Source organism: Nelusetta ayraudi, unplaced genomic scaffold (genome assembly GCF_046127955.1).
Source record: "Nelusetta ayraudi isolate G7.1 ecotype Tasmania unplaced genomic scaffold, CSIRO-AGI_Nayr_v1 ptg000130l, whole genome shotgun sequence".
NCBI lineage: Eukaryota > Metazoa > Chordata > Actinopteri > Tetraodontiformes > Monacanthidae > Nelusetta > Nelusetta ayraudi.
In genome coordinates, this window is record NW_027466180.1 from 459,125 (window position 1) to 528,146 (window position 69,022).

The 69,022-nt window shown below is 43.9% G+C and overlaps 6 protein-coding genes and 7 non-coding genes across 17 annotated transcripts; 12 read left to right on the top strand and 1 right to left on the bottom strand.

The window, feature by feature from the left end:
* The first annotated feature begins 4,640 nt into the window (after window positions 1–4,640).
* On the top strand, window positions 4,641–14,802 carry chrna1 (cholinergic receptor, nicotinic, alpha 1 (muscle)). Its single transcript, XM_076050830.1, has 10 exons — window positions 4,641–4,804; window positions 9,469–9,611; window positions 10,888–10,932; window positions 11,180–11,289; window positions 11,395–11,590; window positions 11,684–11,921; window positions 12,119–12,342; window positions 12,428–12,542; window positions 12,632–12,756; window positions 13,334–14,802. The coding sequence occupies exons 1-10, from the start codon at window positions 4,759–4,761 to the stop codon at window positions 13,460–13,462; spliced, it is 1,371 nt and encodes a 456-aa protein (XP_075906945.1). The 5' UTR covers window positions 4,641–4,758; the 3' UTR covers window positions 13,463–14,802.
* A 182-nt stretch (window positions 14,803–14,984) lies between these two features.
* lnpk (lunapark, ER junction formation factor) lies at window positions 14,985–29,526 on the bottom strand. 5 transcript variants are annotated; one of them, XM_076050832.1, is made up of 16 exons: window positions 28,978–29,526; window positions 21,738–21,809; window positions 21,368–21,409; window positions 21,182–21,232; window positions 20,943–21,079; window positions 20,801–20,859; window positions 20,582–20,622; window positions 20,378–20,461; window positions 20,203–20,254; window positions 20,012–20,116; window positions 19,716–19,826; window positions 19,417–19,522; window positions 19,169–19,239; window positions 18,883–19,053; window positions 18,374–18,457; window positions 14,985–17,492 (listed from the first exon to the last, which is right to left on the bottom strand). In XM_076050832.1, the coding sequence occupies exons 2-16, from the start codon at window positions 21,762–21,764 to the stop codon at window positions 17,287–17,289; spliced, it is 1,347 nt and encodes a 448-aa protein (XP_075906947.1). In that variant the 5' UTR covers window positions 21,765–21,809; window positions 28,978–29,526; the 3' UTR covers window positions 14,985–17,286. The 5 variants fall into 5 exon arrangements, with proteins under 5 accessions (XP_075906947.1, XP_075906948.1, XP_075906946.1 ...); XM_076050833.1 differs by lacking the exon at window positions 28,978–29,526 and adding an exon at window positions 23,445–23,594 and having other exon boundaries at window positions 19,716–19,808; XM_076050831.1 differs by lacking the exon at window positions 28,978–29,526 and adding an exon at window positions 23,445–23,594.
* LOC142904591 (homeobox protein Hox-D11b-like) lies at window positions 28,954–33,837 on the top strand. Its single transcript, XM_076050787.1, has 3 exons — window positions 28,954–29,551; window positions 30,547–30,691; window positions 31,272–33,837. Exons 1-3 carry the CDS (start codon window positions 28,954–28,956, stop codon window positions 31,408–31,410), a joined length of 882 nt encoding a protein of 293 aa, XP_075906902.1. The 3' UTR covers window positions 31,411–33,837.
* A 755-nt stretch (window positions 33,838–34,592) lies between these two features.
* LOC142904635 (homeobox protein Hox-D9b-like) lies at window positions 34,593–37,791 on the top strand. Its single transcript, XM_076050866.1, has 2 exons — window positions 34,593–35,384; window positions 36,581–37,791. Exons 1-2 carry the CDS (start codon window positions 34,703–34,705, stop codon window positions 36,823–36,825), a joined length of 927 nt encoding a protein of 308 aa, XP_075906981.1. The 5' UTR covers window positions 34,593–34,702; the 3' UTR covers window positions 36,826–37,791.
* Window positions 37,792–41,005: 3,214 nt separating this feature from the next.
* On the top strand, window positions 41,006–41,077 carry trnaq-cug (transfer RNA glutamine (anticodon CUG)). The gene has a single exon. It is a non-coding gene; the product is annotated as a tRNA-Gln (tRNA).
* A 248-nt stretch (window positions 41,078–41,325) lies between these two features.
* On the top strand, window positions 41,326–41,397 carry trnaq-cug (transfer RNA glutamine (anticodon CUG)). Its single transcript has one exon. It is a non-coding gene; the product is annotated as a tRNA-Gln (tRNA).
* A 312-nt stretch (window positions 41,398–41,709) lies between these two features.
* trnaq-cug (transfer RNA glutamine (anticodon CUG)) lies at window positions 41,710–41,781 on the top strand. Its single transcript has one exon. It is a non-coding gene; the product is annotated as a tRNA-Gln (tRNA).
* Window positions 41,782–42,074: 293 nt separating this feature from the next.
* Window positions 42,075–42,146, top strand: trnaq-cug (transfer RNA glutamine (anticodon CUG)). The gene has a single exon. It is a non-coding gene; the product is annotated as a tRNA-Gln (tRNA).
* A 345-nt stretch (window positions 42,147–42,491) lies between these two features.
* Window positions 42,492–42,563, top strand: trnaq-cug (transfer RNA glutamine (anticodon CUG)). The gene has a single exon. It is a non-coding gene; the product is annotated as a tRNA-Gln (tRNA).
* A 200-nt stretch (window positions 42,564–42,763) lies between these two features.
* trnaq-cug (transfer RNA glutamine (anticodon CUG)) lies at window positions 42,764–42,835 on the top strand. Its single transcript has one exon. It is a non-coding gene; the product is annotated as a tRNA-Gln (tRNA).
* Window positions 42,836–43,152: 317 nt separating this feature from the next.
* Window positions 43,153–43,224, top strand: trnaq-cug (transfer RNA glutamine (anticodon CUG)). Its single transcript has one exon. It is a non-coding gene; the product is annotated as a tRNA-Gln (tRNA).
* Window positions 43,225–57,739: 14,515 nt separating this feature from the next.
* Window positions 57,740–60,582, top strand: LOC142904620 (homeobox protein Hox-D4b-like). The gene is made up of 2 exons (XM_076050837.1): window positions 57,740–58,910; window positions 59,948–60,582. Exons 1-2 carry the CDS (start codon window positions 58,445–58,447, stop codon window positions 60,286–60,288), a joined length of 807 nt encoding a protein of 268 aa, XP_075906952.1. The 5' UTR covers window positions 57,740–58,444; the 3' UTR covers window positions 60,289–60,582.
* Window positions 60,583–62,950: 2,368 nt separating this feature from the next.
* On the top strand, window positions 62,951–66,819 carry mtx2 (metaxin 2). Its single transcript, XM_076050838.1, has 10 exons — window positions 62,951–63,112; window positions 63,680–63,727; window positions 63,819–63,865; window positions 63,961–64,033; window positions 64,204–64,280; window positions 64,418–64,510; window positions 64,609–64,647; window positions 64,732–64,857; window positions 64,939–65,015; window positions 65,632–66,819. The coding sequence occupies exons 1-10, from the start codon at window positions 63,073–63,075 to the stop codon at window positions 65,789–65,791; spliced, it is 780 nt and encodes a 259-aa protein (XP_075906953.1). The 5' UTR covers window positions 62,951–63,072; the 3' UTR covers window positions 65,792–66,819.
* The last annotated feature ends 2,203 nt before the right edge of the window (window positions 66,820–69,022 follow it).

Sequence of the window (69,022 nt, forward strand, 5' to 3'; positions counted from 1 at the left end):
TTGTCACACGCCATAATTGAGTGTGTGTGTGTGTTTGTGTGTATCTATGTGTGATTTCAGCCAATAGCAGGTGAGATGATGATATGTTAGTGAGGGGGGAAAAATGTGCACAAGTGACCCTGCTGTCTTTTGTGCTTATCACCAGGCAGTGATGAGTTCTCCACAGTGGTTAGACTGGTCGGGACCCAATTAAACACTCTCTCTCACACACGTACACACACACACACACACACACACACACACACACACACACACACACACACACACACACACACACCCTTAGGAACTGCTATTTCCAGTCTGGATGCTATTTTACATAATGTGGACTTTTATTTATCCAATTAAAGAATTCAAACAGCTGGAATTTAAATTCCCAGGTGGACTAAAAGTCATTTCAACTTAGTTTAGTTCAAGCATCAAGACGTGCGCTGTGATTTACTCCTACTTCCCCCCTGCAGGCTGAAACCAATCCATCTAAATTACTCTCGTCTTTGACTTTTGCTTAACGAGACCTGCTGCTTTCCAATCGTGTTGTTTAAATCCCAACAAAAAACTACAGAAACTACAGAGGGAAGCTGCTAAATGTGTCCACAACTTTGGGAAACTCCCCCGTCCCCATCATTGTCATATTACCTTGAGCCCACCGGGGACCCAAAAGTTAATGTAGGTAAATTAAAAAAGCATCAGTGTTCTTCTCTCTCTGTTCTCCCTACAAATGACCTGATGCAAGTAAATATAATCTGAGCCAGGAATCCAGGCTAATTAGAATTCTTCAAGGACCCAACCGCTCGGGAATCTGGGGTGCGTTCACAGGCTTTATTTGTCTTCAGCTGTCCTACCTTTAAATGCTTTCTATGAAACACGCAGCGTGGACGTGTTTGACACTGCTGAAGCCTGAAGGTTCGGGTTTGGGTCATCGTGACAGCAGGAGGTAACATTCAAGGTCCCGTATTATGCAAAACTTTGTTAAATCTAAGCAGGAAACTTGAATCTGGAGGAGGTTCCCAACAGAGAGATGTTTTCTGGAGGGCTTGGGATGATTGGTCTTGCAAGTCTGTGAAACTGCTGGGCAAAAAACAGATATGGAAAATATGGGATCCTTGAAATCTGTCATATTGATAAACAATTGAAATAACACAAACATAGAAGCATATTTGAAAACAGCATAATAAACTGGATTGTTTCTTTGCACTCAGTATTGTCTCAAAACTCAGTAGCGATATTTACTTTGAAAGTGTCGACAAAATTATGAAATTGAAACAAAGTACTACCAAATTCAAACAAAAAGAAATCCTGTTAAGATTGAGGATTGACTTTTGTCTTTTGTCACTGCCAGTACACATTAATTGTGTCTGATTACCTCAAACCTGGTACGTTCCTGAACTTGATGGCATTTTTATTTTGAAAATCCTGGCTGCACATCTCCAACCTGCCGTCCATTTCTTCCCCCCTTTTACCGCCCGTCTGTCGTTGACTTTCATGTCTAACACGGCGATCCGTCGCCGTGGACGACTCCCGGTGTGATATGCATCACTTGGGAATCACGGCCGGGCTCCTCGCGCAGCCAAACGCTTCCATCCGACACATGTCCGACGTATTTTCCCTTTGGTCTTTTTCCACGACGGCCGCCGCTGCTGGGAATGCCGGCGATTTACCGCACAGCTTTCAGCCAGCTGCTGCAATCTGCCGCGGCTTTTATCTGAAGGCGTTCAGAGTTTATCTGTAAGCTTCCTCCACGCTTGAAACATCAAATACTCTTCCTCCTCCTCCTCCTCCACCAGCAGCCCCTCAACTCTGGTTCCACTTACCAACTGTGGAACCGTCACAGAGGAACCACAGCAGTCAGAGATCTGTCGTCTTCACACTTTGTTAGGTCTGCAGGAATTTCGGCGTAATTCACCTAAATTAAATTAAATTACAGCACGTGTGTTTAACTCGAGGCCTGTGGGCTGAATCCGAGAACGATTCCAAGAATTCCCTTTTTGCAGACCGACAGGAAGCAGCGACAGCTATCTGATAACAATTACAGCTTTTCTTTTCTTCTTTTTTTTGCCAGGGTATTACAGCTCGACTCCTTTGTGTAAAACATGCAAGCAACGATTGTGCGCCAAACCCTCATTTTACCTCAGTCTCTTCTTCTGTCTGACACTGAGCTGCGTTAGGAAGGGGATGACTGTCCGCCGAGACGCTTCGCAGCAGCGTCTTTTGTCAGGTGTCGCCTTCATCCTGGTGGCGGTAACACGCGCGCACACAGAAAAACAAAATAATAGGATACAGGCCGGCAGACAGGTTATGAAAACATCAATGACCCAGATCCACATTTAAAAGGATAAAACATTCACTCACTTCTGTAAAACCACAAAAGTAACTAAGAAGTGCTGACATCATCCTATTTTTTCCTTTCATTACTTTTTATGTCATTATATTATTTCCACCTCATTTTCCATTTTGTTATTATCATAATTTTAATTTATTCTCAGGCAGCAGCTTTTGTTTTGACAGTCTTTTCATTGAAAAGTGAATTTGAATGAGAAAAGCACCTTCCTCTGAGAAATATCCACAATTAATTCTCGCAACGCAAAGTGTCCCTCCTCGCTTGAGGAAAAAAAAAGAAAAACCTTTCACTCAACAAGTAAATAACATTTCAGCTGGGAAATGAAATATCTGCCATTTCAATTAGGCGAGACCTGCCTTGAATAAATCAACCAGCTCCAGAAATTGGAGACTTTCTGTGGGACCTTTTGGTATTTCAGCACTGCGTCACAGATGACAGTCAAATGGATGAGCTTCACTTTAATGCATAGATGAACTTTGGTTAATGGGTTTTAGTCCAAGCTGCTGATGGACATGATGTCATTTTACACAGGTTTGCAAGATTTTATGATTGTTCCGATTGATATTTGATAAATTAGGCTTGATTTTGCCCTGCCCTTGCTGATCAGCGGTAATCGGATAGTGATCCTGCCTGGATACAGAGCAAAACCACACACACACCATCAACAGTCACACAAACACACCAGCAGAGGCCATGATGTCGTCTTTGCCCCCTTTTTTCAGTGTCATACTGCCATCTAGTGGCAGATTCTCATCTAAATCCTCAGAGGCTGGAGGTGAGTTGACGTGCAGATAACAAAGTCGTGACCGGAGTCTGTTGGTACGATGGGCGGAAGGCCAACATGACAACACTCTCAAGTTTAAACTGTTTAATGTAAGCTGAAGAGGAAGAAAATAAAACCTGCACTGAAAAAACAGCCACAGTTTGTCTGAAAAGGGTTGTATCACAGTTGCAGGCTCATTGATTGAAGTTAATTACCAGTCAAAAAAAAGGATAATCCGAAACTGGTTTCAGGAAGTCCTGCTGCATCAGAGGTCCAGCAGGTCATTCTGAATCTCGGTGCACCAAAACTTCAGATGACATTGCAGCAAAAACTCCTTGCAGAACCTTCAGGGTGGTATAAGGTGCTCACTTGCACAGTTGTTGCCATGGAATGGAAAAACTCTTGCTAAAATGTCAAAGCATCCAGCTTGCTACATCTTTGGATTGATGAGGAGGAGTTTTGAACTAATCGGTCATAAAGAGACCCGGCTCTCCGTCCCTGCTTCTATCACCGCTGCTCCTGGACTCAGAGTCGCGGTTACAGGGGTCCGTCCCAGCTGTCTTGGGGTGGGTGAGTCACCAGTTTGCCGGAGGGGCCTCTGCGCAAACAAGCAGCCGCACTCACATTTACACCTAGATGGACAATTTGGAGTTGGCAACCGGCCAAACAGGCACGACTCTGTGTGGCCTGAGGGAGGACGGACGGGCGGACGGAGAACCAGGAGAGGAAACACGTGAGAACACGGGGAAGATGCAGACTCCTTACTGAAAGAGAGGGGGTCTGGGAATCAAACACGCAACCTTATTCTACAGTGCAAAGCACAGCGGCGCTCTGCCTCTCGGTATTTATGGACGTCGACACACAGTGAAACTTGAAACCCGCCGTTGTCTCTCCACACTCACTTGTTTCCTATCCAGGCCATTTATGCTGGCAGGCCGCTGGGTTACGGTGTGTGTGTGTGTGTGCGTGCGTGTGTGTGTGTGTGTTTCTGACTCTGACTCTGGGAAGGAAGGCGCATGTGTGAGGATGCTTGCCATTCCGTCAGTGACAGCTCTCAGCTGTCCGCCTGTCTGCCTCACCCCCACCCCACCTCCCTTTGCCCCTCATCTACCCCCACCACCACCTCCAACACACCCCTCCCCTCCCCCAACCCACCGCCACTTCCGTCTGCTTCCTCTTTCGCGCTGCCCCTGATACAAGACGCGATACATCCAGTCAGCACCAGCTGAAAAACACCGCGGTGTGCCAGAGGATGGCTGGCTGGGTGGATGGGTGGTGATACTTGTTGGGTACATAGACACACACACACACGTGTGCGCGCACACACACACACACACAATCCCAGCTGTCTTGTACTGGGAGGTGGGAGTTGACTGGGGGGTGAGGCTAGGAGGGGAGGGGGAGGGGCACGTGGAGGGTGAAGAGGGGGGCAGAGCTCACTTACTGGCCCGTCCAACCTTCCCACCACTCACTTTAACTCCAAACTGCAGGCCAGTAAAGCGACTGACTGAATGGGCTGCTGCTGCTGTTGTCAATCCACTAACTAACTAAGTGACTGACTGGCTGACTGGCTGACTGGCTGGCTGACTGCCGACGCATCGTCAGACGGATGCTGAGGAGCTCCGAGCGGCTACGGTGGTGGTGAACGTCCGGTTCAGCCATGAACCTTCCTACAGTGCAGATCCTGCTGCTGGTCGCACTCGCTGGTGAGTGAGTGAGTGAGTGAGTGTGTGAGCCTGTCTGTCTGTCTGTTTGTCATGTCAGGGAGGATCGATGTGTGATAGGAAAGGAAATACACGATAGGAGAGAAAGGCATCGGCTGGTTCCCCCTTGAGTGAAAATCCCAGGCGTTCAACTTTTTAGAGAAACGACCAGAGATAGAAAGAAAGAAAGAATCTAAATCAAAAATAATTAAAATAAAATAAAAACTACCACCTGCCTGAAGCACATAAAGTCACAAGAGTGTGCGTATGTGTGTGTGTGTGTGTGTGTGTGTGTGTGTGTGCGCGCGCACTCACGCTGGTACATATTTCAAGAGGAGTTTGGCGTGCACATATCGCAGCAGGGAGGAATTTTGTTTGCCAGGATTCATGGCCAGTGCGGATGAAGTCCTGCTCCCAGTGGGGAATCGGTGTGTCGGGTTGCCGTGCGCTGCTCAGAAACAGGAGCCAGCTTCCAGACAGACACATGGCCTGGGAAACAACACAGCAGAGAGACACCGTGTTCACCGGCAGTGGGGGGAGGGGCAGGGGTGGAGGCAGGGGACGGGGGCAATCCCGGTAAATAAGAAAAGGCTGATATGAGGCTATATGGAAGGTTATTTATCCTGGATTTTAATAGCGAGACACCGTTACAGCTCCTGGAGGCCTTGTGGAATAGTTCATGAATACAAAAATACAGACTACATGAGAAATCAAAGTGCTCTGTCATATTTATGTATGAGAGAGACCACGAGGGGGCGAGGAGGAGGACCCACTGGGGCAGACGGTCTTTTTTTTTTCTTTTTTTTTTTACAATTCTGAATCCTGCACAGCATCTTCCCGCAGTCAGTTGGTGTGTTTGTCCTTCAGGTGGCCGAAAAAAGACATTTGTTGTATTCACATTGAAGTGATTTACTGTAGCTGACGTGCCAGAGAGAGATTTATACTGTTCGGCAATTTCGTTTTTCGAGGTGGCCAATATCTGCATTCACACCTGCTGAAAAACCTTTGACCCGATCCACGTTATTAAGTGCATGAAACCTCTGGAATAGTTTCGCCTCTGCCTTCACGTTGACTTTTGCAGACGACAACAGTTGAGTTCTTGCAAAATGCCAAAGCGGATTTTAAGAAAATAGAATTTTTGAACGTTTCCGTGAAGTGATTTGGTGGAAACAATTGAGGCCACTAGTGACATCATAGGAGGGAGAGGTTCTCTACTAGCAGTAGTTTTAACTGTTGTCCAAGGGTTATCAACGTTCCGCTCTCGGACTAGAGACAAAGTCACTTGCACACACCGATGCACACGGGAGCAGAGACGCGTGCACGCCAGGGTTCTTGGAGGTCGTCATGGACACACGTTTCACTGCCAGACTTTGGCTGCAACACTTTCAAATGTCCGAGGATAAATTTGAGCTGTGGCGTTGTTGAGTCATCACGGAAACATCCGGGGGGATGACGCTAAAGGTGTAAAGAGCTCTTAGATCACGTGACCTCAGTGTTCACTGTGTTGATCCGCTTCCATCAGACAGAAAGCACCTCAAGTCGGGATTCGGAAAAAAAAAAAAAAAAAAAGTCAGAAAAAGTCTAGAATTGAGAGGAGCTTCACCGACTGTTGAAGGTCCAGTGAGTTAAATATATATGTATATATATATGTATATATATATATGTATATTCCTACATATACATATGAGAACCGTTCTAAGGGTAGGAAAACTCTTTTGTTGTACTGCCAGTATAAACTTTTATTAAGGAATTTATGGGCAGTATGTTAAGGTTTCACCAATATAATAATACCACATTTTACACACCGGACCTTTAATTTGAATGTTTGGTCAAATCTTAATCCCTCAGTTCCTTCCCCATATAAAATCTAAATAACGTGGTTGGCTACAGAATTGGAATTTCTTTTCACTTTCCTTTGCACTTCTGCAATTTCTCCTGCAGCTTAATGTGTCAAAACAGGTTTCTGACAGCGCCGCTGCTGCCACTAGCAGATGGAGGAGCTGGTGTGTCAGGATGAGTAGTTCTGCCTGTAAACCACCAGTTGGACATTATCTGCATCGCCGGCAGCGCTGCAATAAAAACGAGCGGATCAGTAAATCACCTGAAGGTCTTTATCCCCCAGATGCTACACATCCACTTTGTGAAGAATATATTCACCGGCTGCGGCGTGTCGATATATATCAAACTGATTATTCCGGCCTCCAAACCAGATTGTTTTGTCTCGGGTCGAACGGATGGAGATCTTCATACAAGACGAGGCTTTAAAACTTAATCATATCAGGCTGTTTGTGCGCCCGCTGCTGTGTTTGTTTGCTCTGCTCCGGTGCAGTCAGGAGGGAGGAGGGACTCACCTCCAAAGGCAGTGGCAGTCTCATAAAGTTGGAGTCCCAAATGAATGGTTGCGTGTCTCCATAAGAGCCAATAAAAGTGCTAATATCATAGCAGAGACACGCGCCACAAACTAGTGATTTATAACAACATAATCGAGGCATTAGGGTTATGGATTCCGAGTCTGAGTGAGTCACATGATAAAAAATAGAATAAATAGCTGCTTACAAAAGGTGATGTATGTAGTGGTTGTTGCTACAAATCCGCCCTGTTCATCAGTGACATGTTGTCCTTGGAATTTCTCAATGGACTTTATCATTAGTTTCTGAGCGTTTTCTGTCGTCTGCGTTAGAAAGACCAATCACTTCCCAAGAAAGCACATTACATTTTTTTTTGGACCAATTTCCCCCCCTTATTTCCATTAACTTTTTCAAATTCAGTCCTTCAAAACACTAAAATGAAACTTGCATATCCGAGACCGGAATGTAAACAACGTAAGCGTATCTGTAAATCCCTGCTGATTTGTCCAAGAATAATTCCCCTCCACCCTGGCGGCTGCCACAGCTGATCAGCCATGCGCCAACGGCATCAACAGCGTCAAGCTGACAGTGTTTTTTAAACGCAGGATTCTTGCCAGCGGAAACAGGCAAAGTTCAGTCTGACGGGGGGGGGGGGGGGGGGGGGTCAAGTGACCGGCGCCGCCGCGGCCACTGCCATTTTCTCTTCAATCCACTTTAAAAGGGGCCCCGTCAGCCGAGCAAATTCACTTTGGCGAACGGCGGTGACAGTTGGTCAATAGCTGGCACGTGCCCACAGGCCCGGCCGCCACAGACAGCGAGTCTGCAATGGAAGAAAGATCCTCCATGCCAGAGACACTTCTGATAGGATATTGAGAAAGAAAAAAAAACAGCGAGCAGCGAGCCAGTTTATCTGGCAGCGGGGGTTCCCGTGCGGAAATCGGAGTTCAATGGGAGGAGGGAGGATTTGTGGGGGATGGGGGTGAGTGACAGCTCCAAGTGGCTGCTGCTACTGCTGCTGCTGCTCCTCCCTTCTATTTCTGTAACGTGGCCACATCAAAGAGAGAGCCGGCGGGACGGCACTCAGTCAGCGAGCAGGAAGCCGGCGAGGGCAGAAAGCCAGTGGCCAGCCGGGGGGAAGGGAGGAGGGAGAGAGGGATGGACGTCTCCAGAATCAGGGATCAAAAAGTCGGGCAAAACCAGGCTGAAACTGCGGATGTGCACGTGTGTTTCCTGGTGTGCACGGGCGTACATGTGTGCATATCGGCGTTCTGCTGTCACTGGCGAAATGAAACAAGACTCCGGGAGCAGCTCAGCTCCGAGCCGACTGCTGCCGGCCGCCAGCAGATTCCAGAAATAACATGCAATGGATGGAGCCCGAGGTCAGGAGACACCGGTGCTGATCTGCTGTCTCATATCAAACCAAAAACAGCTTCCAGTATAGAAACTACTGTGCGGTGCGCTGATCCCAGCAGGACTGGTGTCACCCGAACAAAAAAAACAACAACACACTGCCTATTTTGCCAATTAGACAGAAATGAAGACAGAAGCAACCATAGATATAACTGGGGGGGGTGGGGGGGGGGTTGTACTTTGCTCTAATTCCTTAAAGGGCAACTACCAACAAACCCATTTTAATTAATAAGTATCCTGATTCTGCTTATTGATTCTAACTCTGTCATTGAAGCCATGCTGGATTATTCTCATTATGCCCAGCCGGGTTCAGGGGACTCCAGAGCGATGATGTAAGCCTGACACCATGAGTCCTGCCTGTCTGCCTGCTTTCCTGTGAAGAGGTGTTAAACTCTCTGAGCCCTCACTGATGCCGACTAAATGTCAAGCGGATTGACAGGGAGCCGCTCTTTCCCAAACTCCCCTCTTAGCACTCCGATTAGATCCACACCGGGGATCCGCGAGCAAAACACGTCTCTATCGCAGCACTTAGGGCAGATTATGGGACGCTTATTTATCGCCGGTCTGGAATCCCATTCACTTGTCTGATCCCCGTGCATGTGATGATACCCTCCCTCTGTTCCTCTTCCTCTTCCGATCAAAGCCACCTCTCTGAGTCACACTGACGGCTCTCGGGTTGCCGCCTGCCAATCGAGGGACGCGTTTGTCCGGTGAATCACGGTTCCTCCTCGACTCAGCTGTGATCCCGGTTTTTATACGGCGTTGAAGCCCTTCGCGGGCACCCAGCCGGCCGCCGGGCCGTCAGCTGGCTGCGGTTACACGTAGGAAGTCACTGTGGCCAAAAAGAAACTTAAAAATAAACGACGGCGACAACGTGATTAATCTTGCACGTCTGCGTGTGTCCTGTAGGTCCGACGCTGTGCTCGGAGGACGAGAGCAGACTGGTGAAGAACCTGTTCACCGGCTACAACAAGGTGGTCCGACCTGTCAACCACTTCAGCGAAGCTGTGGTGGTCACCGTGGGACTGCAGCTGATCCAGCTCATCAGTGTGGTGAGACATGTCGGCTAGTAGCTGCCCTTCACGAGTGCTTTGCATTAGAACGGAGAAGCATTTCGCCTTGCTGCAGAGAAGGCCGAACTACTGCTATGCCTGTTGCACAAAAGCATAGCAAAATGTTTCTTGGGATTTTGTTGTTGTTGATGATGCCGATCCAACACAGGACTGTTGAACAACAACGAACTTCGCTATGAACAAAACACATGCTAAGCTAACGCATCCAACAAATACAATTGATGCTGAAACCTCAAACTGACCAGTTTTGCCCAACTAGAGTCCACTCTTGCCATCACACCAAGGAGAACTCTTTAAAGGTCCAGTGTGTAATATTTTGAGAAGAAACAGCAACATCAAGTGGTTACATTTTACATTGCAGCGTTGTTTTCGCTCACCCACCCTCTCCAAGTTTGCCTGTTAACTACAGTGGCCAGAGCACACAAACCTGGATACCTTGTCCATCTTCTTTTTCATTGGTTTATTTGAGGACGCGAGCATTCACCCTAAGTAGGAAACACGATCTCAGACAGGTTGGATTGTCCAGACTGGCTGCCTTAGAAATATGGCGGTGCAAGATGACAACTAAGGAACTAAAGAACAACTGGGAGCAAGAACCTTGACCTATGTATATACTTAGTAGTAAGTAGTATGTACATACATAAGAACCATTCTGTTGGGAGGGATACCATAACTTTCATTGTACTGCAAGTATACACTTGTTTTGATCTATTTGTGGGCAGTACATTAAGGTTTTACAAACAAAAAAATCATAAATCAAGCCATATGTTAGACACTGGACCTTTAAACCCCTGAGCACTCAGAAAAGAGTCACCAGGTATCGGGAGGCTCTACTTATTCCGATGCTCACGTGGACAGTGTCAGTCAGCCGGACCACGCGCTCATGGTGTCAGTTTTGGCAGAACTCTGTGTCCAGGACCGCAAACTCCCCAAGCAAACCACCGGGCAAAGCCAAGCAATGATAATAAAAAAAAGAAACGGCTGCTCCTGCCGTTTATAGCTGCTCTAGTTCATCGTTTGCTATGTGCATGCACAGGCACAGGTAGCAATGTATGCACAGGTGCAAGAACTGGCAGAGTCAGGGGTGACTTCAAAGAAATGGAACGTCATTTGCAAGAGTTGTACTTTCAGCACGTCTTGGTCCAACTATATGATCTTACATGTGCAAAAATGTTCCCTCTTACCAAGCTATTCATCAGTAATCCGAACATAACAATCCTAACGATTGCTTCTTTTGGTTCTGTCTGTCTTCCAGGATGAGGTCAACCAGATCGTGACCAGCAATGTCCGTCTCAGACAGGTCAGATCAACTTGATGGCTATTTTCCAGTAACGTACAATGGCGACGTCTACAGATCAAACACTGGCGCTCAGTTACCGGGTTCCTGTGACTCAACAAGGGAGGATTTGTGACATAGTGGCTACCTTTGATCTTTGACAACCATTATTAAGCATTGAAGAAATACTCAGACAGCATTAAATCAGGCACACTACTCTGCTGTAATACACACGGTTAAAGCTACATTGTTGTGTCTACTACTACCACAGCAATGGATCGATGTGAACCTGAAGTGGAATCCAGAAGATTATGGAGGTATCAGGAAGATCAGAGTGCCATCAACCGACATATGGAAACCGGACCTAGTGCTGTATAACAAGTAATCCTCCCCGCTCTGTCTCCACACTGCTGTTGTGTCTTTTAACGCCTTTTCACTGCTGTCACTCACAGGCCTTCTTTTGTTTTTTCTTGCTGTCCCCGGCAGTGCTGACGGCGACTTCGCCATCATCCACGAGACTAAAGTCTTGCTGGACCACACCGGGTTGATCAACTGGAACCCTCCAGCCATTTTCAAGAGTTACTGCGAGATCATCGTCCTGCACTTCCCATTCGACGTGCAGAACTGCAGCATGAAGCTGGGAACATGGACATACGACGGCCTGCTGGTCGCCATCAACCCTGTGAGTTTGCAAAACTGGAGGCAAAATGAGGGTAAAGGGTTGCAATATTGCTCCCAGTTTACTTTACTTAATTTTGTACTTTTGCAACTTCAGGACAGCGATCGGCCTGACCTCAGTAACTTCATGGAGTCGGGTGAGTGGGTGTTGAAGGACTACCGGAACTGGAAACACTGGGTCTACTACACCTGCTGTCCCGACACACCTTACCTGGACATCACCTACCACTTCCTGATGCAGCGGCTGCCTCTGTACTTCATCGTCAACGTCATCATTCCCTGCATGCTCTTCTCCTTCCTCACTGGACTTGTCTTCTACCTGCCAACGGATTCCGGTGAGAAATCTTTCATGGAAAAGTCGTCAAGAAACAAAAGAGAAACTGTGATTGCAAATTCAACTGAAAGAAGTCTAGTGTTGAAAGTAAATGCACAGCTGAGGTTTAAGGTGCCTCTGGCAGAAAAGGTTTTACCTCGGCAACTGTGTGATTGGATCCCAACTGTGGTTCTTGCTCTGTCTCCTCCACCTCCACAGGTGAAAAGATGACTCTGTCTATCTCCGTCTTGCTGTCCCTCACTGTCTTCTTGCTCGTTATTGTGGAGCTCATCCCGTCCACCTCCAGCGCCGTTCCTCTCATAGGGAAATACATGCTCTTCACCATGGTCTTTGTCATCGCCTCCATCATCATCACCGTCATCGTCATCAACACGCATCACCGCTCCCCCAGCACGCACACCATGCCTCCCTGGATCCGGAAGGTTGGTGTTTCTTTTCTGTTTTTGCTGGTGATCTTTGGGTCACCATCAGTAAGGATTTTTAACCAACCCCTAATATGTTTCTCAGGTCTTCATCGAAACCATCCCCAACATGATGTTTTTTTCAACGATGAAGCGTCCCAGTCAGGAGATCCGACAGAAGAGGTTGTTCCCCACCGACATGGACATCTCGGACATCTCGGGTAAGGCCGCGATGGGCACTTTGGCCACACAGATTAATGGCCTCACATCCTTTTAACTTGCAAGCCTGTCAACGTTCTCTCACCATCAGGCAACCCAACCCGCACCAGTGTCACCTACCAGTCTCCCATTACCAAAAATCCTGACGTTCGCAGTGCCATCGAAGGAGTGAAGTACATCGCTGAGACCATGAAGTCCAACGAGGAGTCAAACAATGTAAGATGACTATCTGACCACACGTTATATCAAACAAGGATGGTATACTGGTGGTGAGCCAGAGGGTCCCGAGTTCACTTCCAATGCAGGACTTCCCGTGTGGAGATTCTGTCGGTTCTCTTCAAAATGACCCATCGACGGAACAATGTAATGGCTAACGTTTAGTACCCTCTGGTGGTCAAAAAAGCAAATGGCAAACAATGCTATTGCTTCAGTAACATTATCCAATTAAAAAGAATACACAGACAAGGAGTTATTAGTTAAATATGAAATCAGTAAGCAAACAATAACTAGCTGTTAGTACCGGTGACTGCAAAGCACCTTGGTAAACATTTTTAAAACATTTTTTAAGTAATCTTCAAACGGAAATGCTTTTTTGCCAAAAAAAAAAAAAAAAAAAGACTACGGTTCTACGACTGTTACACATAGGCTTGGAGAAAAAAATACATCTGCACGCCAATCATTAGATCAAATGTCCATGAAATCAGAATGTAATCACAAATAAATAAATGAACGTAGCGTTTCAAATCTGAAGCAAACTTTGGTTTCCTTGCCTATTCACTTCATCCCTCGACAGGCTGCCGAGGAGTGGAAATTTGTGGCAATGGTTCTGGACCACATCCTGCTCTGCGTCTTCATGGCCGTTTGCCTCGTCGGCACGTTGGCTGTCTTTGCTGGAAGACTCATCGAGCTCAACATGGGGTGAAAGCACCAACTGGGAACGGCTCGTCGGCAAGTACCACGACGGGAGTCGAAGTTGGGGTGACGAGACGCACCCGATCCGATGCTGTGTCTGTTCTCTCCGCCTCTTTCGCACACAAACCGCTGTTCACGGTGTCGTCCGAGGCTTGTCGAGGTTTTTTGGATTGAGTCTCGGTGGGTCGTACTTGAAATCACTCGTCACCAAAAATGTTTTCCATTGTTTAATTTGTATTTTTTTGTTGTTGTTGTACAGTGTGGTTTTACTGCGGCACACTCTGATGGGATCTGTGAGTGTTGTTGTGACCGTTATGTAAACAAGATTTTCATTCTGTTTTCCATTTGGCAGCTTGATCAAAGTTTGGGTGAGAGGATTTAATTAAAAGTTAGACAATGAAAAAAAAGAGACATCGACAAAAGTGTTTTTGGTGTTGGCTGTGCTGAGAATAAACTGAAAACAGATTATTCATTTGCAGGATTTATGTGCTTTACATTTTGAGAAGATGGAAATGATCCCGTTGCTGACTTTTTAAGTTTATAAGTTGTGACTCAAAGACTTTTTAAGTTTGAACGAAGGCAAGATATCTTCCTTTCTGGAAGTTTTATTGTTTGTTTTTGCCTGACATTCATTGTGACTTTACATTTGCAACAGTTGAGATTTTGAAATGATGTGTCGGACTGCAACTGACTCGTCCTCATTTCTTCTAACTCTGCTGTATTTATTAGAGGGGGGGTTGATACTGTTTAATATTGCAATTTATTGCACAGTGGTATTGTATCAATTAATAGATGCCAAGTAGCAAAACTTTTCTACATGAATACTTGAAAATGTTGGAACTACAAACTCAACTTTTTGTACACAATAATAAAAAAAAATAGATTTTTCGGTCCACTAGATGGCGCCAAATGCGCACCGCCGTGCGGCAAGACAAGAATGTGATACTTTCCAGACTTTACAGAGCAAACTTGTGTGTACCTCAGAACAAATATTGTAAATAAGATTTAATTGTGGGGTCTGTTGGTCTCACTTTGAGTCACACCAAAAGGACTATGGCAAAATAATTACACAAGTAGAAATGACTGTTGTGACTTAGTGATGAATCTAGCCACCTTTCTAATTATTTCGGCTCATCCGTCACCTCAAATCACATTGAGATGATGACACCACGGTGCGATGAGAAGGGTGATTTCCACCTCACTGAAATATTAAAATTTTACAGGTGCCATGTTGCCTGTGTGAAAAGACGACGGCAACGTAATTAATTTCGCAGCTGTTTTTCTCTTTGATGAGTTTTTGGTTTCATCAAGAGCCGGATTATTCAGCTCATCATTTGGAGTTTTTTTTTTTTTATACCAAAAAGAATTGTGTAGATGTGAAAAATAAAAAGTGTACAACGATTGTACACGATGATCCGCTGCCTCGCCTTTTTTTGTTTTGGCGTCGCACAATGACTGTTGAATGCCTGTCGTGACCTTTCGGTAAACAAGGGCAAAAGAACAAGAAGAAAATGCATAGATTTTTCTTTACATTTGTTTTAAAACGTTTATTCGGCTCGCATGCCAACATTTAGTGACAACCAGCATTCGTACAAATGTGCCAAATGAATTTAGCCAAGTCAAACAAAACTACAAAGTACAAACAGAAATGCAAGAAGGTGAAATGAAATTAACCCGTGGAATCCAGCCAAGCAAAGGTCAGCTGGGAAAAACAAAAAACAAAAAAAACAGGATGCAACACAACGCAACGGGTTCTGTTCAGTTGGGGGCAAATTATGGGATGGAATCAAAATGTTGGCAACGTTTTGGGGAGAAGTTGGACTTCTTCAAACTCTTAAGCACTGTCTTCTGTAAACACTCGGTAAACTTTCGTCAAGGCAACTCTGTCTGTGCACACGTGAGTTTGAGATAAAAAAGTGAAAATTTCTTTCTTTTGATGTTATGCAAGGTCAAGAATTGATTGGAAATAAATACAGGAAGTGGTAAACTTCAAGAATAAATTCATTAAAAAATTATGCACATTAAAAAAGGATGTTAAGTCAATAAATCCTTAAAGACCCCCCCCCCCCCACATACCAAGGATGAGTGTCTGCAGCTAGACATCTACAGAAAGGGTGATGAAACACGTACACACTTGCATAGACATCTGCCATTTCCTTTTGATCCATTTAAAGCTGAATTAAAAACAGCCTAATGGAACCCAATACCTCAGAATGAAAACTTCAGCAGGAACCAAAAGAGACATAATGGTAGCACCCGATATCTACAGTGAAGACGCACAGACTCAAACACGCTTCGAATCAAAGCAAGAAGAGCATTAAATATTCAAACAGACGTGACTGCCACAGAGCCCAAACCAAGTCGATACCTTTACGTACATGTGACGGCCGTGTTGTGCCGTAAAAGCCAAACAGCGTAGCAGTGCCTCCACAGCAAAAGAAAACGATAATAATAAATATGCGACACGAATATCAGTGCAAATTGTCAAGAACCACATCAAAGAGCAGTGCTTTTGGCAAGTGTCAATCCTGGCAGGAGGTGATGAAGGCCGACGTAGGAGAGAAACTGACAGGATTGGCAGCAGTCAATCAATCTTCAGCTCAACTTAACTTTACTCAAAACATCTATAAAATGTGGGGGAACACTGTGGATACCCAGGCTAATACATGAACTCACAAAGCTACATACCTAGAAAAAGAAAAAAAAAAAAAAAGAAAAAAAGGTCCGCCATTCAGCAGGAGAAAATTCATTATTTCTGAGAGCGCAGACAAGTCTAAAAATATGAAATTTTGAACTAAATAAAGCAAACTAGTTCTGCTTAAAACTGTGATGGTCCTCATACGTGTGCGTGCAAGAGGAGGTTGGCTAGTTGATTGTGTCAACTGCATGAGTCTTACAATTCATAAATAACCCATCATGTCCTACAAAGTGTTTGTTGAGGGGGAAAAGAACTTAATAATAACAATAATTAAATGAAAACTTCTAATTTCCTAATTTTCCTAATGAAATTTGACAAATCTCCTGAAATTGAATGGCACTGGCAAGCAGCGTAAACAACAACTGTCCTTGTTGCACCACGACATCTGCCTCACATGTTCAAGTTTGTCAAGTGAGGTTTCAGTAATTGACTCGGTTATAATAAAAAAAAAAGCTGCTTTAAAATCTGAGATTCCCTTCAAAACAGGAAGCTGAAGGTAGCAACAGCAGGACCAGAGGTCACTGAGGGAACTGCGCCATCAGCAGGACTTTGACTGCGTTGCGCGTTATGTCAACTAAAAGCTCTTGAAAACATAAAGGAAACTCCTTCAATCTTAAAACAAAGTAAACCTCAATAATACTAAGAGAAAAATCTCCACAGCAAACAGTGTGTAGTCAAGCCAGCTACGCTACGGTGGAATAAAACCTTAAGCTTTATTTAAGAAGAAAAAAAACCAAACTACAATCTTCTATCGGACAACTTCCATGAAGCTAAACCTGTAAGGCCGTGATCAGATTTGGCAACATCCGAGGACGTTTTATGACAAAATAAGATGGAGTCTTGCACTATGATAACTTTCTCTGAAAGAATTTACCTGTTTTTTTTTTTGTTTGTTTGTTTCAACAGACGCCTTTTATTTGCTTCGTGTCAGCATGCGGGGTCTCGATGATGCATTTAAAGCTCGTAGCTGCAAACCAAAGCACACGCGCGAGTTGGGAGAGAGAGGGAGGGAGTCGCCGCAATTGTAAACCCGCGGCAGGAGATCTTCTATTGCTTTGAGGAGCCGTCCTCCCCGTCCTGGCCCGACCGTACCGTCGGAACGCAGCAGGTCCTCTTCCTCTCGGGTCTGTTTAGAACTAAGAAGGCGGAGGTTCTGTCTCACCGTGACCTTGCCCTGCCTCCACCTCCATCTCCTCCTCCATCTCCATCTCCTCCTCCTTCTCAACCGCTTCTTCCTTCTTCTCCTCCTCCTCCTCCTCCTCTTCCAGGGGCAGCTCCTCTTTTTCCACGTCGGGCCTCAACTCCTGAGAAGGTGCCTCTTCTTCCTCCAGCTCTCTCTCATCTGTGGAAGACGAAGGCAAGACGGGAGAGCGATCGGTCAGGAGGGGGAAAACGACGGCGTGAGAGGAAAAAAAGAAAAAGATGTTTTTCAGAGAAACAAATGATCAGCTCGGGGAGTTAGAATCACCGCCGACGAGCACGAGCTCTCCATTTGTTAGGGTTCATAGCGGGACAATTAAAATCAATCTCCATTATTCCATCATTATTCCATCCAACAGCAGCTTCACAAAAAACAATTAAGTTCAGTGAAACACAAATTGAAAAGAAAAACTTTCATGCCAGACGTCCACAATCAATTAAAATAAATCAAACAAGGAATTAAGACAAGTTGGCAAATCAAGAAGAAACGGGCGCTTCTTTCACAGTACTAACGATCCGAAATAAAAATCTGTAATCTTAGACACTCTGTCTCAATGAAGCTTTAATGAGCAGGCACAAAACCGCACAAGACAACAACAACAACAACAACGGCTTTAACAAGAAACATGCTGATTGAAAAGAAAAGAGAATCTGTATGATCGATCAATCACGTTTGCAGCCAGTGTCGACCGTATCTGGATCAAACAATATTATTTCTGAAGGATTGGCAATATTGGGGAGAGCTAGTGATGATGATGATGATGATGATTAATATACTAGAGTCAAATAGAATCACATCCAAATTTCTACCAGGTTTAACCCAGATCAGGTGAGAACAATTAAGGAAAGAAATGAGTTTGAATTGGTTTGATTTGAGGCAGTGATCAGCGACCGGCACTGGCCTGCACTCTGACACACTGGAAGTCCAATCGTGGACAAAATTGACCCAGTGTTTGTGCGTAAGATCAGCAGAGCTCAGTGGACATTGACCCCGATCAGACAGTGCAGGGGGCGGAGGGCAACCTGGGCTCTGCAGCGGCCGGGTCTGAGCGCTCTGTGGCTGGACACGGAAACTGTGGACCATATTCCACGGAGCCGGCGCTTTGGCTAGAGGCAAGATCACACCGTTAAACCGACCAATCACTAGAGGGCTCCTTCTTCTTCTTCCTCTACTCCTTTTAACTTTTTCTTTAAACTGATAATGCTAATGCAAAGTAAACTCGTCTAGATTCTCTTTCCTACTGATCTCCAGGTCAGGAGGTGAAACTGACTGAGAGTGACTTTAAACTTGAAACTCTGTCATCAACACGACTTCAAGGTGGAAGTCAGGACAGGACTGAGGTTGATGTCAGCAGACGAATCAAACACAAATAAGACAGGTCTACTAAACTACTGTGGTTGGAGGCACTAAAAACAGGAAGTGAGAACGTTGGACAGATGGACATTAAAAAATAAGTGTGAGTCCAGACATGATTTAAACATTCAAACAAACTGTTTTAGTTAAACCAGCTGTGGACGGTTTGATCTCCTACCTCCTGAAGGTGGCGCACTCTCCTCCGTGTCTGTGGCCAAATGTGGCCTCCTTCCAGGCGAGCGCGATTCTGCCCTCAGTCTCTTCTCGTAGCTGAACTCTGGAAGCCTGGGAGCCTGGGGGCGGGTCTTCCTGGCCGGGTTCAGGAAGTAGCAGTAGGCACAGCGAAAAGCTACAGAGACACAGGACGAGCAATGTGACCGCATCAGTTCATCCACCAAGAACAACAGTGACTTCCAGGGTGGAGCTTCAGGTTTTAAAATACAGCGCTGCGCTTCTTTTCTTACCCAGATATTCAAACTCTTCTTTCAGGGCCATGCCGTTGTGAGAGAAACACTGCTGGCAGATGAGGGCGTATCTGGAGGAGACAACCAACAACTATAGAACACAACCAAATGCCTTCTTCCCCAATTAAACGTCCTCTTCATACAAATGCAGAAACAATTGTTGGACCTATAGTGACCAAACACCGCCCTCTTGTGGACAGACAGTAAACTGGGAGACCTGTCAAGGCAAACAAACAAACACTCCTCACCTATTCTGGGGTCCATCACCGACCAGGTACTCGATGACTCGGTCCATAGCTCCTCTGTCTTTGGGCAGAATGGGTCTGGCTAGTGGAGGACCTGGTGGGTGCATGCCTGCAAACACCATCACACATTTTGTTTAAAAAATGCTTGGAACTGTTAATGCAATGACAAAGTGCAGAATATATAAATATTCTTATGTGTCCATAGGAACTTTCATGGCAATATGGATTGAAAAAAAGAAAAGAAAAAAAAATATATATATATATATATATATATATATATATATATATACATATAAACCTACCGATGCCTGGTATAGGGGTGCAGGGAGTCCGAGGTACTGCCCCCTGCTGGACAGAGGCAGACAGAGCCGATCTCTCTGGCGGTCCTCCTGGAGCTGAAAGAGGGACACGTTCTGTAGGGAGAGCGACACTGGATAAAGATACAGACATGCGTCTGCAAGAACCTCCGTCAGAGTCACTGGAGGCGCAAACTCAGCTTGCAGTCGCACGTGTGGCTGATTGATCGTCTTCGATGAGGACAGACCGGTGGATGATTTTGTTTTGGGGTGTAAATGAACGCGTCTGTGTGCTCCCTCACCCACTGGTGGGGCCCCTGGAGTTCGAGCACCCGCGGGAGTCATAGGCATCCCCATTGGGGTGCCCATCGGCATGGGTCTCAGGGCGACGCCTCTCTGGCGGATCTCTGCGTGGACGAGGAAATTTGGAAGCACTTCAGTCGCAGTCTGGAGCACGTTTTAGGGCACATTTCATCAGTCTGGGTTGTCATACCTTGCCCTGGCCTGGGAGTCATCTGAGGACGGACTGGAGTGGACTCCAGCTCCTGCACCATGACAGCAAACAAGAGGGGGAAAATCAGCAAAGAATTCACAAAATAAAGGTTTACAATTCAAAATGTACCAATAAAACACACTGATATAGTCTTTATAAATATATACAAACTCACAGCTTTTCTCTTAGCCTCAGGGTCAAAACGTTCCAGGATGATTTTGGCATTTTTGTACGTCTCTGTCTCCATCACGTCCTCCAGCTGGAAGCACAGATCATTTGAACGTTGAGATTTAAAAACAGACTCTTTAGATAGTGGCGACATGAAATGGTTCCCCAGAAGGAAGAAGAAGATGTAAATTATTAAGGTTTAAACACTTACAATCTTTTTCTTGGAAACCTTCAATTCTTCCAGTTTATCATCTGACAGAAATGAGCAAAAAATAACTGAGGTCACTGTGCTTTAATTAAATCATGTTGATCTGATGACTGCCACAAATAACTATCAAGTAGAGATGATCTAACGACGGCCACAAATAACTATTTGGCAGGCTGAGCCTCGGGTGACACTAATTTAGAGCGTTAATTGTGGACAACTTACTGTTCCTCTCGGTGCGTTTGGAAAACAGGAAGATCAACAGCTTCCTGACGAACCACACCCTGGCGGCCAGAGAGAGAGTTGAGTTGCGAGCGCCCGTCTCGGCAAAAATCGTATCAAGTGCAGAGCAGCGAGGGCAACTCACAGCACGGGGTACAGGAAGAACTGCAGGGCCATGGCCAGCTTGTGCAACCAGTGTTCCGGCAGGTACATGAAGTACACGATCAGAGAGGTCAGCAGGTACAGGGCCGAGGAGTACAGGAGCAACCGGCCGACCCATAGCTGCACACACACACACACACATACATACAGGGAGGCAGTGAACAACAACCCAGAACTCAAGAACACAACTGTAAAACCTTGGTGAACTCCTGGTGCCTTCACCTTCTGCAGCCGCTGGTTTTTGGCTCTAAAGTCCTCCAGCTCCTTAATGTCCTACAATGGAACAAAGGGGGTGAAACATTTAATTTTTTTTTCCTAACACTGCAGTTTCTCAGTCTGGTAGTTGAAGTCTCCAAACCCAAAACGCAGGGAAACGCTTAAGATTAACAAATAGGAAATGTGTTCGACCTTGTCGAGGTTCTCCAGCTGCTCCACTGTGGTTGCCTTGGTCTGAAAAGGGGATTAAAAAAAAACAGAATGATCCTCAACATATTTAGAACATTCAACACTTAGCAAGATGTTTTAACCCTGTCCTTGTAGGAATGGAATACAAAACCAAGATGCAAAGGTTTTGTTTTGTTTTGAAACAGCGGCTTTAAATGAAAAAAAAAAAAAAGCTGTGAATTGAATCCATAAAATGCATGTAAAGAGAACCACTCAGATATCCTGGCTGTTCAGTCTTGGCTGAAGTGAAGCATGGTCATTCAGAGAAATGGCCTCAAGCCATGAAGTCATTTCTTTATCTTTTCAGCCACCGTATCTCCTCTCCTCCACTTACCTTCCAGCGAGATATCAGGGCCCCCATCCCTGCAAACTACAGCCGTCTCCTCCTAGCTCCCTTTGCTTCACACTGTGGAACAAATGTTTCATGTCAACGGAGCATATAATCCTTAAGCACTGCTTTTCAGATTTACATAACACATTACAGGAAGGATTTAACAAGGTGCCTATACTATTAGTGCATACAATGGCAGTCTTTATTAACAACAACAACGAAAAACTGTTTGCTTGTGGTTGCAACTTTAAGAGAGCAACAGTTGCAGGACTGAACACAATCACACCGTAAATTACACTATAAACTGTAAGAACTGCTTGTTAAATGTATGTTGTCATATTGGTTGTTTGTTTTTTGTTTGTTTTTTGTTTTTTAAAGGATGAGTCAGTCACACTGATTGGGCAAACTGAGGAGTTTTATCTCTCTGGGTAAAAGGTAACATCCACTCTAGAGTTGTGTCATCCTGCACTGATCTACCTTTTGACTTCAAGTGACCCACTTATTATTATCATTACTATTATTAGTTTTACATATTCAGCATATTTATTTTGAGCATTCATGTTTCCAACAGAACACATACAGGTAATGTGGCCCAGTGATCTGTACTGACACACCAGTTTTAGCATCAGCCAAAAAAAAAAAATCATCCTCAATAAACCTCTCAGTCAAAGCCTAGCTTTGCCTTCGTCACCATCTTATGTGTCATGTGGCTCAGTGGCCTAGTGAAGTCAAATCCATTTCAAGCATGATAACCACACTGGATGAATAACAATACACCGATTCTAACACACTGTGGCTGCTCCTCAACCTCAGATTCCTAATTTTATGAAAAACAGAGAATCTGTTCCCTACTTGCATTTAAATCTCATGACCCTAGTAACTCAGAACCATTGCTTACTCACAGTACAACGTAGAAAATCAAATCTTGCTTCATTGTGTCTTTTATATCACCCCACTGTGTCCAAGAGAAGAGAAGCCTCATCCTGCAAGGTCTGGGGGAGGGGGACACTGAATATCCTGAGATCAAACTAACCCCACCTGTTCGAATCAAGTCTGGCTGCCTGCTGATGGCTGTCACTCCATAGTAGCACATAGTGGGAAAAGTAGAGAAACCACCAAACAATGACGTTGGCGTCTCCTATGAACGAACAAACTATCAAAGTAATTCACCTAAATTCAAACCACGGCTTGTTTGGGATGCATTAAAGCACATTTTGGTTGCTAACAGTTACCTCCCACTTTTAGCAGGACTCCACACACTGGACCCAGAGCCCTGGAGGATGGAGTGACCATATATTCACATCAACAGTGACAATGCACTCGAGACACAACGGAACATATTTCATGTATCACAAAGCTCGGGCTATCTAGGCTAAGTTGCTGCTAACCTTAATTTAGCCACGCAATTAAAAAAAAAAAAAAAAAAAGCACTTGACGGTTAGCTTCAAACTGCAGCGTCACGGAAACGCACGGGGACGCTGCTGTGACCTTCCCCAAGCAGGCTTTACCCTTTGCGGTTCGTTTCAGTGAGCCATGGCGTTAAGAAAAGATGTTGGTCGACTCACAAACTCGGCTAACAACCGCATCAACAACAACAATTGAGTGGAGCGTTTCAAACGCTACGCACCGCGCTACTGTCACGGTTGGCAGCGCCCGCTTCCTTGAAGCTCGTCGCCATCAAAGGACAAACAATTGTAACAATTTACTCACACGAAACGACCCTTTTCCTCCTTAAATTGGGTCCTCTGTGGTAAATATGCGCTGTGCACTCGCGGTTTAGCCGCTACATGTGACGTCTGACATCTCTCAACCGCCACACGAACGTTATTATTGGCGCGGCGTGATGACGTCACATACGCCGATGACGTCACGTCAGAGCAGCCGCTGCGTTCGCCCCAGAGTGCTTTACGTTTGTGTAGTTTCTTTGTTTTATTTTATTTTATTGCCCCTCGCCAAAAAAAATTGTTTTCGTGATCGAAATAGCACAAAATTGTGATTATGGATTATTATTGACGTCAGAAAACGAGGAACAAGTTAGCTACGAGCAAGCAATTGTGTTTTCGCGCCATTTATTGCCGTAAATATTACCCATTGTCCTTGTTTTTTTTATTTCGTTTATTTTTTTCATGAAGCTATATGAAGGTTGGTAATGAAACTGAACACATAAGTGCAGCAGCTGCAGAGCTACTTCTCAATTTCCGCCACTAGATAGCAGCATTTTCTTTTTCTTTTTTTCTTTTCTTTTTTTTGATTTTTACTTTGGTGTCGGACGGACGACATCACGACGAGTCTCAGTCACAAACCTCTCAGTTTATCTCACATGCAGACTTTGAAAAATAAAGGATTTGATGTGGACTTCATTTCGCGTGTGCGTTTTTTTTTTTTGTTTGGTTTTTATTTTTATTTTTTTCCAGTAATTCGGTCCAGGCCAGTTCTTACATGGGCCTACACATCTCGTTCCAGGTGATAGCAGCCTGGAAAAGAGGGTTCACACCTCTCAATCAGAGCATATTGACATTCTGCGGCAATCTGGAAATAAATTGGATAATTACATAGACTATAGTTCTCAATATAAAAATATTTGGAACTGCGTGTCATGGGGGCTTATGTCGTTCAACGATTTGAATTTAACATTAAATAACATTTGAAATTGGGTCCCCTCTTAAATCGCGGTTGAGCTCCTTTTACATCAGAATGCAGTGTGCAGGGTTTTAATGTTCGCAGCTTCCTCTGGAGTTTATGACCTAATAAAAACCCCTTTGCCCACACTTTCTCTCTCTCTCTCTCTCTCTCTCTCTCTCTCTCTCTCTCTCTCTCTCTCTCACTCACTCACTCACTCACACACACACACACACACACACACACACACACACACACACACACACACACACAGGCTGAGCAATTCTGATGCAAGAGTAATGTCTGATTAATTCACTTCATTTTATTAAATCGAACCCTCTGAACTGAAACACCAGCGTGGACCTTTTGGATTATTTTAGCACACCTGCTTCCGGTAGACTCGGGGTTTGTTTAGAGGGTTATAAGAACATGTGCTCCTACGATGTGATACAACAGCGGAAGTACGTCCGTCAAAATTAGACCAACACACGATACTGTAAGGGATCATTTGAAAAGCCGCGAGAATCCTCGGCGCATTATAGCACGAGGTTTTCATTGGGGCCTGCACGACCCCATTAGAGAATCCAGAATAGACGCGAAATTGTTCTCGTTTGACGATATTAAATTGATGTTACAACCTATTCTCTCCCACCGCACACCTTAACAGACACGTATTAAAATGTGTTCGTCAGACAAGGAAAACAAAATTTGTTTTGGACACTCACTATTTATAATGTTCTTAATTATTATTATTATTATTACATATTAAAAAAAAAATGTCTTTTTTTTTTTTGCTGTTCCACATTTTAGCAATTAAAACGTAAAACGCATTCATTTATTTTTATTTTATTTTATTTATCTTTTTGTTATTTAAGCCACCTGAACAATCCACCTATTTATTGACATTAGAGTGACAACAACTCGCTTAAAGTTGTTTACTGAGTAATTATAAATTCACTTTTTCCGTTTAGATTTTTTTTGTTTTGTTTTGTTTTAACTTTTCAGATGTCTATTCAATTAGTTAATATTTAAAAACATGTTGTTTTAAATGTCCTGGTCGGATCGAGGTTCTTGCAACGACTCATTTACCTCACTTAAACCAGCGGCCACCAGGCCTCTAATAGCCAGTAAGAGTCGAATAATTATTGACTCGGAAATCAGAATGGCAATTTTCCCGGTAGCTTATTAAAAATTTAGAAATGTACATAAAGTTGGAGCCTGGTGTCTTATTTATTTATTTGTTGTCTCGTAAAAGGCTTAACGGCGCGTAACTCGCGTGCGCAATAGATTTGCATATTATAGTCTTTCGGGTTTTGTTTGAAAACAGCTCACTTTCATTTGCAGACAAGCTGCAGAAATAATAACGGAACCATGCAGGCCAGGACAAAAAAAAAAAAAAAAATCCCCACTCATTAAAAACTCACTTCTTTCTCTCGTCCGAGATTTACTATTTCCACCTTCATATGACACACCAGTGTCCTCTAAATAGACACATGACAAGACAATTGAGATGTAGCTGGTCAACAGATGTTTAGTAATGTAACAGAGATAACATGCAGGACAATTAAAAGAAAAAAAGAAGAAAGAAGAAGAAGGTCTTTGAAATGATCAAATATCTCCATCTGATTCAGTTCATTTGACCACTAAGTATAGTCTTAAATATATGCTTAGAATAATTGGAAAATCCCAAAAAGCCTGGTTATTTATGTTGCTTTATGACCTCAAGTGATTCACATCTGCCACTAATGCAACACGCTGACCAAAATATGGCCCTGATGCGCTTCGACTGTCTCCACGGCTTTATTCTGTCCTGCACTTTTTGGCAACTTATGAGTCAAATCAAGCAAATTTACGAGACGGGACCAGAAACCAAACAGGCCAAGCTGTCGGCGTTAAGAATAGCTGCACTCTCTTTCCTCACCAACTGCACGATATTGACTGGGTTTTGGTTGGAGTCCAAAATCCGTTGGGCCTGAGCAAACAGCACAAGTCCCCGAGTCCCAGGATGCATTGCCCCGCCAGCTCTACCCTGGCTGTATGACAGACGCCATTCTGCCCTCAAGTGTTAATGGCGCCTCGGTGTGTTTCACTGTGACAGCAGCGACATTTACAACAGCAGCAACAACCAGAAGGTGAAGAAAGACGACTGGCCTACATCACCTTACCCTCAATCACAAAATAGAAAGGGTTTTTGATTTAAAGGCCTCTTACCCATAATTCCCTTTGCCAGTGTTTAATTACATTGTGTAGCCTCTAGACTGTCAGTGAACTCCCACAAATGAGAAAAGTCCATCCTTGACTTCTTCTTGCTTGGTCTTCTTTTCATTAAGTACACTGCTTTCTGAAATCATTTACTTGTGATGTCACAAATAGCAATGACACATAGGCCCAGCCTTCTGAAACCTGAAAATAATGATAATAATAATAATAATAATAATAATAATAATAATAATAATAATAATAATAATAATAATAATAACATAGTTATGTGTCCCTTTAAATTGTGATATGATACTTTAGCCAAGTTTTAGAAAATCCTTGCATGTGATGAAAGGTTTTAATCCAGCTTGTAGAGACGTTACTTTCCATGCGGCAGCGTCAGTGTTCACATGCATCTATATTCAGCAGCACTTCACTGGGACGGGCGGCGCTGCTGTGGCTCGTCTAGGAGCACATCAGAACTGAGCGCATTACATGGTCACTATGCATGATGAACACTTAAGAACACTGCAGAGTGTCTGTCGTTAATTGTGAACACGCGGGTTTCACCAAGAACTTCTTTAGAAATACTGACCTCATGCAGTCGGCCATCACTTGACGGCGTCCGGATAACAGGCCGTGTCTAATGACATTACGCATGTTATGGAAGGCATTTTTTTTTAATTCACACATATCATTATGTGACGTCTGTCTTAGGCCTTTCCCATGCATTTTTAGATACGCTATTCATACGTCAACCAATAAGCACTGACTAAGGCCGGACATTTGCTGTTTTGACACTTGTATTTTATTAGGCCATAAATGGGAAAAACCCTGAAATGTCTTTTTTTCCCTCTGTAACAGAGTGCCAATTGTGTATGCATCTCCGTGAGGGTGTTATAGATCTGATACAATCAGAAGCTAACGGCCTACAGCCATCTCACAACTTGTCTTGTGTTGCTGCATGCATCCTGTGTTGTAAGGCATTCCATGTAACCTGCAGTTCCTCATCTGGGATTAACTGGGATTAACTGGCCGTCAAAAATCAGAAGATGCTAAAATGAGGTGGCGGTCAAATATAGGGTGTGAGCTGATGAGATGTTCCACCTTGTTTGCAACGCTCCCCGCGATGTTCATGATAACGTGGAAAATGTGAGTGATTTCAATTCTCCACATCATGTGCGGTGCTGTGAAATTACCACAGTTGTCAACAAAACTGTATGGTGGTGGGAAAACATTAAGGGTGCAATCATGACGCGAGATTTTATATAACAACTATTTCCTGGTCACAAACATCCACAAGTACATCGTCTACAACAAATAACACAGACTTTAGCCCCAGGTGAAGGAAAAGCAGAAAATTTGCATTTTTTTCATGATAAGTCTCTTAATGTGATCTCAGCAAAATTGCCAAATTCAATGTATTCCCAACTGACTCTAGAATGCAATCCAGATCCAAAGCCAAAGCAAATCTCAGTCTGGACCACTTGGATCACTTTGATGCTACAGTGTTTTGTTTTGTTGTTTGTTCATTTCAGCCACCAGTTCCCACCGGTACCGGCTCGGCTCGGCTCGGGTCATTTGACTCAGTGTCGAACGTTAGAGCTGATTAGCTTCACTGCACCAAACTAGCAGCAAGCATCATTATTTCTTCTGGTTGCCAGCTCAAAGCGCATTTGCCAAAAAGGTATTTTCTAATCACCCTTTTTTGGACTTTTGATTATCAGAGATGAATGGAAGCCCTGGTTTACGACCTGATGCTCAATGAATAATGAAGACATATATGAGAAAGCTCTTTTTGCCTGGCGCCGCACATCTAAAATGCAATTTTGCCATTCCCCATTTATTTATGTCTCAACTAGACTTTGAAGTACAGGCTCCACCAGGGGGGCCTGGTGCACCTTCCCAATCAACTTTCTGGGGAACATCTGGTCCACCAGCCTGCGGGCTCTGCGAATTAAAGTGTTGGAAAAAGCTATATATGATCGCCTTCCAGCTGTGAGATTATTGTGTTCTGCCAGCTATTAGTCTGAACATAGAGTTCACTTTTGTTCTGGCTGGTCTGTGTGTGCGCATGCATGCAGCCCAGCCTGTAACCTACTGTATGCGTGGTTAATTGCACTCAGCAGACCCACTTTGGGGCAGGCACGAGGTCAAAAACTACAGTATGAATTCATCACTTTTCAAACAACATTGAGAGGCGGCTGCATCATAGCCTTTGCCAAGGAGATGAGGCTTTTGGTCAGATTTAGGGCTAGATTAGAACTTTAAATTTTTTTATTTTTTTTTAATGTGGAAAAGGGAACAACGTTTTCATGCTTATTAAAGATCTGATTAAATTATAGTTTAAAGATCTGATTAAAATATAGTTTTGTTTTTTTTCCCACTGGGACAGTCATCGATGTATTTACCAAGAATTTCTTACCCATCGCCCTCTGACTTTGGCCACATCACCTCACCGCTGGACCACAGCAGCGCCGCGGGGAGGAGACTTACCGAGTACCGCAGCCCGTGTGAGCCCGAGCCGCGGCAGCAGTGCCGTACTCCGTGGGAGTGGAGCCTCTACCAGGCGAACCGTCCCATCGCTCCCCCGTCGCCGACATGCTACAACCTGGACTCGGCTCAGCAGAGTTTACTTCCGGCGTTCAACTCCGGCGACGGGCTCCTGTACGCCCCCCCCGGCTTCCAGCGCGGGTTCGCCGGGGAGCCGCGGCGGGTCCTGGACAGGTATCCGGCGTTCACCCCGGACTCGCAGCTGCTCGTCCCGGTGGGCCGCAACAGGGTGCTGCCGCCGGTTTTCGACCAGTTTGTTGAATTTACGGAGCGGGGAGACCCGACGGCGGAAGTCCAGAAGAGGAAGGACGCCGAGTGGGAGACGTGTCACGGCGGGGAGAGCAGCGAGGTGAGGGCGGGGAAAGACTCACCGCGGGCCGCGGAGGAGGAGGAGGAGGTCGGGGAGGCTCCGTCCACCCGCGGCTGTGGGGACAATCAAACACCGGGTGAGTCTCCCAAACCTTGACCTTTACAATGGCTTTCAGCCCAGCGTGACGTAGCATATTTTGTATTAATATATTTATCAATCGCAACAACAACAAAAAAAATCAACAAAAACGAGATGAACAGGAAGAAGAGTAACCACAAAAACCTTACCATTTGAAATATCAAACATTCCTCATATAGGCAAAATATATTGTGTGAGCTTTTAGGCTACTCATTCAATGTGGTGTAAAAATACTTTTGGGGCATAATTTCATTGCAGGACGGAGAAATTGTCCAAAGTGCATAAAACCACAAAACCACAGGGCTTTGTGTGGAGCCAGTGTGGCCAATTTTACTCTGCTGGCTGGTGTCATATAATCCCTATTAAAAGCAGTGAAATTTAACATCAACCACAGCTTCGTTATGAGAATAATATCTAATAATACAGCATCCAGTGTCTTTTGTTGTGCAAACACCAAACTGATGCAAAAGATGAACAAATCACCGTGTGTGTGTGTGTGTGTGTGTGTGTGTGTGTGTGTGTGTGTGTGTGTGTGTGTGTTTGTGTGTGTGTGTGTGTGTGTGTGTGTGTGTGTTTAATTGGTTGTCTGCTTTCTCTGGCAGGCCTCAGCTGCTCTGGTGTGTGTAATACAAATAAACTCTCCAGCACTGCTCAGCCGTGCAAATAATTGGGTCAGTTTCTTTTCACAACAGTCATGTTAATTAATGTTCTGGCTTTTCTTGTGGGCCATTTCATATCCACGCTCCCTGACTGTCAGGTCACATGAGAAGACAGAGCCAGTTTAACCATGACTGAAGGCCCGAGCGAGGGTCAACTCTGGTGAATGTGGTGGGAACGGATTGTATTTTTAAAAAACTGTATTAGTGACTGGATGAAATGACCGGCAGACAGACACAGCAGCTATTATTGCATTATTGGGACAGTGAGTGTCTGTCTGTCCATCTCATTAGTGACCATTTGCTGTCATGCCTCTGTCATTTTCCACCTCTGCAGCAGGGAAGCCATGTGCCAGGAGGAAAAGAAGATGCCCGTACTCCAAGCAGCAGATCCGAGAGCTGGAGAGAGAGTTCCTCTACAACATTTACGTCAGCAAGGACAGGCGCACTCAGCTGTCTCGCCTCCTGAGTCTGACGGACCGGTGTGTTGCCTTCCCACACATGTTTTGTATCCCAAAAAACACAAGCTATATAATAATCTTAGTCCTCTGTGCCGCACGTGGATTCGTGCAGTTAAAAATTCCAACCTGGAACGCAGCTGCGAAGGGACAACCTTGCTGCAGTTGGGGTTTAGGGGCTGAGGTGACTGTTACTTCACCCACAGCAGGTGTTCTTCCTCTGTGGCAACTCTGTGGCGTAATGCCTTTACCATACTGGTGTCTGCTTTCATTTAAAATCATGGCTGTTTTTTTTTTTAAAGGATAATAATGTCTTCTGGTTGAACCAAGAACAAGAGAAAAAAAAGATAATGTGGTTATAAAATACTTGATTTCTTTCACGTGTTGAATGTGGAGTGGGATAATTCTATTAAAGTGTCCCCAATCATACCAGGGACGCAACAGCTTCTGAATTCTGCATTGGAAAATTGCTCAGTCATTATCTCTTACAGAAACTCATTTTTTTCCCAAGAGGAGATGTGAAAAAGAAAAAAGAAAGTACCATAGTGGTGACCTCCCCCCCCCCCTTTTTTTTTTCCCTTTTCCCTCTTCATTGAAAAACTAGACAGGTGAAAATCTGGTTCCAGAACAGAAGGATGAAAGAGAAAAAGCTGAAGAGAGAGAGGATGCAGTACTACGCTGGATACCACTTCTTGGGATGGACAGACGAGGCACAAAGAGCCAAAAGGCAGGCTTTCTTCTGAGGCCGACCGGGTTTGAACTGACGCTCTCATTGTTTTCAGGCACTGCAAGGCAGGTTATCAGCACATGCAGCAGCAAGAAAGGTCGGCGCGCTCCATAGCAAGCAACGCCTCTCCACTAATAAATATTGAGTTCGTTGTGGAGGAGGGAAAACAACCCTCGGAATACAGTTTTCTTTTTCAAGACATTGTACAATGTGACGAACTAAGCTGTCTCTGCCTCAGGCGTCATGCTAAGGAGCACACATCCTATTTCTCATTCATTCATTTTTAAAGTGCTTCATACAAAGAAAACACACATACTGCTATTTACACGCCCAATTCTATAAGTTGTGTGCTATTTTTAATTCATGTTCTTTGGATGTGTGTGTGTGTGTGTGTGTGTGTGTGTGTGTGTGTGTGTGTGTGTGTGTGTGTGTGTGTGTGTACAAATGTTAAAGCTAACAACTGAACTCATTATTTTGTTTGTTATCGTGTGGAATTGTTTACAGCTGCATTCCTGCTTGAAGGTCACCTTGAAAGTGAGTAGCGTTGGACAAGGTCGTGCACACTATGTCCTTCCTATCCTTTCAGGAAAGACAATCATTTTTCAATCAATTAATTTTATGTTTTTGAGATTTCTCTTTCAGAAAAATCTTTTTAAAATTGCATTACAGTCTTTTAACAATATGTCACTTTACTGCTATTTTTCATGTTTACACTTGCAGCACTGCTATGTTATCATGTGTTTTGTGTTATAAGACTTGTACATTTTTCACAGGGAGCTTTATTTAATATAGGACTTGAAAGTCATGCTTTAAATAAGAAGGACACGGAGATGCAACTTTGTTGTGCTTTTGATTTCACAGTATACTTCCAAACTAATAAAGAAAATGTCTTTAATCAATGGCTGCTTTCAGTTGGTTGCTAAAATGCAATGCAAATTCCAATTCCCTCAAGTATCACTCCCACAAGATTTTTCCACATGCAAATTCCATTTACAGCAATTATTTCAAAATAAGACTATTGCAGTGGGCGGTGCACTTTTTTTACGCACCAAATGCATGTATTTAGGAGAAACAAGGCTGGAATTGGGGGAGAATCCCATCTCAACACAAAATACCAACAACTATACAATTGTAGATGTTGAAACTCAAAACTGAAAATAAGATTATCAAAGTTCAGACGACGTTACACTTCACTTTGTTCTCTCCCCATGTCAGTCACGGAGTTCCGACCCAAACAGACAGAGAGAAAGCAGCGTGAGTCCAAGGCTGCAGCTGAACCTTGAACCGCAGCCACAAGCTCCTCAACATAAAGACTTTTATTGGGGTGGGGGCAATACAGACAGTCTGCTGTCTCTGTGTTTGTCTCACCACATTCTCCGTGTGTGTGTGTGTGTGTGTGTGTGTGTGTGTGTGTGTGTGTGTGTGTGTGTGTGTGTGTGTGTGTGTCCGTGCGCGCGAGTGCGTGAAACAGAGCGGGGGTTGCGTTAGTGCGTTAGCGCATGACATAAAAAGCAGAAGATGAAAGGAGAGATTGTGTTTCTGGTTTCAACCAGGGGCTTTTCTTCCTGACCAATAAACTCCACCACAGGACTGCTGAGCCCGGATGTGTTTTTGCCCTGATTTATTGATATGTTTTAAGTAATTTCACAAAGTAGTCCCAGAAGAAGGTTTTTCGTTGACATGTGTACTCATTGAAAGAGAAGTTAAAGTCAGTGCCGGGCGAGGTTTTGGGCAGAATTTAGTGGGGGGGGAGCACCGACAAGAGTGGAATGAAAATTGGATCTCTTCTTCGGTCACAAATGTGTTTCTCTTCCTTTTGTGCCCAAGTTTTTGTTTCTTAGCCTCACTGTCAACGGTCACAGACAAACAGGGGCAGGGTGAAAGAATTGTCAAAAACAAAATGGTTTTGAAAATGATCCTGCGGTGCAATATTCAGTTTGTGCGAAACAGATGTGGAAGGTTTTTTGTGAAATAAAAGATAAATGTATCAAATTGTTCCCCCTAAATATTTAAGAATATAAAAGATTTTAAAGGAAGAAACGCGCACGTTTGGTCAAGAAACGTGCGAAATAATTTGTATAAGTGTTACAACTACTGAGCATTACATCAATAAGATAAATGTTGAAAGCTGCCAGCATAAATATAAACCCCCAAAATTGGCAGCACACTTCCTGTTGTGCTTTTATAAGCTGCGTTTTACAAAATGGGAGCTTGTTAAACATTTACGGCATACTAATATTTAATTACGAGCACAGCGTAGTGGTTATTATTGTAAAAAAAAACAACAAAAAAAAAAAACAACGTCAAGTCCTGTTGTGGAAGCTTAAATGTAGAACATTAATATAAAAGAAAAAATTACAACAAGAAATTAATAGAAGCAGTTCCTCATATAAAGTATCTGTATAGCTTTCTTTTTTTTTTGGAAAAAGGAAAATGCTTCCAAGCCGCGAACAGTCACAACCACAGAATGAATTCATGAATTGAAAGATCCAGTTAAAACTTTTATTAGCGATGATTCATGTTTCTGATAAAGTGCTCTCTCTCTCTCTCTCTCTCTCTCTCTCTCTCTCTCTCTCTCTCTCTCTCTCTCGTTATCTCTTAAACTCGTCAAGACACTGATGTCCACTGATCTCACTGCCGTTGTTGCTGCTGGACAAGTGAGACATCAAGCCCATGGATTTATATATCCAGAAGGGGGCGCTTTAAATGTGCAGGGAAACGGTCAGAAATGTGCATTTTGCACCGGGGACCATTGTTTCATCGATCGGCTTCAAGCCACACCCCCCAAAGTTCAGACAGACAAGCAGACAAGCAGACAGACAGACAGACAGATAGATAGATAGATAGATAGATAGATAGATTGATTGATTGATTGATTGATTGAAATAAACGAAGGATTTCGGTGACTAAGAAGCATCACCGAAACACAGACGCACTCATGCGTGCACGCACGCACGCACACAGCTTGTTAACTGTTTTGTTGGTTTTGTTTTGTTTTTCCTTCTTTGCATTCGTGCAACGTTTTAAGAACACTGTTTTCAAAATTCCACACCACACTCAAAGCCATGTGGCAACATTCTTGCTGCATTTCCAAAGCCACAGGGATTCGTTTGATTTATTTCTAATACTGGGTAAATACAGTCCAACCATGTGATCACCGATGTAACCAATGGGCAGCCGAGGAGAAGGTAAGGGCAGGGAAAAAAAATACTACCATTTTAGGGGAGGATGTAAGCCACTATACCAGCCCATCTAACGTTTTACTGTTCCACTTTAGTGTCTTTTTTTATTGAAATAATAAAATAAACATGTCGCTAACGAATTATTATTCCATCATGGGGCTCCAGACCGAGGAGCCGTACGGTGCACATTTCATCCCGGGAGGCTTGCAGGGTTCGTCGGCCGGCTGTGCAAAGGCAGTCCGGGGCGCGGAGGAAGAGGAGGGCACCGGCGGACCGCACATCCCGGATTTCTCCCACTTTTCCACCAAACCAACCGGCCTGAGCAGCTTCGCTTCGTGGAGCAACACCTCCACGTCGGCGTCCTCCCCGTCCCCGTCCCCGCAGCTGCAGCCGAGCCCCGGCCTCTTCCACCCGCACCCCCTCCTCAACCATCACCACCACCACAGCCACCGGCACCACCACCCCTACTACGGCCAGCAGACGCAGAGCCAAGCCGAGCACCTCGCCCCCACGGCCGGCTCTGAGAACAGGTTCGTCCGCTGCTGGGAGGGCTCGACCCCCGCCTCGGAGGCCTCCCTGTCCACCTTCCCCGCATGCGTTCCGGCTCAGGGTGACCTCTCCGGTGGCAGCCCGAGGTTCGAGGCGGTCAAACCCGAGCAGTCTCCGCCTTCGCACGGCAGCCCCGGAGACTCCAGCTTCGACAGCCCAGGGGAGGTGGTGCTCGAGCGGCTCGGCACCGTGGAGGAGCTCGGAGGGAAGCCGGAGCCCAAAACGGAGGACGAGGAGAGAAAAACGCAGCATGACCCGGGTAAAGACAGCTGGACCAAACTCTGGAATGTTTATTAGCGTGTGCAAAGGTGTGTGTGTGTCCGTGTGTGTGTGTCTATGTCTGTCTGTATTGGAGTGCGAGAGTGTGACACGGCCAAAGTAACTGTCTGTGACTTTTATTGCCCTATAAATGTCGTGTAAACGGTAAAATGTAAAACTTTATTGTCCATTAAAATAATTAAGGTGCCATTGCTTTTATTTGGACCCACTAGTTTGTCAGCAACGAGGGGAAAACTTCAGATTGTTGTGTGCTTTGTTTCTTCAGGGGGTGCCTAAAGTTGTCCCGCACGTCTTTGTTTTTACTTCAAAACATAGATGGAAAACTATTTTGCAAAAAAAAATATATCGTTGTCAAAGCGAAACTGAAAACTGAAGGTGTTGCTGTTTTGATATTTAGAACGTTGCTAAAGGTGGAAAACTGCGGGGGAAATAACTGTACTGGAGTCCAAAAAAACGGCTTGAAACGAAACGGCAATTAAACCAAAGATTTCACGTCTACTTGCCAAAGCGTGCACAAAATTAGACAATCTGAGGTTTATTGTCACGTTTATTGTCATAGTATTTTACTTTTGTGAAACGTGGGCTTAGTTTCAACAGTGAGCGTTTGGTGGTGAAGGCCACGAATGTCCCACTGAACTCCCATCGTGTTGATGTCAGTGACTGTGAAACCACAAAAATCAGTGCAAATCCACTTCGAGGGACATGATCCCTCCTCACGATGGACTCTCTTTATTTTCATATAAACGCCTATTATCATCATCATTATCAAACAAAAGCACAGTTACTTCATTTGAGTGACTCTATTTCACTAAAATAAAAGATCTGTGTATTTATGTGCGTATATGTATGCAAGGTTTAGGCATATAGAGCTTTTTAAACGTGATAATATTAAAATGCTCGGATTTATCCTTTTTTTTCTTTTTTTTTCAAAATCTAAAAGCAGCCACAAGCATGAAAATTCAGATGTTGTGCTTTGATAGCATCGTGATGCATTGCATCATCTTAAGAAGACGTAGAAAGACTTAATTAAGTCACAGAACTGTGCCAAGATGCTCTTTAAAGGAACAGAACACTGCATGCAGAAAATGAAGCAAAAGTTGCAGGCATACAAACTGGATTTCTTTCTTTATTTTATAACTTAACCACCCTTTTCCCACCAAAAACCTCCTCCTGCAGAAAACCCATCAGCCAGCTGGATCTACGCAAAGTCCACCCGGAAGAAGCGGTGTCCGTACAGCAAGCACCAGACCCTGGAGCTGGAGAAGGAGTTCCTCTACAACATGTACCTGACCAGGGAGCGGCGCCTGGAGGTGGCGGGACTCTTGAATCTGACAGAGCGCCAGGTCAAGATCTGGTTCCAGAACAGGCGCATGAAGATGAAGAAGCTGATGAGCCGCGATAGGAGGGGGATGAATGTATGAGGTGGACGAGCTGGAGGTGAGGCTGACGTCGAGCTCAGCTCCTCGACCCGCAAAGCGACCGTGACGCTGAAATGGCTGCTTCCAAGTAGATGGAGGAGATGGAGGAGGAGGAGGAGGAGGAGGAGGAGAAGAAGAAGAAGGAGAAAAAGCTCCGCAAATGTTTGAAACTCTGACGTGGAGACCGAGAGTGTTGTTAGACTTTTTATATAAACCAAAAAAAGAGAAAAGAAACTACTAATCTTTGTGTCTTTTGGTGTGTATTACTTCCATGTGCATGTCAATAAGCTGAGCTGTAAGGCGGACGCTCAGGATCCAACCATTTTTTTCAGGGAGACCACGACGACGACGACGACGAAGAAGAAGAAGAAGAAACTCGTTCGAAACACAAGATTCTATGAATAGCTTCTCTTCCTTTCCTTAAAACACATCTGTTTCCACTAAGGCTGTAAAACTCACGTGTCCAAAGTCGAAACTACTTGGCGCATAGTTGACGTGACATAAATTGTCTGGACCCTCTGTGCCAAAATGCAAACTGTCCCCATAAAAAAGCAAGAAAGAAAAAAAGGGAGGTGCGCGCCAGATGAGACAAGGCGGCCAATAAAAGATGGATGGTCGATCTCACGTCTGTTATCGCCTGGAGAAACAGTCGTTCAGCCTGTGTATTGTACAAATAAAGCATACGGAGGTGTACCAAGTTGGGGAGACTTGGGGGGGGGGGGGGGGTCCAATGGTGACTTTAGGCTGAGGAAACACATAAGCTCCCTGTTCCCGTTCGTCGAAAAGTGAAATCTCGACATTTCTGTTGTGTTTTTAATTGCTTTCTTTTTGAAAACGCAGCTTCCACACACGAGTTTTCTAACGAAAGTTGTCTTTTCAGAAAAAAGAAACCACGTGCATCGAGGGACGGGCACATCACTCAATATAAATGTGAATTTTTTTTGTATAAAGGTTTTGTTTTTAACTGTTTCTCTGTCCACCTGTGACTTTGTTAAACCACATGCACTTCAAGGAGGGAGCTTCAGAAACACATTTTTATAAGTAACTTCAGCTGCTGTAATTCAGCAACGAGGATATTTTTGTTCCTGCTAACGGGTCAGCTGTGTAAAATTATTCAAATATAGAAATCGATCTGCACGGGTTGTATTACTTCATGTGACAAATAATCAAAATAAACAAAGAAAAACGACTATTTGATATTAATCATGCGTGTTGCGGTGGCTTAACATAATTTTTTAAAACTCATTGCACAAAAATAAAACAAAATCTGCTTCTAAAATGTTTGTTCCATAAAACGTTTTTTTTTCTAAAGAAAAAAAAAAACAACATCTTGTTGTATTTGATGTTTTATGAGGTGCATGTGGCCCGTTGGGCTCGTTTACTGTTCTTGTTGTAGCCATGTCTATATGTTATTTCTGTGAGTGTAAAAATGCAGTACACACACACACACACACACACACACACACACTCTGAAAAACCACGCACAACCGGCTCTCTCCATGTACGGTATCACCAGGCTGAGGTCCAACAGATATATAATATTATTTATGGAAGGTATTGTTTTGCTGTTGGTTTTCCTAAAATCTGCAGGAAAAAAAATCGCAACACATTTCTCTGTGGTGGGATTACATTGAAGTGGCTATTTGTACAAACCATGCTGCTCGAATTAATACAAAATAATAAAAAGACGATCGCGTGTGGCGAGTGTGTGATTATTATTATTATTATTATTATTATTATTATTATTATTATTATTATTAATAATAATAATAATAATAATAATGATAAAGACCTGCGAGAGAAATCTACAAAAAACGTAAACTAAATCAAAATAGATCTAAATAAATAAAAAATATGACTGAATAAAGGAGATTTAGCTTCATCTTTCAATCCCGTAGGTTTCTTGGAATGGAAATGTGAAATTCTCATTTTTACAGTATGAAACAAACTTGTACTTAGTTAGTTAGTTAGTTAGTTTCTTTTTTAATAGCTTTTATTTAATTAAGTTATTGTTCATTTTTCAAGCATGCGTTTCTCTGATTCAGACAGACGAGAGATTTTGGGGAGAAAACGTTTCTCTCTCTCTCCCCTTGTTTTGTCAAAGTCAGGCAGTGTGGAGCCCCGAAGCTTCCGTCGTTTATTGCGACCACAAATGACTTCTTTCCTACTGCAGGGTCATAAAGAAACTGCGTGCATTTGGGGAATAAACGTGACTTTCTTACACACACACACACACACACACACACACACACACACACACACACACACACACACACACACACACACACACACACACGGAGAGCGAGAGAGAGAGAGCGAGAGAGCGAGAGAGAGAGAGAGAGAGAGAAAAGAGAGGTACCATAAAGTAATTTAGCCCAGACAGTCACCGTGGCTGGATGATTTTATTGAAGCCTCCTTCCTGCCTCGGAGGTGCAACCGTCCTTCTAGATGTTAAAGTCATTGTCTGCAGACAGAGAGGCAGCTTCCACCAGGACCACAAAACATGCAGGGGACGCAAAAGGTGTGTGTGTGTGTGTGTGTGTGTGTGTGTGTGTGTGTGTGTGTGTGTGTGTGTGTGTCTGTCTGTCTGTCTGTCTGTCTGTCTTCGGTTATCTCTGCTTGACAGCTCATTCTTTCCATGTCCGCTCTCACTCGGTCATTGTGATGCTACAATGTCAGTGAAACATTTTTTTTTCTCCCTGCGGTGAACATCGTCATTTTTTTTATTTTTATTAAACGTGCGCGGGTAGTTCACCCACGTGGACGAGGCGGTGAATAAAAGGATGCGGTCACCTAACATCTCTAGATTAAAAACATCGCGGGGGGTGAGTGTTGGACTGTCCGATTGTTTGGAAGGCTTGAAAATGAAAGTCATAATTTTCTTTCTATTCCCAAAGAATGTCACATAATTTTTTAGAATTAAACATTTTTTTTCAAAGAAAAACAATAAGTAAAAACACGGGCGAAAGCAAGAATTTCAAAGGCTTTCAGGGATTGTGCAGGCCTGACGGGTTGAGCACGCGCGTCCCGAAATGAACGAGCCTATAGTGCAACAAAGGGGATAATAATTGTGCTGCAGAAATTAAATAGGGCGGCGAGTAATTTCCAAATAATTGCTGCCGATTAAGTGTCGCTCCCAATACGAGGCAACTGCCAGAAATAAACCCGCAAATGGCTCGCAGGCTGACAACGCACCCGTCGTTAAAGAGCACGCAGGCTGGTGGAGTCCTTACGGCAGCTCTGAGATTAGAGTATCTATTATGTGAAATCTAATTTGTTTATTAAAAAAACAACAACAACAACAACAGACGCATTAACCTCGCAAGTGACGCAACAAGAGGGAACGTTTAATATTAGAAGCAACCTCCAAAGACTGAAACTGGGTTGAAAAGCAAAGCAAAGCATGCAGCTCCCCTTTTGTCCTCACGGTGGGGGTATTACACCACGTTGAACCCTGGGGTCATGCCGAGAACTGCTTTTTTTTTCTCCACCATCAAGTGTCACAGAATAACAATGAGGGGTGCGTGAGGCGTTAACCGTCCAAAATGCTGTTTGATAAATACCAACTTGGTTGTCAGTTTATTTATATTTTTTCTAACAGTAAAGGACATACCAAGTACAATGACATTCTGACAGCTAGCTTATTTCTTTAATGACAGGTCACGTTTTAAATATAAATATCACAGGGGTCGTTGCGTAAGTGAAACGTCTTTTTCAGATTAGCTTCCGAATTTAGTGGCCTACGTCGTTTCCAATGCTTCGCCATTGACAAAGACATTAACGATGTATCGCGTTCATTCAGCCACGTCTGTGTGTTGCTGCAGCGGCGCGCGCTCCCGCGTTGCGCATGCCATTCCATTTCGGCAGGCACGCGGATCCCGGCGTGACAACCAAGCGCACCACGTCAGCGGTTCTATGGTGTAATGGTGAGCACTCTGGACTCTGAATCCAGCGATCAAGTCTCAGTAGAACCTGGTTTTGCGATTACAACCTATTCCGCATGACTACACTGTTTTCCAGCATGAAGCGTCCACTTATAGAATCTAAACGCATCGACGCAATGGTGAACACACACACACGATATTCATTCATTCATTCTTCATCTCTGTTTAATCTTGGTTTTGGTGTCATAGTTGACGTCAGTTACGGTGACAAGCGAACGCGGGGTCTCCCCGTCATCAGCGGTTCTATGGTGTAATGGTTAGCACTCTGGACTCTGAATCCAGCGATCTGAGTTCAAATCTCAGTAGAACCTGATTTTTAGTGATCATCACTACACTTGATATTGACGGCTGCATCTGTAACGATAAACAAATCCACAAAGCGACATTCTCTGCACTGTTTTTACTCTGAAACATATAGTTGAAGAATAAAACAATTGAAATCATCAAACTAGAGCAGTCTCAGGGACAAGGTGGCTCGTGGTTTCCTCTTCAAATTTACGCGTTCATCTAAATGCATGAAGCTGCAGCTGTTTGTGACGACAGGCAGCTCACCATCAGCGGTTCTATGGTGTAATGGTTAGCACTCTGGACTCTGAATCCAGCGATCTGAGTTCAAATCTCAGTAGAACCTGATTTTGCCGTCGTCACTTATTATTACACATAAATACTTACTGTTTTTCAGCATTAAGAGTCCAGATCGGACTAATTAGAACAAAATATGTGTCTTAACTCGAGACTGAACACGGTCTTGAAACAACGACGTTCACAATAAAACTATCTGTAAAATATTTACGCAATAAACACGAATCAAGCCTGAATCGACATGGGATATTCTCCGCAGTATTTCAACGACATTTTCCTCTAAATAAACCTTAATGCTCTTTAGCGGTGTTCTGACGTCAAAGATGCAGCAGTTTGTGGCGATGGTCAGGCCGTCATCAGCGGTTCTATGGTGTAATGGTTAGCACTCTGGACTCTGAATCCAGCGATCTGAGTTCAAATCTCAGTAGAACCTGATTTTGTTGATCATCACTCAACACACTACTGTTTCTCACCATTAAATGTTCAAATCCAACTACTTGATATTGACTGCTTCATCTGCCTCGACACTCAACAAACAAATCTACAAAGCGGCATTCTCTGCACCAGTCTCTACCTTGTCCAAAAATAAATAAATAAATCTTCATAATGTCTCTTAATCTTTGTTTTGATGTACGATGACGCGAAGTTAAAAAAAAAAAAAATAATAAAAAAAAAAATAAGCAGTTTGTCCCTGACAAGAGAGCGCGAGGTTTCCTCCTCATCAGCGGTTCTATGGTGTAATGGTGAGCACTCTGGACTCTGAATCCAGCGATCTGAGTTCAAGTCTCAGTAGAACCTGATTTTGCCATCATCACTTAATACACATAAATACTTTGTTTCCCAGCAGCAGTCCACATCGGACTAAAATGCTCTCTATCTATCTGTGTTCTGACGTCAAAGATTCAGTGGTTTGTGACGATGGGCAGGTCATCATCAGCGGTACGATATAAACAAATCCACAAAGCGACATTCTCTGCACCGTTTTTACTCTCAAACATATAGTTGAAGAATAAAACAATTGAAATCATCAAACTAGAGCAGTCTCAGGGACAAGGTGGCTCGTGGTTTCCTCCTCAACTTTACTCATTCATCTAAATGCATGAAGCTGCAGCTGTTTGTGACGACAGTCAGGTCGTCACCAGCGGTTCTATGGTGTAATGGTTAGCACTCTGGACTCTGAATCCAGCGATCTGAGTTCAAATCTCAGTAGAACCTGATTGTGCACTTACTCATTAATATTTTTTTTCCCCCAGCATGAAGTGTCCAAAAACAAAACTATAGGTAGAATATTAATGGCATGGGAAATTCTCCGCAGTTTTTCAACGATGTTTTCTCTGAATGAAATTAAAATGTTATCTCTGTGTTCTGGCGTCAAAGATGCAGTGGTTTGTGACGATGGGCAGGTCATCACCAGCGGTTCTATGGTGTAATGGTCAGCACTCTGGACTCTGAATCCAGCGATCTGAGTTCAAATCTCAGTAGAACCTTATACTTTTCTAATTTTTAAGGTCACCCATTACGCATGAGTATTTTGTTTTCCAGCACTAAGTGTACAGATGGAATTAGAACAAAATATATCTAATGATACTCGATATAGACTGTTTAAACTACACAGAGACTCTACATTCTTTTCACTCCATATAATCTTAAAAACTCTGTTAATCTTCGTTTTGATGTCATACACGGTGACAAATACCAACGATGTCCTGGTAAATACAAAAAATAACAAAAGGGCTTGTGAGCTTTCAGGGACAAGGTGACCTGTATCACCATGCGTGATGACGACAGGCAGGTCATCATTAGCGGTTCTATGGTGTAATGGTTAGCACTCTGGACTCTGAATCCAGCGATCTGAGTTCAAATCTCAGTAGAACCTCTACCACTGTTGGGATCACCGCGCAATTCCCATCACTTTTGCGTATTTGAATATTAATTTGCATAAAATCTACAATACGGAAAATAATAAGAATAAGACATCAAGAGTGATAAGATTTTAAAAAAAGAAGCAACTCGAGCCAAGAATTGTCACTTCGTTTCTCTGATATATATAAAAAAAGGTTTTGGAAATGGATCTGTGTGAAAACATTCGATAAGAAGACGAGAATGGCAAAGACGACAAAACAGCAAAAAAAAAAAAAAAAAAAAAAAAAAAAACAGCAACCAAACAATTGTGGTTATCAAAGTCAGTGAAGCCGCGTCTCTTGGATGTGAGCCCTGTCAAGATTTTTTTTTTTTTTTAAATTATCTATAAATCTTTACAAAAATGCAATAAAGCTGAGGCTATTCATGAATCAATTTGTATTGTTGCTACTTCCTTTTAACGACAATAAAGCACAGAGACCAACAATATGAAGGTCACGTCAAGTGTGAAATGCAAAAACGTGCAACCAGCTGTATGACTGCATGGCACGAGACATACAGCTGGTTGATACCGGATAGACACGAGAAGGAAATCAGCCAATTGGAAACAGAATTGTTTTAATGTCATTGTCTGTTATGCTTCAAATCTTTAGACACTGATGTAAAATAAACGCACTAAACACACTAATATTAAAATCATAGTCTGGGGCTGAGTTTCTCAACCATTGCGTAAAAAAAAAAAAAAGATGACAGTGTTTGTACAGCTGATCGGATAAATCAGCTCATAAGGTGTCGACCTTCAAGTCATTCTTTTGTTTCTGCCGCCCTCTGGTGGTCAACTTGAGGTGTTCTCAAAGGAAGAGCACAGGCCTTTTCTGACGATTTCGACGGCAAAATAAGACGAGAGCGACGTTTTCAAACATATTCATATTACTTGACGTGCTGATGTGAATCATTTGTGCCAAATCACCTTAGGCACATCCGGTCTCTCGATCAATCTCTATTTATAAAAGGGGATGAGGCGCAATTTTTTTTTACAGAATTATCTGAAAATGCAGCGCAACATACTGACGACCAAACATACATTGCGCCATTTAAAAGCAGTTCTGAAATTCCATGTAACACCACGCCTCAGTACTGCTGAGACACAAACCAGACTTTTGTTTGATAGGCAGAATCTGTCCGGGTTTTGTCGACGCAAAAAGTAATTTTAAAAGGCCTACTCGTGTTCAATACCACGATGTGCACTTGAAATAACTCGTGTATTTTGCGGACATCAGTTGTGTTTTCTCAGACACAAATCCGCCTCATTTTGCTTTTCAATGGTGCAAATACCAATAAAGCATCTGGATTCCATATTGACTGGTAAAAGCTTCGAGTTTGATGCAAAAACGCGTTGATATATATCTCAAATGTTTGCCCCCCCTTCTTATTGATAGCAATGTTCTCGTTGTTTAAAAATCAGAGCAGAAAACCAACGTGGAGGCCTTTGGAGTTATTTAGATGCGTGATGCTGATATTTCCGGCGACGTGATTGGTCAGTGGGCGGGTGGGAGGGGGGTGTGGGGATGGGGGATGGCAGGGTTCGTTCAATAAAACGCAACGAGACAATTCTAATTAATGTGGAGCTCACGCACCAATCACAGCTTGTGCCCTGTGAAGATGAGAAAAACACGCTGCCATCGGCGTGTGTGCGTGCGTGCGTGCGTGTTGCGCGCGTGTTTATTTTAAATGCTGGACGCTTGAATGCAGCTGCAACTAATTCCCCTTTCTGTCCGCACGTGATTTACACTTACGCTCGCACGCACGCTCGCACGCACGCGTACACCCCATAAAGTGGTTTTCTTTTTCTTTTTTTCTCTTTTTTACGAGCCAACGCCGTCGACCATTGGCCACCCACGGTCATGTGTGCGCGTGCGGCTATAGCCTTACTTCGCGCGCGCTCCCTGTAGCCCAGAGCTGTTGGTAGGCACCGCGCGCCTCCCCGTGTGGACAGCTTATTATTATTTTTTATCCATCAGCTAAAGGCGACTCTCTCCTCCTCCTCCTCCTCCTCCTCTCCACCTCCTCATCTCCCCCGACACCATCAGCTTATTTTCAATTTCTCATTTCTCACAATAGTTTGATTAGGGCACATGAGACGGACGTCAACAGTAATTGAAGCCGCTGAAGCTGTGAGTGGAAGGAAGCTGCACTGACCACCTGCACGAACACCAGGTATAGGTTGTGTTGAGTTGTGTGTTTTTGTTTTGTGTGTAATGTGTACTGTCGAGATAGATAGATAGATAGATAGATAGATAGATAGATAGATAGATAGATATGGGTAGTATTTATCCCTGTGGGGGACACATAAAATACTGTTTCACAATAGACAATGAAATAAGTGTGTGTGTGTGTGTGTGTGTGTGTGTGTGTGTGTGTGTGTGTGTGTGTGTGTCCCCTGTTTGCAGTCCTGCATCCGCAGGGGTGGGGGGAGATGGAGAGCGGCGAGATGCTCAATTGTCAGGTAGCTACCACCGCACACTCACTCATGCACACGCACGTGCACGCCTCTCATTCAATGTCAACGGGTCGTGCGTATAGATGAAGAGACAACGCCTCCGTGCGCCGGTTGTATGATTTTTCAGCATTTGAGCCACGAAGCGCGACATCGTTCAGCTAAAACAGGCATACAGTTTGGTTGGGCCTGCAAACGTCCATCAGGTGCTTATGTTCCTCATGTGTTGATGAGGGTTTGCAAGTTGCGTATTTGAATATTAGAAGTGGATTTCTGAGGGGATATCATAGCAGGGAGGTGAGATTCCCAGCGGTCAGTGTGAGCACCTGCAGGACTTTGACCAGGCGGACACATCAAATTAGCCAGCTTTTTTAAAAGAAAGAATTACAATCAATTTGCATTTGAAAACGCTGACATATACTCCAGGAAGGCTTGTGAGGCTTCCACTTTGTACTCAGCACTCAGATCACATGGCTGGTAAGCGACATTTGCACAATAGGCCGTGTATTTTACTTTACTGTTGTGTTGTTTTAATAGCTGGCTGACGTTTTTCACTTGTCCCGTTGTCCTGGTCAAGGAGGATTGAATGAAATGTTGTTGTGCAAAGTACAACGACGATCAAGGCTTCTAATCTAATAGCTCTGAACTGAAAAAAAAAAAACAGACAGAGGTGAAAAATCAGAGGAGGTGTGGAGGCCACAAACGGCTCCACCCACCTGCAGGCTCCTCGACGACAATTCATGCATCTCCTCTTTGCCTGCCGCACTGGATTGAGCAGAGACTTCAATCTTGCCCTAAAAAACTATAGAGAACCAGAGTCAAAACTCGGATCCTTCAGCTGGAGATGCTGAACGCCTCCGTCCTTCCTTCCTTCCTTCTCCACAGCAACAACCACCACTGTGGACAGATGGACAGGAGAAGATAGGAGGAATCCTTTTGCTCTGCGGTTTCTTTGTGTTCACCGACCGTTCTCCTCATTTTCTTTTCTTTTTTTTTTTTTTACGAGGGCAACCGCGGTGTCACGCAAACAAAGAGAGTGAGGGACAGTATATCTCCTCTCTTTTTCTTCCTCTTCTGAATTTCACATTTTCGCCAGCCCCCCGCCCCCTCTCCCTGACCCCTCCCTTCCCACCCCCCTCCTGTGGACAGAAGGTGGGGTGTGAGAGATAGAGGGAGACAAAGACAGTATTTCACCGCCGCTGCTCAGTCAAGCTCAGCTGGCACTCAATATTTACAACCTACTGCAATGCAGCAGTGGCAGATCTGTCTCTCTCTCTCTCTCTCTCTCTCTGTTTGTGTGTGTGTGAGAGAGAGAGACAGAGGGGGGGAGCAGAGAGAGAAACAAAGAGACAAAGGGAGGCAGGGAAAGCTGTGACGCACAGATTGGAACAAACGTTCAAAAAATTTGAGGTGGACAGAAAAGACGGAGACAGGAAGTCGAAGTGAGTCCTTGTCCAGAGTCAAACGCTGCTGCTGCTCGCTGAGTCTCGGCAGGACGGCGCAGCGACCTCAGACTCACAGAGAGAGAAGAGAGCAGCACACAGGTTTGTCCCGGACACCACATTCGTCCTCCCGACGGCAGTTGAAATCCTGCGTATTGATCAGAACTTGACCGGCTTTACTACAACAGCATCATCCATCCGTCCTTTCCCATCACATCACATCACAATTGGTTGAACACTAATTATGAATCTCTTCCCTTTTTGTTGTGTGTTTGTTTTCCAGAGCTCACACAAGATGAGCATCCTCACCTAAACTGAACTGCCAGGAAATGATCATCAATCAAAGGTAACAATCAAAAGATGGTTAAAGCCATTTGAAAGTCTTTAAACGGCGAATTAAGACATTTCTAACCTTGAGTTACAATAGACTCCTCCTATAAAAGTTACGAGGTTAAGGGGCTTTGAGGTAAATAAAAAACACACTTTATCTCATTGAAGGATTAGATATTCAAATCAGAGCTTATCAATGCTGTTTCACTTTTTAACCACTAGAGGGTCGTAAAGATACCAGACCAAAGGTGTCTTTAAATCAAACTGTTGAGTAAATTCTATTGAACAGAACATATATTTGATATTTCTTTGTAAATATATTAAGCTTATTCTGATAGGTTAAATCCAAAACAAGAAACAGACTAAAATAATGGTACTTATAATGCAGATGCAGATTAGGATCATTCTCTGCAAAAGCAAGCAAGCAAAACCAATTCAATTCAATTCAATTCAGTTAAGATAAAGGGAGCAGAGGATTTCATATCTGCAGTGCTTTACTCGCTTATGTAAAAAAACATAAAATACAATAAAAATTTAAAAAAAAATCATAAAAAATGACTCCACTTGTAAAGCGATGACGGCTCAAATGAAATGATGCAAGCCATCATTATAAAAACAAATAGAAGTATTTTTTTTTTTGCAGTATGCATCCTTACATCTACATGCTGCCACACACACTGATCCACAAGTCAGACAGTGATGTCATGGTTATACCTCCACAACAACGCTAGATGGCGACAAAGTCCTGAGAATCTTTTCCTCACATGCGGATCCTCGCAGATTTAGCGTCGGTTTCCCTCCCACCCGTCCTCCTCCTACCCCCCCTCACCTTCCGGCCGGAGGTCGTGAGAATTTTTCAGTCTCCCATTTACCTTGAATGCACCTCGAGCGTCATCCCGGGACACTCTTTGTTTGGGGGGCGACTCGACGCTGCACCAGCAGCTGGGTGGCGCTGTAAATCACGGAATATAGTGAGTAGTGACCGAGAAAACGTCTAAGCGTCTGCTTTTTTTTCTAAGTATCTCCTACATAGTGCTTGATAGCTAGTTGAACGTAAATATTGTGAATTAATTTGGTCAATATCAGTAATTCTTTTTTTTAAAATTATTATTATTTGGAGAATTTTGCGCAATGCTTAAATATTATTTAACGAACAGTTGCACAAGATACTGAAATATCGTCGCTGGTGTTTTCATCGAACGGCAGGGAGGCTCCTGATGAAATTCGTGACGTTTTAATTTGGTTCGATTTAAAACGTCTCTGAGTCAGATAGAGAAGACATTCCACACGTGTGTCAGATTCAAACGTTTATTATGAAATGTGAGACCGTTTGAATACCAAGAGCCGCCGCAGAGCTGACACACACACACACACACACACACACACACACACACACACACACACACACACACAAGCCCACACAGGCGGTGCCGCTGTGTGTTTTCACAGAGCCAAACTTTATGGCTTTATTGCTCCCCATTTACGGAAATCAAAGCAGGAAGCAAATGCTCCAAACAGCATTCCAGAAACATCCGGAAAAATGCAAACAGTGTTTTGTCTCTGCGTGCTTTGGAGAAAACGACACGGGGGCCAAAAAGAAAGAAGAAGAAAAAAAACAAAAAAAAACAGGGACACGCTGGAAATGTGATTTTCACCCACCAAATGGCTTCCTTTCAAAACGAACGCAAATTGAAACGAAAAAAAATATTTAAATTGAATTAATTCCAATACAAAAACGAAAAGTTCCCTTTATTAAATTGTGAAGATTATAAATTCACACGAATCCTGCAGTTTGTTTGTTTATCTTCAGCAGCAGCAGGAGAGAGGAAATAAAACTGGGGGGGCTGAAAAAGGAAATGCTTTTTGGCGCCATTATTGAATAAAGTGGCTGTGGGTGCAGGACCCTAATAATTTATGAACCCGCGAGGGAGCAGAGGGGGAGAGGGTTGGGGGAGAGAAACGGAGCACGTGACGGTAATAAAGTGTGTTTTATTGCCGGCGCTTTGACAAGCCCCAAAATATAACCGGGAGAGAAAAGCCGACAGGCGGCCAGATGGGGACCGCCGGCCGATATTTGTCCCAAATCAACACAACCATCTTTGTGTCGCTGGGCGGGAGGGGACATTTGCGGACGTGCCAAGCCAACGCAACATTTCCAGCCTGTGTTGCGCGCCGAAGGGGATTTTTTTTTATTTATTTTTTTTTGACGCACAGCAGCAGCAACAACCTACGCGCTTTTGAGGCGAGAGCGGACCGCAACAAGTGAGTGAGTAAGTCAGTGCGCCTCGTGCTTTTCTCTTTTTTTTCATAATTCGGCTGAGATATGAAGTTGTAGCTGTGCGGGGGCCGTGGACGAGAGGAGGGGTGGAGGTGGAGGTGGAGGTGGTGGTGGTGGTGCTGCAGGGGGAGCACCAGGCAGGCTCCACAGAGGTGGTGGTGGGGGGGGAGTGCTGCATGCTAGAGCGGCACCTGCACGGCTGCATTTTTCACACAACACGCCGCTTTTTCACGAACGATCATTTGGGCAAAATTTGTAATCGATTTCGAGTCGATTTCGTTTCGTTTTCGTGTTTATTTGTGTGTAATTTGATTTAGACACAGTCGATTTCAGTTGGAAGAGCTTTTGGATCATTTTCCGACTTGTTTTTAAATGTAAAAAGAAAAAGATAAATTAAATCAACATTTTCAACGTTTTAGGGGTCATTTTAAGCTTTGGTTTTGCAACAGCTGCTTTCAAAAAGCCTTAATTTTTTGAAAGTCACAAGGTAAAACCTTTTAAGGATTTTAAAGGTCCATAGATTTTTTTTTTTAAATCAACTCACCGGGGAAAATGTGATATTGTAAATCAGTGATGCTTTAGATAAGAAATCTTATTTGTGCATTTATTTGAAATATGAGTGTTTTAGTGTGACCTCACAAGGTGGCTTACGTGCGTGTGTATGCACTGTATGGGTCTGTGTGTGTGTGTGTGTGTGTGTGTGTGTGTGTGTGTGTTCCCCCGAGTCAGCGAGGGGTTTTTCGTGCTTAGTGTTCAGGATTAGCAGGTCAAGGATTTTGACATCATAATTCATCAACAACCTACAACTGACGTGTAAAATAATATCACTGTGATATGAATACGGCCAATCCATTACGGTGGAACTTGAAACACGGAGAGCGTTCTCTAAGTCCCACAGACTCTCTAATTTGGGGATTAAATCTTCAGTGTGCCGCTGTGTTTTTTTTTTTCTTTTTTCGAAGGGGTTATTTTTTCGTCGGTCAATACGCAGCGTTCTAAGTCACTTAGCGCCAGATAAAAGGCGCCATGCGGGGGACATTTTACAAGCGGCGCAGTTCAACTTCAAGAGAAACTCTCGGGGTCGCAGTAAAAGAGTTTTTACGCAGCACTTTTATGGATCCGTTTTGATCGCGGTCCCAGGTTGACAACAGGCAGGAAGCCAGAAAGAGCCGCACAACTCTGACTGCGCAAACTCCACCAACACGGCAATGCTTAGAAATACACTTCTTATCTCTTCGTCCGTTTTGTAATGGTATTTTGATGTGTTCTAACGGGGAAGTCAAGAAGTTGTATAATTTAATACTTTAGAAAATATGAAGTAAGCCGAACGATGCCGTTTTAGTGCTCATGTGGGGCCCAATGGGACCAGGCTGGTTTTGATTTGCACAGTGAAAAATTCACTGAAAAGCTAACTCACTCACTCACTCACTCACTAAATAGATAAATAAATATAGAAATAAATTAATGTTGAATAATTAGAAATGTTATCGAATTATTTAATTTTTGATGGATAAAACATTTGCATTTAAAACAATGTTGTTTGCATTTTGTTATTTTTCTTGTAGTCTGCTGTTTAATTTTTAAATTGAATACAGTTTCTTAATTGGTAAAATTAATTGATAAAAAATAAAATCAAATTAACCACATTGTATTTACGCGATTAATAGTGGGTGTTTTTGTCTTTTCTTTCTTTTTCTTTTTTTTTTTTTGCAAAGTTTTGTATAATGTTGAAAACTTTTGGCTTCAAAATTATGTTACAATTCAATGCGTGAAAACACAGAATTCACTTATTTTGCCCACTTTTTTCTTTTTCTTTTTTTAAACCCAATCTTACAGTCCCAACATGCCGTATACACTGTCTCGCAGTTACGCACGCACGAGGCCCATTGAGCCGGTCACTCCGCGACGGTGCATGCGCGCGCGCGGGTTCCCAGCAGCAGGGCTGGAGGTCGCAGTTAATGTCTAAACCGGGTTAAAGCTGCACTCAGCTCGGCTTTGACCCGGCAGAGGGCCGGGGGCGGAGGGGTGAGCCTGCGGTCAGCCTGTCTAAGATGAAAAAGTGAAACGACCCTAAGAAAGAAAAGCCACGTTTGAATGGGGCCAACTGGACTCGCGGCTTATTTAGCAGAAATAAAAGCTGAACCTGCGACTGTTGGCCGGTTTCACCGAGGATGAGAGCGCATGAAAAGCGCCAGAACACAGTCTGGACCCCTGGACCCCACAAAAGAAAGTCTGTTTTGTAACTTGTGACGAACTTAGCTTAACAATTCTACAATAGAATATCTTTAACAAAGCAGTTTCTTACATACATATATATGTCCTTTTTGTATACACACATATACACACATTTTTTTTCTACATTTCTACAGTCAGACATCCATGTCAGTGTCACCTAGAACCTTTCAACCCTCGAAAACAGCGCAACAATAAAACCGAGAGAGAGAGAGAGAGAGAGAGAGAGAGAGAGAGAGAGAGAGAGAGAGAGAGAGAGACACAATGGGAGCTCCCGCGGCTCCCGCAGGCCGCGTGAACTCTGGATGGTCCCCAGCGCGCGCCCCTTGCGTGGCCCTGTCCAGCGCGAGGACTAATGGAACGGTGAACCAGCGGTCAACGATTCTGACTGACTGACCCTCGTGCGACCCGACGGCCGCTATAGGTGACATTCTTAAAAGAAGAAGAAGAAGAAGAATGCTCTTTACAAGGCGAAAAACAAGGAGAGAGAGAGGGAGGGAGGGAGGGAGGGAGAGAGAGAGAGAGAGAGACGGAGAGAGTTGTTGTTGTTGATGATGATGATGAAAAAAAAAAGAGGGAACCCCCCCCGCCCCTCAAAAAAAAAAAAAAGTTCCCAGCTCGGGACCCCCACCACCATTCACAAGGTGCGAGGCTAATTATTCTCCGCTATTCAGCGCAAGAATTTCGCCTCGGATCGATGTGAAAAATGAAAGTTTTTCATGTCAGGCTCCGATTTCTCCTCCCGCAAACAAGGATTAATAGTCTAGTTTGGCATGAATAGATTTTTGGACCATTTGTATTTTATGGGTTGATAGGTGCTCCTCATTATTCACGGCCAATCAATGTTTAGCTCAGCTTTTTTGGTTGGAAACTCCTTTTGTGTGTTTACCTTTTTCCCCCCCACTGCACACAGTAGTTGCCTCATGGAAAAGTGGGAAAGTGCAGCGGCTCCCTTCTCACCGCAACCCAAGCTTTTTATGACTCTGGCAACAAATGGCTCAGATGGGCACTTTTCAGCAGACAGCCATGGGAATATGTAAACAGCCATAATGAGAATGCAGAGGAATGCCCGAGGCCAGAAGTGGAGAGAGAATATTCAGCCAGATGCAGAAAAAAAAAAAATACTGTTTAAATAATCAGCAACTGCATTTAATGAAGTGTGGACAAAATTACAAATGACACGCATCCATCCGCAGCTCCCCAAAGAAAACACACACAGTCTTATCATCTGTGGACATAGCAGTGTTGTGTGAAGATGAATACTTATCACACTGCAGGATGCAGGATGTTTATTTGGTCTGTTATGGATAAATTTTGTATCTTTTTTTTTTGGCACGCGCTGCTCTTTCACACCGTTTGGCATCTCGTCGCTTGTAGGTGCGAGGAGGAGTTCGAAAGAAGAAAAAAAAAAAAGACTTTGAGGTCCAGTGTGTAACATTTAACGCCATCCACTGGCATAAGAGTGAATTTGAAGTTGTTTTTTTTTGTTTGTTATAAAGTCACTATAATTGAGCAGCTTTGTTGAAAAACAGGCCCATTTGTAGCGACGGCGGTTGGGGCACATTTTTACAGTAGCTCTGACGTCACATGGAAATGAGATCAAGGTAGGAATCAGAAAACTGGGGTCAACATTGGCGCGGGTTGCAATTTGCTTTCCGAATCTCAATGTAATGCACGTTTAATTGCCACCGTTGCATTCCGGGAAATAAGGACTAATTGAGCCTCCTTCAAATTGCTCTCAAATGTACGAGACTTCCCCAGCGCTGTGTGCAGCCGTAGCCTCGAATCACCTGGAATTCATTTGGACATTCTGAGATTTCGTAGCCAAAAGAGGTTCAGGATTGACTAATCTGGCTGAGATTAAAAAGAAACTGCACCCCCTGCTGCTCACCCTGATAAAGCCAAACTCTAGAAACTAAATTGCCACAAAATAGTGGCGTATGCAAACACACAAGAATGTGTGTAATACTTTCCCAGAGCCCTAAAAACCTTCAGTCACCTGGCTGTGCAAAGTGCTGTGTGTGTGTGTGTGTGTGTGTGTGTGTGTGTGTGTGCGTGTGTGTGTGGTGGGGTCTTCAGACCGGACGCAGCCAAAGACCTTAGCCGTTCCAGCGATGCTAGCTAGCACGCCCCGTAATCGCAATCACAGCCTTGCATTAGAACGAATGGGACACGCCTGGGTGAGATATTAATGTGTGTGTGTGTGCATGTGTGTGTGTATGTGTGTGTGTGTGCAGTACAGCATGCTAACAGGACGTGGATTGATTGCGCGCTCAGCAATGAAAACATGCACATCTTCTGGCGCAAGAAGAGTTGGCTTAATGATGTTTAATGTGCCGGTGGAAACTTGAGCATAAATCCCTGTCGAGGTGGTGGAGGAGAAAAAGGGGAGAATAAGGAGCTGGTGACGTGAACCTTCGCCTATACATACCCTGTAGAACCGAATGTGTGTGAAGTTTCCTCTGTCACAGATTGGGTTCTAGGGGAGTCTATGGGCGAAGACTGACCATCCATCCATCCAATTTATGGGGATGACAGCAAAGAAAAAGTGATGACTGCCTGATGACACGATGGGCTTCTGCTCTGTGGTCACGCCCTTGAACGTTTGACAGCATGTTCTCTGCTTCAAGCTACTTTAACAGGGACAGTGGAGCATGACAAATAATAATAATAATAAAAAAAAGATGTTCTCTCTTGCAAGTTTTCTGTTTTTTCTATTCTTTCCTCTGCTCTCATCCAAAAGCTTGTACCATCACCGCAATGACATAATAAAAAAAAAAACAACAACAACAAAAAATGAGACCGCTTTTGTCTTATTGGCCTCAGAGAACCCACAAAACTGTGACGTCTCCCCCAAAAGAAAACACAGGCTAGTAGCTGGAGATGATCCACAGAGCTTCCTGTGAGCAGCTCCCAGTAGGAGCCAGAGTTTTTTTTTTTCTCCACCATCTCATATACCTCCACACAGAGGGAAGTCTGCATATACTCATGAAAAAGAAAAAAAACATGGAGTCCGCCGCCAGCGGGGTTAACGGACACTGTAGCTCAATGAGCCTTTTAATCACTGGTGAGCAAAAAAAACCTGCATGTTTCTTTGCACAGCGTTGACGGATAAATAGTGCAACAGTTGAGAGCGACAAACGTACAATACGCCCTTTGAGAAGCAACGAGGACGAGAGGGAGGGAAGCGGGAGGCTTGCAGACGCTCAGGTGTGCGTCGCACAATCACACAGTGGGACGACAATCTCAGAGTGGCTGCACTGAAGGCCCCCTTTTTACGACGCAGCAAGACGACACACAACCCAGTGACCTGATGGCAGTGATGTAAACTAACTACCAAGTCGGCAGCTGTGGCTTTTCTCAGTGTGGTGGATCCAGTTTACTGCTGGAGTGAAACTTTTCTTAAACAATGTGGCCGTGAAGCCATGTTCAAATTCGTTTAAAAGGGCTAGCATGTGCAGATTTGGTTGCATCTTACGCTAAAATAAAAGCACATTGAAGCCCGACAGGTTCCGAGTTCTGCTGTTATTATACCATACTGTATGGTATAGTATAATATAAACACACCACCAGTCAAAGGTTTGGACACATACGTCTGATGTAATGGTTTTTCCTTTCATTTTCATGACTATTTACATCACCCAAGGCATCAAAAGAATGAACACATATGGAACATGTATTAAACAAAAAAGTGAAATAACTCAAGTTTTATATTATAGATAATCTAGAATAGCCACCAGTGTATATAATATAGTGTATATATTCATTCATTCATTCATCCTTCATTCATCTTCTATACCCGCTTATTCCAATTCAGGGTCACGGGGGTCTGCTGGAGCCTATCCCAGCTGTCTTAGAGCGAAGGCAGGGTGACACAGAAGAGTTTAATTTTATATGTTGTATATATATCATTTTTATATGGAGAAACGTTATCTTCCAGTGCTGTGCTGCACAACGTACTTAATATATATATATATATATATATATATATATATATATATATATATATACATATATGTATATATATATATATATATATATGTATATATATGTATATATATATGTATATATATATATATATATGTATATATATATATATATATATATATATATATATATATATATATATATATATATGTAAAACATAAAACATAACATAACATATTGAGGTAATCAAAAAAAATATTTTGCCACATTAATCCACATGTCTTGCTCATATAGTTGATGTCTTCAGTATGTATCTACAGTGTATAAAGTAGTAAAGATAAAGAAAAAACTGGTGTGACCAAACTTTTGTGTAGTAGTATTACTACTATATTATTATATACATTTTAACACAATTTTAATTAAAAAAAAAAAAAAGATATTTCCATTTATTTTCTGTTCCATTTGATTCAATTGATGCCTTTAATTTAATTTATTCCTTTGCACTGCGCCTTTTTTTTTAAGTGCGTTGTGCAGCACAGCACTGGAAGATAACGTTTCTCCATATAAAAATGATATATATACAACATATAAAATTAAACTCTTCTGTACATTTCTCCTGTTTGTCGTAGCTGATCAGCAAATCAGACAGACTATGCAACAGATCAGGCGGAGGGAGGTTCGGCACACTAGTACTTCACCGCCATCATCTCTAAACCCTGGGCTTCGCTGTTCCCTCCTCTGCGCGAGCTCCTCTGTGATACACAGCGTTGCTATTTATTATCGGTGTTAATATCGCTGCGCAAAGTCAAATTCGTTTCTGCTGATTCTGGCTTCGGACCAGAGCATCAGTTGCAGCAGCAGCGGCGCCTTTACGCACCATTCATCCCCCAGCAGAGATTAATTTCGACGCTGCTGTCAGTCGTGATTCGGCATTTTTAAAGGGGGAGGAGGAGGAGGAGGAGGAGAGAAAAAAAAATGAGCCGCTTTGATCCAAAGACAAATCATCCGAGTGCAACAAAAGACGATAAGCGATTATGCGGTGGTGACGTCGTGTGAGGTTCTCCGCAGCTTCGCATTGTCTCGCTCATCTTCTTCACCGGCTTCCATCCTGTGCAACCGCACGTCATTTTTCAGCTCCCTGTCGAATTTGCGTCATTATTTATTTATTTTTTTGAAAAAGACGCGCAGTGCATCCCCCCCACCACTCCTTTCCCCTCCCTCTCCAACCTCGACCCCTCTTTAGAAAGAAAGCCGTGATGATGGTGGTGGTGGTGGTGAACGGGACACCTCGGGCTGACCCCGGGCCCGAACAAAGCCAAACTACTACTCACTGTCTGCGGACCTTTCATGCCGCGTTCTTTATTCCACCGCTCCCTTTTCTGCTCCGTGGCGCATCCTTTTCACGAGCCACAAGGCCAAATATGGCCCGGCTCGGACCTCAATATGGGACACAATAATTTTTCAAGACCGGGGCCATCTGGGTAGGGGGGGGTTAAATAAAGTCATTCAGGACAAACAGGAGTCATAAATCTACAGCCAGAGCCATGTCAGGTGGATAGATAGCTAGCTGGCTAGCTAGCCAGCTAGCTAGATAGACTTTAAAGGGACAGCTCATCCGGAATGGACAAAATTTATATTTTTTTCATTACTTTTTACTTCGTCTCCTCTGATCTGGTATCACCTGGTACATTTTTAATCTATTTCTCATCAAATAAACAGAATTAAAAAGAAAAAAAAGGACCAGGTCGCTGTAAAACACACAGATGGATTTTCCCATCAAATTTCCGTCCCGTTTTACGCCAAAAGTTCTATCCAAGCCAAAAAAACCCACAGACATTTAAAAACCACAATCAACCAAAATAAAAATAAAAAATCTTCACTGCAACTTCTCCTCGAAGAGAACACACCCCGTTAGAGAACAATCCACGGACAGCATGAATCGTGTCATCAGTGGGAGTGCCTCATGAACACAAACCCGCAAACCACGGTGTTTATCGTCCCTCGAAACTACCACACACCTTTTGATTGTTAGGTGAAGTGAAAGTATCGTCGTTTATTGTAGTGAGTGCGAAAGTGGGCATCGCGCAGCACTGATGGGGATGAAAACTGACCACCAAGCCCAGATAGATAGATGGATAGATGGATAGATAGATAGATAGATAGATAGATAGATAGATAGATAGATAGATAGATAGATAGATAGATAGGTTTCTCCTGCAACCCCATTAGACTCCACTAACATCTCGCCATGCTCCCCGGCAGCAAAACTTCATTAGAAACCATAATGAACAAATTCTCTCCCCCCCCCCCCCCACCCCTCCCCTCCTCAAATTATCCAATTACGTCCGACATAAACAACCCAAAGTGCCGCGCCTTATTGGCTGGCCGCGGGGTCACGTGGCCCGCGCGGCCGTCCGTCTATTTGACAGCCGCAGGATGGCTTGATGCCAGAGGGGGGAAAAAGGGAGACACAGAGAGGGGAGAGAAAGAAAAATTAGTATTCTCCTACTAGCCTCGCTATAAATCAATCATGGACTCCTACGTGGTGAGCTGTAAATATGCTGAGCCGCAGTTCCCCCCGTGCGAAGAAGATTACAGTCATTTTAGTGACCAGGGGGGGTACTACAGCAGCCCCCAGGACAGTGGCGGCTTCGGGGGAACCTATCAGTCCATGCAGTCCCCTCCGCCTCCGTACACAGCACAACAACAAGCCGCCTATCAACACTCTGTGCAGGCGCAGCGCCGGGAGGATGCGGCGGACGAGCCGCAGCAGCAGCAGCAGCCGCAGCAGCGGCACCAGGCCGCGTCATTCGCCGACTACAGGGACACAGAGGCAGCGGGCAAGCAGGGCGGCTACCCGGCGGCTGACCTGCAGTGCCAGGCCTGGATGACCTACGCCAAGCCCGCTCAGGTGCAGAGGAAGGCGGCCTGCCAGGCCAAGGACAAGCCGCCGGTCGTGGTGTACCCGTGGATGAAGAAGGTGCACATCGCTCACGGTGAGCAGCAGGACCTGCGCGCTTTCATCTTTCACCTTCTGCCTCACTGCCGCCGCGTTTATGACGCCCTACTGTCTGTCCATCTTTCCCTCTTTCTGTCTTCCTCTCTTTCTGTCCATTTGCGGGCACCGTTTTTTTTTTTTTTTTTGTCTCGTTGAGTTATTTATGGCCGCAGTGAGAGTCCGGGAGAATTACGACCCCTATAAAGTTTTATGGCCCCTACCAGTGTGTGTGTGTGTGTGTGTGTGTGTGTGTGTGTGTGTGTGTGTGTGTGTGTGTGTGTTGGGTGGGGGTGTAGCGGTACGCGTGTGCACGCGCGCGTGAAATTGGGAATCTCTAGTGTGCACCGCTGCTGCTGTAGCAGAACAAAAGCTGAGAACCGACAAGAATTACAAGTAGGCCGAGGTTTTTTTTTTCATCGTAGTTTGTGGTCAGATCAAAAAATAAAATGAAATAAAATCGATTTACATTTGAATACCTTGCACATGGAACAATATCGAAACCTATTTTTCTAGCTTTGTGTTGAGACAGATAGAGGCCTATTTTTCGTTGCTGATTGAATACTAAAGCGGAATTTAGACTTTTTCATTTCTAAGTTTGAAAACTGTCACCGGGCATTTTTAACTTAAACTGTCAATTAATTGGTGTTATATTGTGTGCATATCTGTGTAACAGATCAGATAAATAGTTGTAACAGATGTTACAAATATTTTACATCAATCTTTCATCGATATTATGTGTATATTTACAAAATGTGTTTTGTCTGTGATGCAATTGTGTGATCCACAGTTATTTATGGAAGCTCTTAATTGTTTTGTATTAGTATTCTTCTTCTGCTTGTTCTTTTTCTCATTATTGTTATTATTATGCTTTCGCAGTGAAAACCTTAAAGGAATTCAGATATATATTTTAAGTATTTTCAATAAATATGTCCAAGGGGGAAACAAATCCTAAATAGACCCAAATATGTAGGAGGTCAACATTTTTGTTGTGTTTGTTTGTTTTTCATTGTTTATTCGTTTATATTTTTTTTGCAGTAAATCCCAACCACGTGGGCCCGGAGCCGAAGCGCCTGCGCACGGCCTACACGCGTCAGCAGGTGCTGGAGCTGGAGAAGGAGTTCCACTTCAGCCGCTACCTGACGCGACGCCGCCGGGTTGAGGTGGCGCACACGCTGTGCCTGAGCGAGCGGCAGGTGAAGGTGTGGTTCCAGAACCGGCGCATGCGCTGGAAGAAGGACAACAAGTTGCCCAACACCAAGGGAAGGAGCAAGAACAAGAAGGCGACGGACAGCAACAACAACAGCAACAGCAGCAGCTGTAGCAGCAGCAGCAGCGACGGAGGAGACAGTAAAGTGAAGGCGGTGATCACCGTGTGATCCAAAAAAAAAAAAAAAAAAAAAAGCTGACGAGGATTCAGGGCGACTGACTGACTGCAGTCCGCGCAAACTATTCCAAAACTGCTTTCCAAAAGACAGACTCGCCATCTATAGGCCCACTCACGGATCTATATACCTTCCTCTATACTTTGCCTTATATTCCAACTCTTATTATGCGTTTGTTTTCTTCTTTGAAACACGTTTGTCAACTTGATGGGGTCCAATTTGATATTTAACGTCATAATGAATGTCTTCCATTGAGCCCAGGGTGGTGGCAGCTTATCGTGGGTTTTTTTTTTTAAATAAAAAAATAAATAAATAGAGGAATTCTTCAGATTAGAAATCCAAGATGCTTAGAGCCGATTGGCTGCAAAAAAAAAATCTAGAATGTGTCGTTTGGAGAAAACAGGGTTTTTTATTTCTACAGGGTAAACATAATACAGGGTTTTATGAAAAACTACCTAAAGATGAAACAGACTAACTTATGAATATGCACGTTACCAAATTGTATTTTTCTTTTTCTTTTTTTTAAGAATTCAAACTGGCGCGAAAACAGGAGGAAACAAGAAGCCAATTTTAGTAGAGCAGCTGGTGTTCGGTGTGTCAACTGTACAAAGAGCTGCGTCCAGCAAGCGCATTGACAAGCAATAAAAATGTCTTTTTTTTGTGTGTGTGATGCGCATCCTGGGACAGCTATTATGTGCACGCTGGGTGAAGCATATAATGAAAAACCCACAATTCGGTGGGTGTGTCTTTAATGCACGACCGTGACTTTAAATCCAAGACAAATTCTCAGGGTTGCACGGTTTTATGAAACGGATTATTTTATTAAATCTGTTAATGAAACACCTGGAGACGTTTGAATTAACTCTGGAAAAAGCTTTCAATTTTTTGTTCTCAAAAGAATGTCATTGATTCCAGTTGAATATGCTATTGGTTTGTAGCCTCCGCCAGTACTTATTTGTATTAACTAGAAGCGTATTTTATAGCCATATGTAGCAAGCCACGGCTTTTGTTATGTTTTCTGTGTATGTCCATGTGCAAAAAAAGTTTAGAATTTTTATACGTACACATGTTTTGATGAGCTTAGAAAAACGTTGAAATAAACAATTTAAAGCTGATTTCTTTTTAAAAACTGTCCTTAATTCCAACACACACACACACACACACACACACACACACACACACACACACACACACACACACACACACAGAGTGGGGAGGGGACGGTAGATGTGTATTTTATTGTATTCAAATAATTATTGCGTAATTTCGTGTTGTATTCAAACTACATCATATTAAACTGCGTCCTGCTGATTATAAGACACGATGGTTGCACAGAAATACGGTAATTGCAGTCGAAATTCAGGCAGAATCAAGCCGAACATGACAACTGAAAACGACAAATAAATGAATCAAAGATCTGACAAAGACCGAAATGAAATAAAAGCCTGTTCTTAAATGCTTCGTTGCTGAGGGAGGTTTTTGGGTTGTTTTTTTTTCCCCAGGTGAAGGAAAATACGGCAGATTGCATACAGGCTTAATAAAGCATGTTCACCTACATACAGCAAGCAGTAACAAATGGAGCCCTCATCACTCAGCGGCCTCATCGAGCCACGAAGAAACATAGAGCCCTTCAATATTTGTTTTTGCAGGTGTAGGCAGGCGTAGCAACAATTACATCTCAAGATTTAGTTCCTCTGACGGTGTCACTTTTCTTTCCAGCTGCTAACAGCAGCATGAACACGGCATAAACACAGTTGGCTGTGTAACGAACGGAAAAATAAGGACCAGTTCCATTCCAAAAACCCTCTGCGAGCTGTTTAGGGATGTTTACGCACAGCTCAGGAGCCACATGGGCTTATGTAGGTGAAAAATCTCCTCCTGTGTGTGTGTGTGTGTGTGTGTGTGTGTGTGTGTGTGTGTGCAAGGGAAATGAGAGGCATTAATTGCTGGCTTCCGGTCGAGACAGGGTTAAATGTGAAAGGAAGGAAGGGGCTTCTGACATGTGCATTGCACAAACCAGGCCAGCGGTGTTCAGTATTCAACAATATAGCAACACAACAGCACTGAGTAGAAATTATCAGTTTAAAATATACAGCCTCTTATATAGAATACGTTTCTTTCTTTCTTTCTATCTTTTAACTTTCTTTGACACTCTGCACGTCTTTTTTTTTGGCTGCGTCGTTTCCGGTTGTAGACGAATCGCGCCTACCTTTCTGTGGTCAGACTGTAGTGAAACACCGCTCTCTCCTGGTTGTATCTAGTATTGCAACCTACAGAAGAAACAAAAAAGGAAACGCGTCAGGTTTGAAACAAACAAAAGTGGAGATAATTTCAGTTCGACATGCTTATTAAAGTAACATCATTTTGACAAAGTACATAGTGAGCTATAAGGCGGAAGAGTTAAATCGGATTCAAGACAGCAAGAAACTGGACAACACATCAGCAGCACCTTTATCTGTATTTAGCTCGCAGGACGTATGGCACGGACAATGAACACTCGTCCAAAGCAATAACGATGCGTAACCATGCAACAGCTGCATTTTGTTCCGTCTTTATTCACCAGGAAAAACAAGCAAAAATGAAAATGTCCGTCCCTAGCTGCATCTCAAGCGGAACGAATGTTGGATTCGTCTAGTTCCTCGGAGGGGCAATAATTACGGACGGACCGCTGTGTTCCACCGGGCAGAGGGAGCTTGTCCTTAGGCTTGTATGAGGTGGAATTGACCTCATCTCTCTGCCGTCACTGTAATTTAGCCACACGGATATTCCGACGGCGCGATGTCTCTTGCAGCAGAGGCTTTCGTGTCACAGATGGCGGGTAAGATTCGGACTCTTTCCAGGTGTTATTTCTCCCAACCGCCGTGTTTTGAGGTTGCAAATGACAATTGCATCGGCTAACATCTGCGGACGCGTTAGCCTGTTACCACGGGTCACTCCTTGATGAGCGTCAATGTGTATGTGCGCCAGCAGAGCCTTTGAACCCAAACTGGGATAAATAATCTGGCATCCGAGCCACTTCTGGGTCTGTTTTGGTAGCCAGCCGCGGCTAGGCTAGGCTAGGCTAGGCTGGGCTAGCTTTTGCAACGAGCTGTCACTGCAGGGCCAACCAAGTTGCAGCGCAAAAGAGAGGACAGTCACTCCAGCAGGATTCATATGGAGGACTTCCCTGATCAGGAAAACACACACTACATTCTCTTCCGGTCAAACAATCCATAGCAGTCCATTTGTGTTCTGTCTGTAGGCTATACATTGATCCTAGAGATACTCCACTGGTTCTCCAGAACAACCTGGCGCCGAAATAGATAATGTCATATTGCAACGACCGTTTGACTGATGACTGCTCTCCTGTTTGTGTGTCTGTACGTGTGCTCCGTGACACTGACAGCTGCAGAGCCTTGGCCTGAGACGGCAACCTTGTACCAGCCGCTGAAGGGTAAGTCACATGATAAATAAGTCGCTGCTAAAGTGACAGGCTGTTGATGTTTACGTTGCCTCACCCCCCTTCCCTTCTTAAATCATCCCAGAGAATCAGATCCTGCTGTCGGACTGTGCCTCATCCCTTGCTGTCCAGGTGAGCTTCTCGTCTACCTAAATGTTTGAATGTCCTGACTGGATGAATTGGCAGTTGTCTAACGGACTCTGGTGTCCTGCCTCCCGTCTGTGCAGGCCTACCTCAGGATGTGCGGCCTACCAGTGCGAGTGGCTTGCAGAGCAAACGCCGAGTACATGTCGCCCTCTGGTTAGTCCGTGGTGTTGCAAGGCAAACAATCAAATAAGAAAATGCTTCTAAAGTAATATCTCAAAAGTCACATATTCATTCTTTGTTCAGTTGAAAATTCACATTTTTACCTGTAAAACACAATAACTCTCTACATTTTTTGTTTGGTCTGCCTTCTCTTCTTTTCCCAGGTAAAATTCCATTCATCCAGGTCGGGAATCAAGTGGTGTCCGAACTGGGCCCCATAGTGCAGTTCACTAAAGCAAAGGTGCAAAAATAACAAGCCCAGCACTCACACATGTGCTGTTCCTGATTTTTGTAGTTTTCAGGGAAGCGCTCTGATTCCAGTCAAGCACAGGTGGATTATTTGTTAAATTGCTTTTCTTTTCTTTTTTTCTTTCCCAGGGTCACTCTCTGAGCGACAACCTGGACGACGTTCAGAGGGCGGAGATGAAGGCGTACATGGAGCTGGTGAACAACATGCTGCTCACTGCAGAGGTACGGACCAGAACCGCTACAGAGTCACAGTCATGTGCTTCTGAAGCTGCTAGAATGTCCTTTAATTTGAGTGTCCACCGCTCCCTCCCTCGCCACAGCTCTACATCCAGTGGTGCGATGACCCCACAGCTGCTGAGGTGAGGACCCTGCTCTGTGACAGAATGATGGAGGGAGTTCTTGTCATTTCTTTGATGAATTTTGTTTTGTTTTCTGGCCCGTAGATCTCCCGTCCCAGGTACAGCAGTCCGTATTCGTGGCCTCTCAACTCCATCCTGGCCTATCAGAAGCAGTGGGAGGTCCGCAGGAAGATGAACGCCATTGGCTGGGGAGGGAAAAGCCTGGAGCAGGTGTGTGACTCTGTCCCCAGGGGAGTCCCATGTTTTCAGCACTTGATGACCTACAAACGTTCTTCTCTCTGTGTGTTTCAGGTCTATGAGGATGTGAGCCAGTGCTGCCAGGCTCTCTCTCAAAGGCTGGGAACACAACCGTACTTCTTCAATAAACAGTATGTACCACTTTGGATATATATACTATCATCTGTCATGCATGTCTGTCAGATGTGTTGACAAACTCAGCAGGTGACCTCAGAGTTTTAGGCCTAAAGAACTGTCAAGTGCTACTTTAGCACCATCTTGTGGTGGAGTCTCTATATTTAACACCAGTCAGGCTGCTTGTTGGTGTCACAGGCCAAGTTGTAGAAACAGAATTTTTTTTATTTTTTTTTGCTCAATAGTTCTTAAAAAAAAAACCAAATGAGTAAAAGTATTATTTTTTTAAATCATGCTTTAAATAAATTCAATTCAATTGATTTTACTACTTTATCCTCCATGCTAATGTCAATTAAAGAGTCCAAGGGTACAGCCGTTTTAATGATTATATTCGTCGAAAATAGACGTCAACTGTTGTTCGCGCAGACCTCATAAATTTAATCGTTTTCATGCTGCATCTAAACGCACCGTAAATCCTCTAATGACCCCGTCGGCCCACCAGAGGATAAATTCCAAAGTTTATGAGGTGCATCCGAGGGCACCGCGTCGCCATTAGTCGGCGTGTCGAACACGACGCTACGCCGGCGTCAGGATGACGCCAAGCGGTGATTAAAAAAGGCTTTTGTTCCGCAGGCCGACGGAGCTGGACGCGCTGGTGTTCGGCCACCTTTTCACTGTCCTCACCACCAGGCTGACGAGCACCGAGCTGGCCGAGCGGGTCAAGAGCTACAGCAACCTGCTGTCCTTCTGCAGGCGCATCGAACAGACCTACTTTGACGACAAGAGCTCGTGAAAACCGCCGTGACGGCCTCCAACTCCTCGACTCGTCCTGTACATTCTGTCCACCCAAACCCCCCCCCCCCTCCTCCCCCAACCACCTCGCTCTCATTCCCTCAACATAGCACTGAGATGCTAGAAGCTGCTCATATTCACAGAAGAAAAAAAACAAAAGCAAACAAAAAAAAACAAACAGCCGCACTGGTCCCTGTGTTTTACCCTCCTGGCTTTTTTTTTTTTTTTGCTTTTCCTTGTATATTGTTGCACGCTGCAGGTAGGAGACCGACCGGAGAAGACTGTGCACACATACAAACACTTCCAGCAGGAGGGCTTCATCTTAAGGAAACTACACTAATAATTTAAAATCAGGAAAACTTTTTACTGATCTCAAATTCTCCAAACAAAAAAAAAATTCTACTGCTTCTGATGCAGCAAAGCGATTCAGGAAACCAGAAATAGATTTGTGGCAATTATGAAAGATGATGGGGAAAACACACACACACACACACACACACACACACACACACACACACACACACACACACACACACACACACACACACACACACACACACACACGGAGGTCTAAAGCCTGATTTAGCTTCTAGCCAGCAGGGCTGCTGGAGACTCCGGCCGGGTGGACGCTACCCAAACTCAGAGGCGGCGGTTTTATTTTTACGCTGACCTGCGTCATTCTGTATTTACAGATGGGTGTGCAGCAAAGCGATGCTCCACGGCGGTTTATTTAAAAGCTCGCAAGACGAGGAAAGAAAAGAAAAAACAGCCAGTGTTGGCTTTCATCCTTCTCTTCTGTATAAAACCAAACGCGGGAATTATACGAACAATGTAGTAGTTTGTTTCTCCACATGCTTGTTTTCGTTTGTTGACTTCAAAGTGCCTGTAAAAACTAGTGTAATAAAAATAATTGTTTTTAATTTACTTTTGACTCCTCAACCTGATCACAGTAGTCGGGCATACAAGTGTATGATCCTATCTGCAGAAGTGCTGGAAACCTCACCTCATCCAATAAAATGATATAACCTCTCCTTGTCCCTGACTGTGTCACTTAAGAAGATGAACTAAAATCGAAGGCGCGATGTGTTCAAGGTCTGGCAGGAAGTTTGTGCCTCCAGGCCTCAGACGTACTCCGGGCTGCTGTCTGATCACCTCTGGCTGCCCTCCTGCTCCTGCTCCAGCCGCCCGCGTCTGTCTCCCAGATTTCCTGCGAGGTCAGAGTTTGACCTTTGAACTTCCTGGGAGCCGCGACATCCTGAGCGATGACCTGCGACGGCGCAGCCAGAGGTCATCGGCCAGACGACGGGCGAGCAGAAGCCACATGCTGCTGGAGAAGCTTGGTCTGTTTACACCAGGTAACCTGAGCCTCACCCGGCAGCCAATCAAACGGCAGCTCTTTAAGGCCGTCTTCATTTATTGGATCTCAGGGATTGTGACATCTCATTCACACATTGTTTGCATTTTTCCTACAACCTTTTTTGGAGGTCATAGAAGTATGTATATGTACACATGTATATGTACATGTACACATGTATATTTTTTGATTATTTATATTCCTCTTATGATGATTGTTGTTGACATTATTCCCAAACCCCTTCTTCCCTTTTTGTCAGCCTCTCTCGTGCAAATAATGAAAATATATTTGGTTTCAAACGCTGGAGGCTCACCGATTGTAATACCACATATTATCCAGCAGATGGAGGCACGAGGACAGCAAATGGACGTACAATTTAGTTGTTATTTTAAAACAATTCAGCCGCTAATTACTTTTACATGTGTTCGAAGTTCGAACATATAAATAAAATTCCCGGTTAAAATTCTTTGTTTTAGAAATAAACCGACACCATAGTTTGCGAAAGAGGAAAAAAAAAAGAAGAAAGAAACGCGGGAAAAAGATGAGTGGGAGGAAATTAAATGTATTAAATTGAATTGTGACAGAGTGTGGAAGAGTGTTTGGAACAACAACTGTTGGCCGATAATTACACGGCAGGATTATCAGTGTGAGTCACGATTTCTAATCTGGATTTCCTGGCTGAGCGAAACAAACCAGAGAGAGAACTTTTTATCTGCTGAGTGGAACTAATGGACTCTGCGGGTGCACATGCTGGGTATAAATTTATTTATTTATTTATTTATAATATAAAGTTATTTTATGGTGAAATTGATTGAAGGTTTCCCCAGTAACGTTGAAGTGACTAAGTACTGGAGTTCATGTGACAAAAAAAATTTAGGTGGCTAAATTAACAATTAAATGCAAAATACAATAAGTTTTGGAAAAAATGGACCCAACCTCAGGTTAGGAAGCCCCAAAAAGGCTTCATGCATCTTTTTTTACGGGGTTATTCAACAGTCTAACAAGAAACAAACTCACAGTTCAGTCTTGTACCGAGAAGAAAAATAAGTAAAGCCACCTAGTTAACATTTCAAACGGTTTACACAAGTCAGCCTGCTGTGTTTCTTCTGCATATTTCTTGCCCTGAGTTTTGTCTTTTTCTTTTCAAACTCGAGGGCATCATGTTTCCTCCCCCCTCATACTGCCGCTAGGGGGCACTCCACTGTTTCCAAGCAGCGAATTAAAAATTCCAACAGCTATCACCGAGAGTCCTTCGCTTGATTGACTTTCCCCAAACAGCCACAAACAGCAGCATGGTGCTGGAAACACAGACAGTGCAAGGACCTGCCTGCAGCAGCGAGAACAGCAGCGATTGGCTTTTTGGAAAGTAGCTGCAGGACCAAGGAGGTGATTTGCACCAAGAGATTAGGGAACAAACAAGTGTCCCTGTGGAAACAGCAGCAACAGTTGAGCTGTGATTCGCTGTACGGTTGTCATAGCAGCACAACGACAACTCATCCGTTCATAACTCTTTTTTTTCCTTAGAAAACAAACAAACAAAGAAAATTAAAAAAAAAAATCCTTCAGAATTTACGACAATCAATAATTCACTCTTTCCTTCGACAAACGCTGCAGGGTCACCAACAGCCATCTGAGGTCATCCAGGCTCACGTTCACCACGCACATTACCCACAAAGCCCCATACATCGCCCCCTACTGTCTGTATATAGTCACCATACAGGGGGCTCTGCCTTGTTGCAGCGGTGTCCTAATCCTGAGTGAACGTCGGTATTCACTATGCAGTCCACTCAATGTATCCCACGATGCATCGCTACAAGTAGTGTACAACTGATGGTCACTAGCCCAATGGCAATATATCCCATCATGCATTGTGCTCAC

Bases quoted from the DNA above. Each gene is read 5' to 3' on its own strand.
- mtx2 (XM_076050838.1), top strand. From the start codon at position 63,073: ATGTCTCTTGCAGCAGAGGCTTTCGTGTCACAGATGGCGG. The intron at 63,113-63,679 runs GTAAGATTCGGA...TGACACTGACAG, and splicing joins TTTCGTGTCACAGATGGCGG to CTGCAGAGCCTTGGCCTGAG. The intron at 63,728-63,818 runs GTAAGTCACATG...AAATCATCCCAG, and splicing joins CTTGTACCAGCCGCTGAAGG to AGAATCAGATCCTGCTGTCG.
- chrna1 (XM_076050830.1), top strand. From the start codon at position 4,759: ATGAACCTTCCTACAGTGCAGATCCTGCTGCTGGTCGCACTCGCTG. The intron at 12,343-12,427 runs GTTGGTGTTTCT...TATGTTTCTCAG, and splicing joins TGCCTCCCTGGATCCGGAAG to GTCTTCATCGAAACCATCCC. The intron at 12,543-12,631 runs GTAAGGCCGCGA...TCTCACCATCAG, and splicing joins GGACATCTCGGACATCTCGG to GCAACCCAACCCGCACCAGT.
- lnpk (XM_076050832.1), bottom strand. From the start codon at position 21,764: ATGGGGGCCCTGATATCTCGCTGGAAG. The intron at 21,080-21,181 runs GTGAAGGCACCA...GTGTGTGTGCAG, and splicing joins AAAACCAGCGGCTGCAGAAG to CTATGGGTCGGCCGGTTGCT. The intron at 20,462-20,581 runs GTAAGTGTTTAA...CTGTGCTTCCAG, and splicing joins AGGTTTCCAAGAAAAAGATT to CTGGAGGACGTGATGGAGAC.
- LOC142904635 (XM_076050866.1), top strand. From the start codon at position 34,703: ATGTCGCTAACGAATTATTATTCCATCATGGGGCTCCAGACCGAGGAG. The intron at 35,385-36,580 runs GTAAAGACAGCT...CTCCTCCTGCAG, and splicing joins AAAAACGCAGCATGACCCGG to AAAACCCATCAGCCAGCTGG.
- LOC142904591 (XM_076050787.1), top strand. From the start codon at position 28,954: ATGTATTTACCAAGAATTTCTTACCCATCGCCCTCTGACTTTGGCCAC. The intron at 29,552-30,546 runs GTGAGTCTCCCA...CCACCTCTGCAG, and splicing joins TGGGGACAATCAAACACCGG to CAGGGAAGCCATGTGCCAGG. The intron at 30,692-31,271 runs GTGTGTTGCCTT...TTGAAAAACTAG, and splicing joins CTCCTGAGTCTGACGGACCG to ACAGGTGAAAATCTGGTTCC.
- LOC142904620 (XM_076050837.1), top strand. From the start codon at position 58,445: ATGGACTCCTACGTGGTGAGCTGTAAATATGCTGAGCCGCAGTTCCCC. The intron at 58,911-59,947 runs GTGAGCAGCAGG...TTTTTTTTGCAG, and splicing joins GAAGGTGCACATCGCTCACG to TAAATCCCAACCACGTGGGC.